Source organism: Musa acuminata, chromosome BXJ3-7 (genome assembly GCF_036884655.1).
Source record: "Musa acuminata AAA Group cultivar baxijiao chromosome BXJ3-7, Cavendish_Baxijiao_AAA, whole genome shotgun sequence".
Lineage (NCBI taxonomy): Eukaryota > Viridiplantae > Streptophyta > Magnoliopsida > Zingiberales > Musaceae > Musa > Musa acuminata.
The window spans coordinates 10,054,148-10,116,103 of record NC_088355.1 but is presented as its reverse complement, the minus strand read 5'-3'; the positions used below and the strand labels follow the sequence as shown (position 1 = coordinate 10,116,103).

The following is a 61,956-nucleotide window of genomic DNA, read 5'->3' as shown; positions in this document are numbered from 1 at the left end:
AAATGATATGGTAGAATGAAAGATTCAATATATCGTGAAAGGTTAGAAGTGTTGGCTTCTTGTAAAGAATTTATTTAAAGTCTTATGGGAATAAAGTGTAGCATCTGTAACTTATGTTATTAATCGAACTTCTCTACTCAATTAATTGAAGTTTACATATAAGCTCATGAGAAATCAAATATTAAATATTTCAGAGTATTTGGTTCTCTATATTATATTTGCATACTAAACTAAAAAATAAGCAAACTAAATTTTAAGGTAAAGAAATATATTTTTATTGGCTATGATGAAAGGAAAAAATATTAGAAATATATGGATCTATAAACATATATATTTATGGCATCTCATGATATTGTACTTAATGAAATTTCTTCTTATTATCCTCCACAAATAGTTTCTTTTGAAAATATCATTTACAATAGTGATATAGGGTCAAAGCTTATTGTTAAGTATTTTTTGTCATCTAGTGCTTCTATTGATTTTGGCTCATCTTATTCCTAATATGTAATTATTTTTATTATTTTTTCATCACTAATGGGGGAGCAAAGTGATAGGAGAATAATGACGTTCATGAAATATCAATTTTAATATCAAAAAAAAATTGTCAAATTAATACGCTATAGAGATAGCGATAATGTAAGTATATATTACTTTTTTTTTCTGAACGAATTAAGAATCTTGAGCTTACTTATTTTGATAAGGTCATAAGTGTTACGAAGTATGAGGATACCATAGATGAAAAACGAAAGCACTTCATAAAAATGAAACTTGAAATTTTATGCCAAAGCTTATAAATATAGATCTAATTAATTGTAAATAGGTCTACAAAATAAAACATAAGCTAGATAATAGAAGTATAGATCATTATAAGATAAGACTTGAAATTAACAAAAGTAAGAAGGTTTTTAAAGTTATAATAATGGCAATGCTCTTTTTCACCCTCATTTTTTTATGCTTTTATTGACAGTCTAATTTTCTTAACAATTACAATATTAGATATTACATTTTGAATTAGTCTTTTAAGTCATTTTATGTAATATTCAAGGGAGCCACATCTTGGTGTAACAACGAGAATCACATATTCATTTATGGCTATGTAATATATACTTACAATCGGAGTATAATGCAAGGATTCTCACTTGTTGCTAAGAATATATATGATTAAGACATTTAATTAAAGAATTTTTTTATCAAATTAATAAATTAATTATTTTATAGCAAGACAATCAAAGTGTCTTAAGATTGGCTACAAATCTAATTTATCATGCAAGAACCCAGCATATTAAAATTAAAAATTATTTTATTCGAAAAAAAATACTTCAATGAGTCATTAAACTAATAAAAATCAAAAGTTAAGATAATATCAGACATATCTTTACCATCCAAAGACCATTTAAAGACCTTTGAAAAAAAGCTAATATTTATTTCTAATATATACTCAGTGAGTGTTAAGATTTAAAATATTTTAGATTTTTTTTTATCTTTTATCTTATAAATAAATTGATTAGATAGAGTTTAGAGATAATAATCTCTTTATCAAATTGTTATTCTATACTTATAAATAAATAATATTTACATATGTAAATCTATGCAAGTGTAACAGTTGAGATATATAAAACTCAAGAAAAATAGTTTAAAATTCTATAAATATTTTTTTTCTTTTGGAGAAATTTAATATAACTTTCTGTTTTTTTTTTCTACTTCAGTCTTGATTTCTTTTTTCTTTCTTCTTCTTTTATTTGATTTAATCTTAGAATAATAATACCTTATTATTATTATTTTAAAAAAATTACACTTACATGCGATCTCCATTCTTCTTTTGAAGTGCCATCAGCCCCGAAAGAATAGTGTACAGATGCAGCCCTAAAAACAGTAGCAATAGAAATATATAGGTCCAGCATCAGATTTCCTCCCCTCATGATAAGACATTATCAAGCGTAAACCTATCGACCTTTTTTCCATCCAAAAGGCACGTAGATTCGTTAACAATAGGCGAGGGACATAAAGAAATCCAGATACTGAGCTTTCTGGATCTAAACTCGAATGTTATATATCCAGTGAAATCATGACTTGGTCCAAAAAAAATATATCATCCCATCTAAAAGAGATCAGATTGCAAGGCAGAAACCTCCAATCTATACTGCATAAAGGGTTATTGGTTGCGACCCACTTGCATGTGACCACACATGCAAAATGAAGACGAGGACTTAATTAGTGTCGGTGATGTTGAGTACTTAAATAGCTGCACCAGAGAACGAGTGTTACAATACTACTAATAGGTGCATAACTATGGGTGGCCACTAAAAACGGTGGGTGGCCAAACTAGCTTCGGGCATATCTTAATCCCAGATTAGAGGCAAGCTCAAAAGGTGGATACCTTGGCAATCACCAATTATATATGCTAAACTGTATTTTAGTGATAGATGCAGCATCACTAGTGTGCACTACCCCACATACTTCGTTTCATCTCTGGAAAGCTGGCCATTGGAGATCTTAAACCCTATCCAACAACGTTTGCCTCTCACCTAATATTCTTACGTAAGTGCTAAACGAACAGAGGGAAAGACTTTAATAGCATCAGTCTGCAACGTTGTACTTATACATGTATTTGGTTTGACTACGAACCAGTAATATACCCCGTATGCTAAGTCGTGTGGATTCAACTCTTGCATGCCCATAGGAACACCAGGATCCCGTCAATGGATCCAATCTCCCCATTGCAAGAGAAAAAGAAGGCGAAAGTGCCTATTTATTGCCTGAAAACGTTGATGAACAACAAAGAAACAGCCTCTCACATGTGATAATGGAAAAGTATTTTAGAAAGAGAGTTGCAATTGTCACGTAATAATCTTCACAAAACCAATATTGACTGTGCGATCAGAGCACGTTCTAATACTTCTTTTCCTTTTATTTTGGCTGCAGCTTCATGCTTTTCAAGATGGTACTAATCTTCCTGATGATCACTATTTCGTCTGCATGCATGATTACCTGATGATCACTATTTCATCAGGTAATCTTCCTGATGGTACTAATCTTCCTCCCTTATCTCGATCGTTCCAAGGATAAATGTCCCCACCTCGTGCAGGACTAATCTTCCTGATGATCACTATTTCGTCTGCATGCATGATTACCGAATAAGAAGTACATCAATATGTAACTTCTATGATGAAAAATAAAGAAACCTGAAGCAATAGTGATTGCGGGAAAAAGAAGAAAGTAATCTGCCTCTAAAGCTTGCTCCCAGCACCAGATTCGATATGAGCATCTAGCATGATCCTTGAATCCAGTAATATTACCGTCATATGATTCCAGAAGCTTTCTTCTACGAAATCACATGAGAGCTTGTCGCCCAAAGTTGCGCTTCAATCTGTGCCATCTATTGTAAATTGCAAGTACCACCGAGAGAGTGCCCACTTCTCTACTGCGGAGTTTCAGGTAGAGCTACTTGCTTTTATGGTAATTCCATAGAGATTTCTGTTCATTGTGGATTGCACATCCTTCCATCAATCGGTGGTGGCGATTGTACTCCTTCACTAGAACGAGATGGGCGGATGAAAAATGAGCATCTAATCTGCTTAGAGTGGAATTGCAGAACCATTAAATGGTGAGATAGGTCAATCTACTTAAAAGGAGGGGTAATAAGTGGATATGACCCAACCTAAAAAGAATACCGTATCTTCACTGTCCATGAGACATCAGAGCATGCAAGATGACTACAACTCTCATGGACCTCAGAGTTATAAGTTTGGGCCATGCTGACCAAGGTCCACCTCAGGCATCTCCTTCCTCAACCTTGGCGATCCAAAAGAACGCCTCGTGACCAAGGTGAATGCCTGGAGAGAGTGTAACTAAAGATGAACTGTTATTATGAACCCACACGTCAAAGTCTCAGTGGATCTTAGATCGCGATGGAAACATCAGAAGGAAATGATATCGGACATAAAATAAGAACAACATATCTTGAAAATTTATGAAACGTTCTACTTTGATATAACGAACGAAGAAATTAAGAAGACAAGCGATAGATGATTTATTTGCTTGGCTTACAAATTTTAGAACAATATAAACTGCCACTTATCGTACGAGATCAAGTTGATTTAATTTGAACTAATTACATATTATTTATATAGTTAGCTAACTTTGGTATCTCAATCCTCATGCTCTAAGAGTTATATTGAGTTTCTATATTTATGAAAACAAAACATTTAATGTTGTTTCTTCTCATGTCATCGATTTGCTGACGAAAATACCGTATGAAAAATAACATTAAAATAAAATTAAAAAAATAATTTTATAGTGTTATTTTCACCAATATTAATTTCTCTTTTTATAACTTTTGTGAAATCAATTTTCTTCTCGTATCCTTCCGAACGATCTCCCGACAGGAGAAAGATTTGATTAAATCTCAAAAATATTATTTTGATTTAAGCTTGAGCTTAGCTATCAACATCCTCCAATAGTCATCCTTCTATTCATCTCCAACGTATCCCTTCTTTTTCTTCTAATTTTTTTTCCTTTGAATGATGATAATAATATTATAGAATTATTTTTTAATTTTGTTTTATATCACTTTTTATACGTGATAATATATTCAGTATTTGTATTAGTAGAGTCGACTATATAATATTTTCATCAACAAAGTCGATTATCCGGAAAGAAGTGAGATTAAATATTTTTCACTTTTATAAGTATAAAAATCCTAATATAATTTTTTTAAAAATATAAGAATCAGTTTTTTTTAATGGTATTTAACTGTCTCGCAATCTTTTGTTAATTAGCCTAAGAAATAAACTGCCACATACCAGGCCTTTGATGTCGTTATAATGAATCCGCTACAACAGTTAAAAATCACCGGCGCGGAGGCGGAAGAGACTGTTCCGTTTCAAAGCGATGGCTCTGACGTGGCCGGTGTAGGATTCATTGGGAGAACCAATGGAGACGTCTCCTCGAAGCCAACAGTCCGGCGATGGAAGCTTTTGCCGTGAGAGGAGTTCCGACCTTCCTGCACTCCTCTTCTTTCTTGTTTCGATCGCCTTCTTCTTCTTCTTCTTCAGCCACACGACGATCTCGGGTTTCGTTCTCGTCTCTCCCCTCCCTCTCGCGCGCGTGCTTGAGGCGCCTCCATCCCTTCCAACAGGGAACCCTACCCTCCCGCTTCATCTCTTACGGCAACCGGAACCTTTGTATGGCCCTGCAATCCGACGCCAGTTCTGTTGTGGAAGCCCCTTTGAAGGTAAACCCCTGCTTTGCCCATCTATGTATTTTCAGCTTAATTCCGGGCTGTGGAGACAAGATCTTGAGGACCAATCTTTGTCGTCTTTGATGATAAGGGTTCTTATGACGGCTCAATCGCACAAGTACTTTTTTTTCCCCTCTTATTTTTCTTCTTGATTTGGGCTTTGCGTTCGTGCCTTGAGACGATGACTCTTCAAGTGTCCCTAATTCAAGAACATATTCTATCGTTTGGTTGGTATCTAGATAGATTTTCCAGTTTGTTAATCGATTCCACATCGTCGAAGCGGAGGAGTTATGGAACGGGACTTCGTTTGTTTCCCCGTGAGGGATTGTGAAATTTTTATACTTCTGCTGGATGTTAATTGAAGGTGACTGCATGTTTTTTTAGTTTTCTGTATCTTCCCGAGACTTGAACTGCAGAAGGGTCTAACTTTCCTGTGGTCACCGATCATAAACCATGTCAAATTTCATGCTTGTCCATCAGCGCTCTTAGCTAATATCTGTTTTTTATGTTTGTCCTGTTTGATATTCATGCATTATTAAGCTGAAATCTTCTTGAGGCTTAGGACACAACTTACAAGGGCTACCAGCTTCATTTTTTAATTAGCTCATTCTAATGATAAATCTGCAAACTTCATCCCTGTTTTTTTTCGTTGAAATTAATAAACTCGAAGAGTTTGATCTTGTCTTTGCTACAGGGTAATGAGTTATTCCTTCGAACAATGATCTCTGGCATGGAGAAGGTCTACTTGAGCAGAAATCCAACTGCTAAGGCCATTCTGGAACTTGTTAGGAAGGATGATGGAGAACATATCTGCTATGATCATTTTGCTTTCCGAACTTTTGGGGTAAATTCATACCTTTGTACTTATTTTCCTGAATTGAACCAATGTATTATTGCCCTTAGGTTAACCTACCATGAACTTTTTCTGTCTTTGAAGGTAGATGGGCATGGCATTGATTCCATGGCCAAAATATTCTTATATTTTGGTTATAAGCCACGTGAAGAATTGAGATTTCCTGCAAAGAAGTTGAGAGCATTGTGGTTTGCCCCTCCCAGTACTGGATACGGTGAAAATGGGACTGGCATTGATGGGGCTTTGCCAAGGATATTTATATCAGAACTTCTTGTGGATCAGCTGAGTTATGAAAGTCAGGTTGAGTCTCTATAATCTCTTTTCGGATGTTTGACAATTTACATTATAATGGGGTGCTGCTTTCATGTACTTATTTCTTTTTGTTGGAAGAATCATAATTATCCTATTCCCAATGATTGTGAAATTCCAATATGTTAAACAATAAAGCAAACCATATAATGATCTTATGTGTGTGAAAGAAATTGAGTATTGCAAGACTTTCCTTTTATGGGCCTCACATTTTTTATGAGGTGCACAGGATGTACACCTTAGGTGCACCTTGTTAAAGCTGATGGAACACAGCACAAGACTAGGACCTCCAAAAGCCTAGTGTGCCTTTGACAACATTGATGACTTTTATGATCTTGGAACTAGTATTTAATATGGTATTGATGAAACTTAGCCCATATTTTCCTGATTTTCTAGGTTACATGTTGATCATTAGTGTTTCCAAATGGTGTGCCAGAAAAATAATGCATGCAGATTTTATGCATTATTGTCTTCCTATGTTATCAGCAATCTGATTTGTTGGTTAACTAATATGTTTTCCTTTTGGTTTGGTTTTTCAATTTTAGTTTAGCTAGCTTTTGTAAATTAAACACTTAGTTAAAATTGATGTTGATCACATAAAGTGTTTCTTATATGCAGGAAGTAATAAGAAAATACATCAAAACATCTGATAGTGGATATGAACATGCTGCTCTTGCAAGTACCATGGGATGTCTGACTTGGGAGAAGCCTTTGTATTCTGATTATCAATTACTATCTAGGTATTTCGACAAGTTGAACTTCCTATTATTTCAGAAGCAGAGTGTTGTTCATTTTTGGTGTGATGAGAGGGTGTATAATATAATTCTTACCATTCATTAGGTGCTGGTGGGAACATGTTCTCTCAAGTTGATTCTATTAATCTTAATTATTAACTGAAACTTGTGGAGCATGTAATGAAAATAAGTTGGTTTTCTTATTTGTTTCATTTGTTGATTCATTTTCAGAGAGAGTGAATACGCTGCATGGACACTTGTTAATGGTTATGCGTTGAACCATGTCACTATTTCTACTCACCGGCTGAAGTCCCATATCAGAAAAATCGACAGCTTTAACCAATTTATTCATGCTAATGGATTTAAGTTGAACACTGAAGGAGGGATCTTGAAAGGTTTGCTACCAGCTTTACGTTCCTTGAATTGAAGATTCAAATAGTACAACTAGACCTTTAGGCAGCTTGACTTGGCCAATGTTTTTAATTGATGAAATATCAAAAATATTTTGTTTTCTTGTGTAACTTTTAAAGAACCAGTCAGCATTGTATAAAAGAAACTAACATGGCATTCAAATAAATATGTGCATTTAAGAATTATTTATCAAGTAATGTATATTATGATTCTGAAGAAGTTCTTTATATATCATGACTGTAATATACATACTGTATAAATAGCCAACATATCCGACAAATACTTCTGGTTGGAAGCTTTAGCTAGATCTCTCATTTGTCAAGTGCATACTGTCAGTCCATGCATTAATCCAAAGAAATATGCTTCTTTTCCACTTGCCAGAAGGAATTGGCTCCATTTGGCCACTCTTTTCTTCGCATGAGCCTTTTTCCACTGACCAACTAGAAATCATTCCACTGGAAAACAAGAGCTGAATTGGTTGTCTTCACTAATAACTTGTTGATAAGAGGTTTCTTTTACTTGGTTAGATTATGTGCATTCTGAAAGAAGTCTTCCATGATTCCATCGATGATTACTCGATGGACTGGTCGACTTATATCTTATAGATCTGTTTCACGCAAAATGAAGATGATCTTCATAATACCTTCTTTTCTAAACTAGAAACAACAAACCTACTATTAGTTAATTACTCATTTGTCAATACTGGTGATATCTTAGTTACGTATATGTTTATATTTATACTATTGGAAAAACCAAGCTCTTCAGCTTTCCTTCTATTTTATCTTTCATGAACAGTGAGCCCCGATGGCCTTCTACTACAAAGTTCAACTGTTGCTGATACAACTTCCTTCAAATTTGCTGATGGTGTAACTGAGTATGTCGCTTGTTCGTACATCGAGTTTGCAGAACGCCTTTTGCTTCCCGAGTACAAAAACATACCTGATGAAGAGGTATGGATTTATTAGTCTTTGTTTTCCCCCATTTAAGTTTAATATTAAAGATACTGATGTCTCAATTCAAAGGAACACTTGCCTTCAAGTAACAAAGATTATGTCATCAATTAGGCAGACAACACATACAGGAGATATTCTATCATTTGAGAGAGCTTACCGATAATGTCATCATTACATCTTATAGACTTTCTAATGATCTTTACTAGTTTGGATCATCCTTTTACTTGAAGTTCCATTACCCTTGTATTGTCACATGTGAAACTGTGGAAGACCTTTATTGACACCCTCGCCAGCACCCTTGGATGTTGTGTGATTTTTTCTCTTCATCTAGCTCAGATATCAGTCAATTCATTATTATCATGCAACATCCTCTAGGTGCACTAACGTTTTGGTCAAAGTCTGCTACATGCTCGTAAATAAGGTTTGGTAATACAAAACTTCCCGAGTAGTCGCAGTTCACCAGAAACCTAGTAACTGTATAGCTTGCCCATCGAAGGTATGCCATTGGTAACCACTGACCTGTGATACATAGAACCTTTGGACCCTCTTGTGTGTTCATGATATTATATTGTTGACATTATTACAGTTCCATATTAAATATATAATCTGTTTATCTGAACATTAAATGGTTCCCTTGCAATACATGTATATATTCTCTTTCACTCATGGTTGTGCCTCTATGTGCCTGTAGGCTCAAGAGTTCCATAGGCGTGATGGTTTTGAAGTAGGCAATGCTGATAAGATCTTTGAAAGCACATCAAGGGATCAAGTAACAAGGAAAGCTGCTTGACAGATGAATCTGGATATCTAATGAAAGCAATGCCATGAGTATGGACTATCCAGTCACCATCCTCTGTATCTATACAGATCCAGTTAATTTACAGATCTGATAAATAAGGATATTGTAATTTGTATATATCTAACATATGTCAGATGCGAACTGTTATTGCTGTTACCATAACACTTATCGTAATGTTCGATGAAATCAATTTATAAACAGAGGGGATGAACTGCCTCTCGCCCAATTAGAAACCATCTTTATCCGAGTTTTGAGTACGGCTGGACTGAATGTGATGCATCAGCCAAGAAAAAAAAATATTTAAAATATTTGACACATCCTAAAGCAAGATGCATTCGTGTCTATTCGACATGCGATCTATTTGTTCAAGATTAAAAAAAAAGTATTTAAAATATCAAACTCATTAAAATATTTTCTATATAAGCGGCATATCTCCCGAAACAAAAGTTTCCGAAATCTCCAATGTAACTAAAGTGTTTGTTTTGTTATGATGGATGTGATGCATCCATCCGAAACACATGAAGCACTTGATAGGATCAAAGAATTCTCTTTACTAACGATTTGTTGTTTGATCAAGACAAAAGATATCTAATGCGGTGATGTGACCAAGGCATCTCATTCTTTTCTATGCATTCATCTATGATAATAAAAGAAAAACAATCTAAACACCATCTAATCATTTTTTAACTTAGATAATAACAAACAAGGTATTATGAGCCCTTAATCAGAATACAAGCCTCGCCGCCTTTGTCACTATTTTTGGCGGGAAAATTTCCTTATAAATCCACCAAATCTTTTCCCGATCATCCCCAATTCATGACAAGTCTCTCAAACTTCACCTCGAAACCCTAGCAATGGAAGATGCGCAAGACGATCGAGAGCAACAACGAGGAGCGGGAGGAGGAGGACAAGAAGCAGAAGTAGAAGAAGAAGAAGAGGAAGAGGAGGAGGCTGGAACGCTAAGCCCGTCTTTCCCGATGGGGAGGGTGAAGAAGATAATGAAGTTAGATCGAGAGATCAACAAGGTGAACTCGGAGGCTCTCCTCCTCATCTCTCTTTCTGCCCAACTCTTCCTCGCATCCCTTTCTGCTGGCGCACGCCACGCGGTCCTACAGAAGAAGCGGCGGATCATCAAGCTCGACCACATCCGCTCCGCCGCCCGCGCCCACCGGCCCACCGCCGCCTTCCTCCTCGATTGCCTTCCCAAGCCTCCTCCGCCCCCGAAAGCAGTGTCGCCTACCTTAAAAGCCAGATCCGCCGATGAGAAGCCCCTCCCTCCCGGCGCCCGCCGCATCGATGATTTCTTCCGGAAGCCGTCGGCGGATACTCAGTGATCTCGATCTGTGGTACGCCTCGCTGCCCCCCTTTGCGTTTTCAGATCACGTGGCCGGTGCCGTTTAGTAATCGTCAGAGGGTAAATGAGTAACCGATCGGTTTGATTGCTATCTATTATTGCATCGAAAGCTTACGATTTAATATCTCAAAACATCAATTTCTTTGACGATTATATAATTGTTGCTGCCATATTTCCTGCTAAATGATATAAAGTTCTTTAGAGATTTTGGCTTTTAAGCTCTTTGAGATTATCTTTTTAACATCTAAGTGACCTTTCGAGGAAATTAGGGTTAGACGCTGTGGTCCTGTTGTACATTATGGTCTAAGATATATACATTAGGGTTATCTAGGGAGGAGAACATGAAGCTCTCGGGGATCAAAACTGACTCATCTGAGGTGGTGAAGCTGCTTCAAGTCCAACAGATCCTCCTTGGAGACTGCTTACCATTGTTAGAAATAAAATAGTCTTGATAGGTTCCTTCGAGGGTGTTAAACTCTGTCATATATTCAGGGAAGGGAACCGTTGTGTAGATTGGTTGGCTGATTTTGCCAACAAAGTTTCTTTTTGTGGAGAGGCCACTGACTGAATCCTTTTGCTTCCTTTTTTAGTGCTTATTCTTCTAGCACTGACTGTATTCGCTGCTTTTAAGTGATACAAAATTTTCTTTTTGCTTTCATTTAAGTGATAAAAAATATATTATACATCAAAAGGTATTACCAGCATCATTCAGTCTTATTTGTTAGTGACCCTAACATGTGAGCAGAGTTCAATTACTGAGATGTTGCCTGAATTTTCAGACAATTGATGGGAATGTCGTTGGAATTGATCTTTAATACCCATTACAATTGATGAAGGTCAAATGATTGGCATGTCTTGGAGTCTGAACTTCCAAATGACAGGGATTTTGTATATTCTCTTGTTTAGGACATTTTTGTATAGATACAATCGTCAGTATCTGCTCCGATTTCTGCTGATCTTGCACTTCCCGATATCATTATTATATTTTGTCTTAATTATTTGAATTAGTTCATCAAACAATAGGTCTTCAAACTCTTTCATCTCACAATGTAGTATCTCAAAGCATCGCCAGTTAATATGATTGTAGGTGTCATATTTCCTAATTTATGATATGAACTCAATAAGGCACTACGTTGTCATCTAGGCTTTTGATTGTTACCATCTTGTAGTGTAAGTGATCATTGAAGAAATTTGAATATCTCTATCATCAGGATTAAATGCTTCTGTTTGAAGAATGCAAACCATCTAGAATTTTCTGTTTTAATGCAATGATGGGCATGAAAGTTAGTTTACTATTGTTATAATGTGATGATTATTTGATTATTATTATGTCCCAGTTTTAGTCACTCTCAATTTAGTATCTTGGAAACCATTGATCAGTTGCAAGCATACACAAGGCACGGATGGTCCACTTGCACTAGTCATTCAACTCATATGAGCTGGCTCATTAGTCCCACACACACATCAAACCTTAGCTTCTCTCAAGAATTGGTTGGGTGCCATAGCAAATAATAGCACAAGATCTATAATATAAATTCCATGGAGCTCATAGAGGAGCCAAAGCCCCACAAGGTTTAGCAAACAAACATTTAGCATGTAAAAGACCTGCATATAAGAGGGAATATTTGTACCTATTAGGGATCAACAACTATCCCTTTATTCATATGAGCATCGTTCTGCTTATTGCCTTTGATGTTGCATATTATAGTAGATATTTCATATTAGCATTTGATATGATACATAACAGATGTATAGGCAAAGCTCTGTTTGTATATGTTTCTAAAATAATTTTGAAATTAAGCCTGTCATGTTGGAATGAGATTTTCCAATTGAAACAGAGTTTGATGAAGTGTTACTAGCTTTAGATTTCGGGAGTAGTGGTCATTGGCATGCCGTTTATATATGTTAGTCACAGCTTCAGGTTCTGTTTTGTTTTGTTTTATTTCATTTATTTGCTTTTCTTCCTAGCTTAACTTTTGGAAAAGAGTAGCTGCTAGCTCGATTGGGGAATGAAGTCTAGACAATTACTATCAAGTGTATGTATTCTAGTATTAACTAGCAAGTAGTCATGAAAGGCAAAAATCAACATCACATAAATATATATAGGAAGAGTCTTAACTATCAAGTGGTCATTTAAGCATTTAATTTGCTTCCATCTTTCTGTCTCTCTTTTGGTTTCCCTTTTTGAACCCTTAACTATCAAGTGGTCTTAATTTTCTGTCTCTCTTTTGGTTTCTGACATAGATAGGACCATATGCATCCCCTGATGCTAGATCATGAACTTCACTCAAGATCCTGATCATATGCATGATTGCTTTGTTACCTGCGCCATTGGCTGAACTTAGCTTTGTAGTTATCACATTGCTTCATAAGAAAATGAGTATGTGTAGTGGCTCTAGTCAGATAAAGGAAAGGGAAGAGAAAAAAGAAAGATTTGGGTGGCAACTGAACTGACTTCTGGTACGAATTGTTCAAGTTGGTATTTAGATTCTGATCAAACCGTCAAAAACATACAGGAATAAGATGTCGGAATTGATTCGATTCTGATGCAATATAAGAATCGATTCTTTATGTTTGAGAGTCACTCTGGGTTCAATTCGAGGCACACCAAACGCTTTGTTAACAATTCGTTGTTTATGCGACTTGTCCATCTAATTGACTAGCACCTCACCCTATGTGGACATTTTATTTGATCTTAGAAAAGGACATGGAGATACATACCTCCATGATTTATTATTCAAGAGTTGCCCATCAGCGAATTTTTGGTATAATTCCTTTTTGTTTTCAGAGTGAAGATTGTCCTGTCCTGTCCTGTCCTGTCCTGTCCTTGTAAAAGATTAACGTATACTACCCACCTCCCATCTGTCGTAATTCACTTGGGCATCCGTCCGGACATTAATTTCTCTGTCGTTTCCTTTATCAAGAGGAAAAACTCATTGCTAGTTTCATGCGCATGGATTGATAATGGAAAAACTCATTTTTTATTTAAAAAATAAAATAAAATATACTTTTATTATATTAAATAATATATATATTACGCGTAGACTTGAACCTTAAAACTATCCCTATGTGTAATAATAAAGTAACAGAAGGTCACACATTATTTCACCGATACTACAAGTGAAATCAGCACGTTGGGGAAAGATCCCAAGCTTAGATAGAGGCTAAGCTAGTCGCTAACTGGTGCCACACTTTTATTCTCATCACATCATTCGTCTCACTTTCTCCTTTGCGAGCCCCCCAGTGCGTTCCAGTGAATCTTGTGTTCCATGTGATTAATAGACTGATGATCAAAATGGACCGCTTTAAAGCAGAGGGGACGGTAGGCAGTGACAAATCCACTCGTTGTATTCCCTCTCATCAGTCGCTTGATTTGATGGCGATCTTTTCTAATCATGCATGATGAATCAGTCCATCCTGGCTTTTACCATCTTTCACTACGCCTCTATTAAGCATATGACCATATTATTTGTCCGTTGGTGTGGAAAATATAGCGATGACTGTCGTGTACGGTTTCATCTGTATGGTTTTAACCTTCACCAGAAATTAATGGAAGCAACGCGGCAATCAACCATCTCATTTTGTTCCCTAGTTTTGACTGTACTAATCAGATTTCGAGAATTTACCATTTTGTAGATTGGAACACTGAACGTCCGGTCGCTGGCGAAGCACTCTTAGTGATGCCGACGAGTTTTAAGTACGTTTGTGTCCGTGGATCTCGTGCTCGTGAACGATGAATAACTGTGCATGTAACATATGCCGCCAATCGTAGTCAAGCGATCACCGTGTAACTTAGCATCTCACATTAATTTCTCTGTCGTTGCCTGTGGGCGAGATGCATTTGTCGCCGCTGCTTCCAACCACATGGCAGGTGGTGAGCGACATGAACTCCTCATAGTATTCTCTACCCGGCCAGAAAAAGGATACGCAATAGATATTTGGCTAATTACATACTATTATTATTCTTATAGTTTAACTTATTTAATATATTAATTTTTAAATTTAAAAAATTTATATTAAGATTGATATAGTTATAAAAGCGAACCAATTAATCTCATTTATCCTAACATCATCGATTTTATTGATAGAAGATACAGGTGCAAGAATAATATGAAAACGATATGAAAAAGATAATTTTAATGTCTTAATTACGTTTTCTTTTATAGTGTTGATGGATGGCGGTGTTACTGAGTCTATGGGTGACTATTGTGATTATGATTGATAAGAACGATGTGGTAGTCAGCGAGAACAATACGTGCAAAGAGATAGAAGGAAGAAAATGATGTAGATATCGATGTTTTGTATATGCGTCAGCGCTGTGTAAATGCCACTATTTTGTATTTGCATTGGCATCGCACAAATGTAAAGTATTGCTCAGCATCTACATCGACATTGACGCGGATGCAAAAGCAGATGCAAAACGCTGCTCGGTATTTGTATCGATGTTGATGTAGATATAGATCAACGAAAGAAGGAAAAATGATGAGAGATCAGGAATGGGCAAGAAGGGGGAGGAGAAGAAAGAGGAAAGAGAGCAATGACAAGAGATGAGGCAAAGAGAGAGATAGAAGAGAAAAACGAAGATGTTATGTTCTGCATTTGCATCGATGCCAATGCAGATGTTGAGCAGTTATTTTGCCATAAATGCTAAGTGATGCCACTCTACATCTGTGTCGGCACTGATCAGATGTGAGCAACGCTTTGTATTTGCACTTGTATCTACGTCGATGCTAATACAGATATTGAACGACCATTTTTTCACTCTTTCTCTTCTTCTTTTTGCCTCACATCTTATAATCACTCTCCTTTTTTTTCTCTCCCCTTCCCTTTCTTCGATCCCTCATCCTTCTTTCCCCTTTCGTCATTCTACATCTGCATAAGCATCGATGCAGATATTGAGCGACTATTTCACCACAGATGCAAAGCGATGCCGATATAGATATCGAGTGACAACGAGGTAGATGCAAAGTGTCGACATATGCGCCGTATCTTCCTTTTTATCTTTTAACTCATTTTTTATCGTTGCTCTTCCTCCTCTTCTCCCGTAAGGAGTTATAAAAATTACTTTTCTATCCAATATTTTCATACCATTTTTGTACATGTTGTCACGCATCTTCTATCAGTAAACCTTAGAGTAAATGTGATTAATTATTTTTCTTTCATAATTATGAAATATTTAATATAAATATTTTAATTCTAAAGATCCGGATGTTAAACGAGGATAATATGTAATAAGCACTGGATTCGAGATACATGCACAACAACGAAATAGAGGTCGCGATCCGGAGGGTCTTCAGGGGTGGATGCGGCCTTCTGATCTCTTTCCAACTTCCTTGCCGCTGCTCTTTAAAGATGGCGATTTTATTACCCTCTCAGCAAGCATCGGTTCATTCATTGCCAAGAAAGGGAGAAGAGAGTGGCGAGCAGCGGAGGAATATTATAGCCTACAGGCTGCTGCTTACTACGCCTAGGAAGATGCAGGCGCCAAAGAAGCCAGGAGAGGTTATGATAGGCTGACTGTTCTTTGATTTGTCATGTTTGTTTTCTTGAATTGTTTCTTGCGTTGCGTTTCAAACCGCTTCCGCTTGCAGGTCTTCTGGCCCAAGACAGTTCTCAAGAAATGGCTAAATCTCAGAACCAATGACTCCGAGTTCAGCGCCGACGAAGGCAGCAACGATAGCGGTCTTGAAGAAGATGATGGAGAGTGCGGTGGTTGTGAGGCGAACGAGGGGAAGAGAGCGAGACGGTTTCAGACTGAGGCAAACGGTACGTTTTGTGGATCTTTTAGCTCCTCTTCCACTTCATGAGCGAAGGGTGCACAGTTTTTGGTCTGGTAAGCAGTGAACAAGATGGCCAGTCTTTGGTAATTTTCTGTCTTTCTTTCTTTCTTATCTTCACCGATAGAGACAGAACAAACAGTGAGTTATTTACACGGTAAAAGTTGGGAACAGTTTCGCCATTATTGAAGCACCACCACTCACCGGCCTACCGACGCCACTGAACAAAAGTCCTTTGCCTCGCTCGTGCCCCTAATGCCTTGGTGGTGCTACAAAAGCTGCCACTTCTTGTTCCTTTTCCTGCCCTCGAAATCTGACTAATCATATATTACCAGCTAGATAGTTATAATTGATGTTTCGATCCTTACTCTTTAAAATTTTAAATTAATATTTTTATAATTATAAAAGTAAAATATTTAAATCTATTTATCCTAACGATATCAGTTTTATCAACGAAAACATAAAAACAAAAGATAAAAAGATAATTTTAATATTTAGTGACAGACGATGTCGATAGTGATGGACGATGACATCACTAGCGTTGACGTTGATGTAGTTGCCCAGCCACCTCCAACAATGATAATGTCCATTCTTATTGTGATGCCGCCCACCTCTACGAGGAGCACGTTACCGACCTCATCGTCACCCGCCTAACATCGCTCTACATCTATATCAACACTAACATAGTTGTTGAGCAAATGGTGGTGACTGTCGCAGCATCTACAACGAAGATGGTGGTCGTCTTGCCACTGACCCATTAGGTGGATCCCAATCTCAGTCCAAAGTTGGGGTTGTTAGAGCTCCTATCACTCCCTCATTATCATGTTAATTCCAATACCATCTCTTATCGAGGGACTCTTTTGTCACTCTGCATTTATATTGACATCGACATAGTTATCAAACAACGAAAGGGTCACTCGACATTTGCGTTAGCGTTGATGCAGATATAGAGTGACGTGAGGCAGGCGATAATGAGGTTAGTGGCATGCTCTTCATGGAAGCAAGTGGCATCATAGTGAGAGCAAACCTTATCATCATCGAAGGTGGCCAGGCTACTACGTCGGTATTGACACCAACGATGATGCCATCTATTACCACTAATGTTATCCATCACTGAATGTTAAAATTATCATTTATCCGTTTTTATGTTTACGTCAATAAAACTAATATCGTTAGGATAAATAAATCGAGATGTTTAATTTTTGTAACTACAACGATGCCAATGTAACTTTTTAAAATATAAGGATGAAGATGTTAAAGATAATTAACAATAAGAGTAATCTATAATTAGCCCCACCAAATCTTCGAGGAGCTCATCAAGCATAGGTGTACTTGAACTTATGTTATCACTCATTCAGTATTACTTTCACGTTATTACTAATAGAAGGAGAAAATAAGTGTTAGTTAAGTGTTCCTTAGCCTGACCTAACCATCCAAGGTTTATCTTAGTGGTTGAGACTCATAAAGAGGCATTCCAATCCAAAACGACCTAATCTAAACTTTGTCTCACGTTTCTCTTTGCAATGAATCGAAAACTATGATGACCTTTCCAAATGAAACTTCCCACTTTGAAGATTGGTGTAGAGTTGATGATTTGTTATATTATTCCATCAATTTTTTCTTAAAGAAAACTTCCAAATAAGCCCTTCAAGCATAATCAATTCAACCCAAAACTCTAATCTTATTAGGTTGTAAGTCAAAACCCGTATATATAACTATATTCTAATTAGTTAATCTTTTTTCATCTCATACACTTGAATATTTTTAATAATATAAATATAAAAAAAAAGATTGATATGAAGAAGAGAAAAAAATGATAAAGAATCTTTCAAAGTTCATGGAGTCATTATTAAGTAACAATGTGACTACGAAAGTAAGTACAAAAAAAGAAGTGGATTGATATGTGAGAATACTTGTTGCCATCACACCTCCGCTCTATCCGCCATGATTGTCGTGTTATCTCCTTATGTTCTCTACCCATCAGCTCCATACTGTTTAACGTGATATCCCTCGCGTACTTCCTCTCTCCCGTGGGTAACTTAATGGCCTCCTGCTGCAGATGACAACCTCGAGAGCATCCCCTACAAGTTGAAGAGGAGGAACACGGAGACCCTTCGCGCACAGTATATTAACACCAAGGAACTCAGGCAAGTGTCTACTTGGTTATGTCATTTTTGGCAAACACTAGATTGGTCCTCGTTCTCGAGCATATTAGAGTTCCGTTCTCCTACGAGAGATTTGAAGCTTTTTGGGTTTTGGCTCGTCAGGGTCTGCATCGGGACATGGAATGTCGGGGGCCAATTTCCACCGGAGAACCTGGACGTATCAGAGTGGGTAGATATGGAGGAGCCTGCTGATATCTACGCACTCGGGTAAACCAGAACTTGTAGCTTAAATCAACCAAGCAGCAATTGATCTTAGTCTGCATATGTTACACTTGCCGGTGCAAGTCTTGACAACGTGATATTTAATGCCATTTTGCTTAGAATTAATTACATCAGCTGCACTAGTGATTATGCTTACGAGTTGTTTGAATCTTGTCGTGTATTATCGACTCCTTTTTTGTTTGTGTGTGTGCCTTTTGATGCTAAATCCCTGATCTCGATTTACATGTGTTTCTTAGACACGAATGTGGTGATCTTGATGTGAGATTTCTGATGCAGTATACAAGAAATTGTCCCCTTAAATGCGGGCAATATCTTTGGCGCCGAGGACAGTCGCCCAGTTACAAAATGGGAAGATCTCATTCGTGACACACTAAATAGGATTCGGCCCATCAAACCGAAGTACAAATGTTACAGCGATCCTCCTTCTCCATCCCGGTTCGAGACATCAGCAGATGCTACCATCACCATGGACGAACTGCTCTCTGAGACTGACAGTGACGACGATGAAGAACAACTTTTCAGTCATACTGGCAGCAACGTCGAGAACCCTACGAGTGCTGATGATTCGAAAAGCTCTCTGGATTCTAATTCTGATCATGCTGAATCAGACCCACCACAGGAACTTGATCCGACTAAGCCACCCACCACGAAGAGATTACAAAGGCTGAATCACTTCACTTTGTTAGATTATGATGTGAACTCAGCAACAACAACAACAACGACCCAGCAAAAGAAGCTGCTGAAGACTCTCAGCACCGCAGAGAGGATTGGGTTGATCTGGCCAGAACAGCCATTAGACTTGTTACCCGAGCATGCTTTAAACAAGGCATGTTCCTTTAGGTCAAATAAGTCTTTCAGAACTCACAATCCATTCAATCCGGTGCGTGGTGAGCTCAAGGAGTCATCAGAGATTGGTTTGGTTCCTGAGCTTGACTTGAACGTTGTCAGGTGTAGAAAGAAAAGACTGGCTTTTGTGAGGATAATAAGCAAACAAATGGTCGGAATCTACCTCTCATTATGGGTCCGCCGCAGCCTGAGGAAGCACATCCGCAACTTGAAGGTGTCTACTGTCGGTGTGGGTGTAATGGGTTACATCGGCAACAAAGTAAGTTTCCTCTCCTATCTTGACTGTGTTGAGATTAGAATAAGTTCCCTCTGTAGAATTTTTGTGTACTTCGATTCAGCATAGACAAATTTTAAATATTATTTTTTTATAAAAGAAAAGTAATTTCATTAGATGTCAAACTGTTCTGGAAACAAAAGTTAGAGGCTGTAATTGTCTAACAAAATCACCTTCCCAGAAGGCTACATGGTTAGTCACCATGCCCCAATTAGCTACCCTATATGTCGAATCATTAAGATTTCAGTGTATAGGTTGAAACTCGATAATATTGACCTCCTTCACCAACTTTACCATGTCACTGAATAGGTTCCAAAGGTAGAAGAAGAAGACACATGTCTCTGATAATAGATAGAATTGTGCTATCACACTATCTGACCCGATCAATTGGGCTTTACTGCATATGAGGTGTAGCCCAATGATGGTCACGCCAATGATAAATTATGTAAGTTCTGATTCCATCCATATGTAGTTTTTTTTTCTTCGCGACCCTTATTATGCTTTATTACTATGTCGATTCTAATATCAAAATATAGGCTAACTAGCTTATCAACTTTATTGAACCTAAATCACTTATCAAAATATTTTGGATGATAGTAATAATAATATATTCATTAGAATCTTACGAGTCAATGTTAGTTTTATCCATTTTCGATGTAGGATTAATCATTATAAGTTACGATAATGATAATCATTTTTGTTAATCCATGTTTAGCATACGATAATAGTTATTATTGTCCTAAACTAAATATTGTTGCTGATGTTTATTACCTGTATGGAGTTATCGTCAATAATCATGCAAGTGAGTTTGAGACATGTACTGTATCCTGAACACAGATCGTCACTATGACATTCATGTAATGAGCTGGATAAATAATTGCGTGCTGCAGCAGCATATATACAATCTGTTGATTACTTCGAATATGATGCAGGGCTCCATATCAGTCAGCATGTCAGTCTATCAAACGCTCTTTTGCTTCATATGTAGCCACCTATCGTCAGGTCAACAAAGTGGGGACGAACTCCGAAGGAATGCAGATGTGCAAGAAATCCATCGCAGAACCCAGTTTAGCAAGGTTGCTCGTATGGGAATGCCCCAAACAATCCATGACCATGAGTGAGTTGAAACTCTCTTATCTTTCTCCGATTTGATCTTTGATCTGATACTGTTTCTCAACTCCGAGATCTTATTTTCACAGAAGAATTTTCTGGCTGGGAGATCTAAACTACCGCATCGACTTGTCATTTGAGAGAACACACGAACTTATTGCCAGCAAAAATTGGAGTATGTTGGAAGGAAGGGACCAGGTAGTGTAACATTGGATAACGGAACCCATTGTTCTTGTCTTTGCTGTCTACTATGATTTCTCTGGTTGGAAAGGGCAATTCCAAACCCCAGATGACGACGCTGTACGTGTTTTGACAATGTGCAGCATGCATTTCTTACATGATAAGTGCAGAACTCTTTGCATAGTACATGAAATGACTTCTGCCGATACCCTATTCCGTGGCAGCTGAAGCGGGAGCTGAAGAAAGGACGCGCTTTTGATGGGTGGTCAGAGGGTGCAATAGACTTTCCACCAACCTACAAGTACGAGTTCAACTCCACAACCTACGTCGGACACGACCACAGGGGAGGAAGGAGAAATCCAGCTTGGTATGTATGAGCTTATAATTCTCATCGGTGACGACATGCCTGTACGCATGAGTCTTTTATTTCAGCTTCTACTTGTTTTCGGTGATGGGTGATATGGATGAGAGTTGTGACTAAGTACCGTTGCCACCTCAGGTGCGACCGCATTCTTTCGTTCGGAAAGGGTGTGAGGCTTCTGAGCTACAGAAGATCCGAACTGAAGCTTTCAGATCACCGTCCTGTCACCGCCATTTTCGTGGCTGAGGTTGAGGTATTCTGTCACAGAAAACTGCAGAAGGCTCTGAGTCTAACAGATGCAGAGGTAGAAGATGGACAAACGTTGCCGGATTTGGATTTCAATCATGAGATGGGCCATCCAGTCCCAGGGGAAGTGAGTTGTGTATTCTACCATAACAAGCATTCTTTCATTTAGTTACTGTCACCCCTTATTTTAGCTAAACCAATAAAACACCACAAAGAACGCATGGTGAAGCATGATCTAGTTAATTTAATGAGCCTGGAATTATAAATGGATAATTTTTTTTAACCGTTTATTCAGGATGTCATATAGAATGTCGATAGAAATATAAAAAAAAAATTAACTAATTCAAATATTTAATTTATCTTGTCGAGTGTGTCGCGTGTGTCCGCGACGTAATCTTACACACGCGAAATAGGACCTCGATTGTCTCCGGATCAATATTCATATCAAACAACTAATATATAAATTAATACTTGATTATCATGTTCAAAAACTTATATTTAATAATAGTCCAAGAAAACTTCAAATATTTCTGGATCAATACTTGGAGAATAAACTTGCTTGAAGGTTAAGGAATTCAAATACGAAAACAAATGAGTAAATATTCACACTTCTCTTTGGTTAACTATAGCTCATTTACAACAATCCTTCTGCAAGGAATGCAACAATCTCTGATGGTCATCGACTCCAGTACTTATGCAAAGAATGCAACAATCCTTTCATACACGAGGCTGCGTTGACACTGCCCTTGAGCGACGATCACAGATCCTGTCTTCCAAGATTACAGTATCATGTTACAACGTTCTTGTCAGAGTCATGCAAATTGAACAAAAGTTAATTTCTCGTCTCTGTTGACATTATAATGCCTCATTCTTATCTATTGGAATCTTCCTTCCTCCACATCAAGATGGGTTAGGACAAACGTTGATCCTTATTACATATTCGGGAAGAATCCATAGCAATATCCTCCCAGTAAAAAGAAATTAATGACAATTCTGTTCTTCCAGTACAAATAATGACAAAAACGATATTAGGAACTCAGGTATCAAACACTGGATTCCTCGGCTCCACCCAGAATCAGCTTTTATCGTGCACAATGTTCTTGGATAAAGCTATATTGCATTGTGCATCACAAAATTGCATGATACAACGGTTTCATATACAGCAAATTTGCTTTACATCAGAAGCAGACCATCAGCAACCCCAATAGTATCTTCTGATTTTAAAATATATATATATATGTTCCACATTGACCACTTACAATGCTCATATATCTTTGCCAAAAGAATACCAATCACTCAATAAGCATTTACATTCGAAAAACAAGGTCAAAAAAATAACCTCTACTTGCTCTTCAGACCACCAGAGTAATGAGCACTCAAATCTAATGCCAGCGCATGTCAACACAACCGTTCGGCCATGATGCCCAATCTCGAGAAGAATATCCACGAAAATCTCATGTGAAAGAATTCTACATAAGGGGTAAGTAAGCCCCGCCATGACCCCTCCTCAAGATAAGGGGCCCAGCATTCTCTGGAACCTTATCCATCACCTTCATGCATGCATTAGTCACATCCAGAAATCCTGTTGCTGTCGTTGCCAACTGCATCCTCAGTCTCAGGTCTCTTGTCCTCTTCAGCAGGGTTCTGAATGACCTGCCTAAATGCTTAATCCACTCAGCAGGCAGCCCTCCTGGAGAGAGCCACACAGAAAAATGAGATTGATCCCCTCTGGCTGCAACCTCACTCCGGTAGTACCTTGCCAGCTCTAGAAGCATCGTTGGCTGTAATGGAAGAACTGCTACAAACTCCGCCACAAACTGTTCAATTAGGTCAGGTTTCAACATCTGGTTCCATAGTACTGGAGCCCACTCACTGGGCTGGTTTAGTTTGTATGCTTCTGCCACAATTAGGGCCTCCTGAAAACGAGACTGCTCTACAAGCACCCTACGAGCCTTGGTTTCTGGGAGTGCAATCCAGTTGATGTCAGGGATCCTGATCTGAAGGGAGAGGAGGGAAGCTTGGGCGCAAGCATTATGAGTTTTCTGCCCTGCATCAATACCGGAAAGGACTTCAGCAGCCTCGATATAATGGCACATGGCATCAAGCAGGTATTCAGTTCGAAGATCCTTGTCACGACAAGAGAGCCACTGCTGCATGTACTGCAAGGATCGAGACTCAAGAAGCGAAGCTGTCTCATGCTTCATGTCAAAATGGTTATAGACCTGTATGAGAAAAGGAGAAAATTACTGGAAACATTCTCTATATTTCCGCTCTGCACACTTCCACAAAACAGTTAAGAAAAGCTTATTTTAAATGGCTAAGATGCAACATGTAGTATTCAGAAGTGTAAAGCCACACCAGTTGAAGGTTGGTGCAAATGGCGACCGACAAACCTAATAAAAAAAAATAATCAGATAATCCTTGTAATTTATAGTTATAATAACCTGAAATGTTTCAACCAAGATTTACAATAACATCCAATTGTTTGGTTCAAGGGATATTTACTGATCCAACTGATTAACACGTGGACTAAGGTAAACTGGATGGTTCCGCTATAAGATTTCGACCATCTGGGACAGGGCTTCTGTCGCCCGATATGGCTTGTACAGGGCAGTAAACTTTTTTTTTATTTTTAGCCCTTCTTCTGGATTCTTTTTTGAAACTCAGTACGTACAGGCAATACCAACATATGCCAGTACGAATCCAGTACCCAAAACGAAAATAGTTGGCTTCAACTTTTTTCAGCCACCTTCAATAGGTGTTTTTATGATCATGGACCATGTGAAAAATCATAATACGAGATCAAAGGCATTAAGAATAACATGCAACTGTATAGCATACCAGTATTGTTTCTATCCATAAAAATATGACAAGCATTATATTGATAAAATTTCTTTTATAATGAAAACACATCAGAAACAAATAATATAAAGTGACAAATTTGTTGTGCCCGGATTTGTTTCATAGAAATAATTACCAGATCCACCAATCCTCGACAAATCATATTATCAAGGATAAATCATAAAAGAGCCATGATTCAATTACTTCTGGAGAAACATCAAATCACTGATAAAGAGGGACTCATACTAACCATGGCAAATGCATCAAGGTCATGCGGATTAAATAGCTTTAGTGATGTAAGAACAGCCATTCTGAATCCTCTGACTGCGGCAGCTGTGCCAGTGGCCATTTCTGCAGTAGAATACTTCTGAAGTAGCAGAACAAGCTGGCCATTCTCTATGAGGATGTTTAAAATGAAATTCAAGGCATGGAAATTGCTGACTCCAGTAACAAGGCGAGCCAAACAAGAAAAATCTCCCTCCAAGACATATGATTCAACTCTATTTGCAGCAAGGGTCACAAGAACATCAACTCCATCTAGGCAGGCAGAAGACTTGTAGAAGTGATGTGAAAGTATAAGGAGTTCAACCTGCAAAACCATTTCAGTTTTCTTTTTGAGAAAAAAGGCTAAAATGTAACGAGTAATTTACCAATGAACATGTTGAACAGTAAAAGAAACAGTTAATTGAAGATATTTGTAAGTAGGTATCATAGAGCATCATACTATCCATCCTAAAATGAGGTGAAACTCGCAAGGGGCCCTTGCTCATCCTGATAAACTTCTGAGAAACAGATTCCTTGCCTCATGAAATGTAATGAGAAACAAACATTACAGGACATCTAAATCAACTTTGTTGGAAAATATCAGTAGGGTTTGGCTGCATATCACCTAGATTTTAAAATATACTCATATGTTTCTAATTGTCAGATATTTTTAAAAAGTCAAAATTTCAGCAATACATAAAATCAATGCTGTGCATAAGGTTTCATTCGGACAAGATATAAATACTCAAAAAATAAAATAAAATAAAATAAAATAAAAATTTCAAATTAGATTTTAAATCTTCAGCTACAAAATATTTATAAAAAATCTATTTATATCAAACACCACCTATGACAATAAGAAAAGGGTGTACCCAATTGACAAGGCTCCTGCCAATGTGAGGTCTGAGGAGAATCAATGTACGCAGCCTTACCTATGACAATATAATTTTATTTTGGCTTGATGATAACAGGTATAATGTATAAGCCATCCCCAGAATTTACCTAGAAAGAGATTTAATACTAATGTGCAGCCTTTGACATAGGTAGTTTCACCATCTAACAGTCTGCAATGTCTTGTATCTTGTCCATCTTTTGCTGTCTTAAATATTTTAACCCTATACGTGCAAGATATCAATATTTTAGAGATATTAGCTTCATTGACATGTATATCCATGCAACAGATATATAACATCTATGTAGACCTATCTCAACTTTTGAAATTCAACATGTCAGGTAGCTCGTTCTGCGTCACTGTGATAACCACATCCCTGTTGACCATATACATACTGATATAATCTATCATTTAGCATCAATATATGTGGTATATGTTATGATCTGCAAGCAATGTATACACTAAATGATACCTGCTTTCTGTGAAAGGCAACTGTCATACAGATCTCTAGTTTGTGTGACTGTTATTTGAAGATATGCATAACTACTTCAGAAACATATAAGAAACTATTTTCCATCAGTGATGAGTAGTAAAGGTCAAATAAGGCCTGTAGCAAGCTTAGCATGCACAAAACTCCACAAAGAATGAACCCAAACATGAGAAGAATGCATAGAAGGTGGTGTATCTGGTTTGTGATCACATTGAATCAAGAATGCAATACCTCACAAGCATGTGGTATTTCTTGTCCTGTCATTACTAGACGCATGAGTGCATGGCCAATTTCTGGTTCTGAAGGACAAAGTTGTGCCCACTTCAAAAAATCAGCAAATCTCCACAAAAGAGGTGCAGGGCCTTCTTCCTTTTGAGAATCCATGTACCCACCACGATGTGCAGCCAATAGCCCCTGTGTCCAAAAATTAATTTTAAGAAAGATGTCACGATAAAAGTAAAGCATCAATGTTCATATCTGTCAAAACAGAAAGCATGCCTTTAGAAAAGATTCAGCAAGAATACGCGCAATACTGGGTGCAGGAATTGTGTGAGTCTGCACCAAGAGTTTGGCTTCCTCAAGAGAATCTTGTGCTTTGAGGGAAAGCAATTGCAGCAAATCGATAGGTTTTTTGTCAAATGCTTCAGAAAAAGGGATGCCTAATACTTTTGCAGATTTGACAACAGCAATTATTCTCCGGCACAACCCACGCCCAGAACCTTCATTGCACTTCATAGCTAAGAACTCCAAAGCCTGTAATTTAATAACAAAAATGATAAGAAATATCTAACACGACAACTGTATATCAAATCTAAGATTGAACCATTCTTGTTCTCTTAAGCCAGTAACAGCTATGCAATTTAAACAAATGACAATCAGATCGGTGCCATTATCAAACCTGTAATGGTTCAATTATGTGATCGCTGATTGACACTCCAGCTGAAACAATAACTGCAAGGATCTCTGGATCAATAATTGTATCACTAAGCTCTCCATTGTTATTGGAAGATGATAAGATAGCAACCTTCAGAGCACAATCAACAAGGGCAAGTTCCACTGGCACATGTGATGGAGACAGTTTCTGTTGAAGCTGTTTAGTAGCTGTTATCTGTCCAAACTCCAATAAAGAAAGAACAGCCTTCTCCACTTCTGCAGGTTGTACTCTTTTTTCCCATGCTGAAATAGATGTTTCTATATTCATGCTTTCTTCTTGTGATAGCATAGATTTAGACAGTTCGCCATTGTTCTTAGGCTGATAAGAAGAGTCAGAGTAATCATCAGAATCATTATTACTTTCCAGATTATCTATCACAGACCGTCTTAATGGAAGGTTAATTTTGGTCCTTCTCTTCATCCTTGCACTGCTCACTGCAGCTGCTATACTGTTAGATTCTGAGGTATGTGAATTTCGGTTATTTAGGAAGGTAATTTCCCTTGTACCATTTCTATCACTAACTTTCGTCAACATTGCATTTATATGATTATCCATTTTCGTAATGATACTTGCAGTCTGTTCTATAATGCTGGTAGAACTTCCACCCACCAGATTCTGAACAGAGCTGAGTGATGTAAAGTCACGTTCAGCCTTAAACTGAGCTTCTGATTCTACAGCTAAGAGCCACACTCTAGTTTCGATCTCTCGTAGAATATGCAAAGGATAAACCCTGTGCAGAAGCACAAAAACTTAACCAAGAAAAAAGCAAATGGACTGCTGTCATATATACTTATAAAAAATAACTTACGGTGGAGAATGTGTAATTGTTCCACTTAGCCACTGCAGTGAAAGTAGAAGCATCTCATGTAGTTCTCTTGCTGGAATTTCTTTCTCAACAGCTTCCGCATGTTTAAGGAAAAACAATCCTGCCTGAAAAGAAACCCCATTAAATATCACCAAGGATGAGCATAAAATGATATCAGTGAGTGCATTTTCAAACATGTCCACTAATTTACAAAAGGCCGACCTGCAAAGGTGGAAACGAAAATCTCAGGAAAAGTGTCTGACAATGGTTCCATAGAGCAGCTCTTTCCTCTGGAACATCCCATAGGAACTCCTTCCACTCTGCCACCATTGCTTCAGCCTGCAAAAGTTGAACTCCAATATGAAAAACATTATATATAGTGCATCAGAGCAAGTTCAATCTCAGTAATCTGGAAAAGAAACTAAAGAATCAAAATGAATTTATATAAACACTTGGTTTGGCCTATAAATAGCCCAAATAAAGCCTATATCAAGTCCAATAGCCATTCGACTAAAATAACAACTACATTAATTAGATTCAAAATATGACAGCATTACTCTTACAATATGAAGATGATACAAATAAATAATTATATAGCAAGGCCATACTATGATGGTTGCTCAATTATGAGGAACTTATTGGAGTGAAGCAAACACTTTAAAATGTCAAAACTAAACAAAGGTTGCAGTGTTTCAGGTGCATCAGAACTGCCCACCTGACAATATAGAGATCTAATGGAAACAGCAATCTGTAGTGACGTACTAAGATTCTAAATCTCGTAAAACATAATAGAGCACAGATGATAAATTCAGTTAGAAAAAGAAGGAAACTGTTAATATATTGAATGATAGTCAGTTAATAGGTGTTAAGAGTAAGAAAGCTTTATATACCAGTCCAACCCATCATCAACTACTTCTGTGGGACTATTCATTGGGCATGACATGACTTTTTTGTCACAATGATAAATGGGATGTGCTGATGGCATTAAGCATATAACTGATGACTGATGTGGGTATCGGTAGTGACAATCCAACAATTGGTTAGCGTAAACGCCTTGATCCCTGGAACTATGGTCAACACTCAAGCAGTACTACTTGATGATAAGGATTTTCACAAAATTTTGGCATGTTATAGATACTGAACAATGTCCGAAAAGGAACTTCACCGATAACTGTAAGTTTCAGGCACATCTCAGATGTCAACACATTTGATTTAACTACAAATCAAATCATTTCCAGAATTATCATGCCCATCGAAATAACTAAATAAGAAGTACCTGTGCTTCAGTAACATGGTGACTGGCAGACTTCCAAGATGCACCACTTGATTCTAGCTGCCTAGCCCAATTTCGTGCTTGTTCCCAACAACCATTATTCTCCAATGCTGTTAAAAGAGATCCATCATCAAGGATCTCATCCCCTAAGTATACATCATCATCCTTGCGAAGAGAGGGTTCAGCTAAATTTATTTTCCAATAGAGTCTACGAAAGTATGCTGAAGCAGAACCTCCATCGGCAAAATCAGCTCCCGCAAGAAGTTTCAATAAACACCTTTTCTCATAAGCAGACGGACATCTTGCCAACACTGCATCTGCAGCTTTTACAGATATGGAACTAATCCATGATGCTTTAACCAGACCATCTCTTGCCATGTTCAGCATATGAAATGGTTCTTCCTTCATTCTAGTGGAAAATGATGCCAGATGCGCTGAAGCTTCAGAAAGTCGCATTTGAGAAAATGCCTGACAATTATCATTACAAAGAACCATGGAAAAAAATAGTTTACTTAAACTGTGCATACAGTTATTGCAATGATTAAAAACACCAAATTGGACTAAAGTTGACTGTAATCTAATGGTAAGAGTTTATGATACCCATATACCTGAAGGGATCGTATGAAGGGAAGAAGAGCACATGAAGGTAGAAATATGTCAAATGCTCTTAGCAAAGGAAGAAATAGATGCTGTTCACAAAGAACAGCTACCATATTTGAAAGAGAAGCAAGCACTTCGTCAGGACCATTGGGAACTTTTGGCTGTTCAAGAGCCATTTTTTTCATTTCTTCCTTGGAAATTTCTTCAGAGACAAAAGCCACAGAAGAGCTTGTTGTAATAGTAATGTCAGATGATGCACCCATCAAGGAGTTCACTGACATGGTTTCCACTCGACATCTTCTTTTTGCATTCCCCCTATTATAATGGAATGCAAAGTTTCTGCTTCCACTTGGTAAGGAATTTGTAGACTTAACAGCAGCTCCAACACCTGCTACGATTTTTGAATAAACATCGTCCATCTTGATGCATGAAGTCTCTCTAAAAAAGAATTAATGGCAGCTAATGAGCATATATTGAAGAAAATTGGAAATTTATTTGATCATGAAAATGGTTGTATCAGTGATGAACCTCTATTATTAAAAAATCATGATAATAAAATAAAGTCATCGCGACCTGCTCGAAGAAACATCATTACCTCACAGCTGTAATCTCAAGCCAAACTGTTAGGCATGAAAGTGGAGACACATCAGAGAAACATGAAGCAATTATTGCCAACAGAGACCAATGTAAGTCTTTTGCTTTTGATAGAAGGGCCTCCCCAGGATTTTTTTGCTTCTCACAGTCGGCAAGAATAACAAAAAGTTCTATAGGAACTGCAGTGTTATTATCAGAAATGAAAGAATTGCCCCTACTACTTCCCGGAGTTGCAGTTGTTGAAGAGTTGGTTTTAGTTCTTGTTGATTGGATGCTTTTTAGAACTGTTAATATGTGAGTCTTCAGTCGCGAATCATTGAAGTCGGCTGCCTGAGAAATATAAAAGTTACAAGATCAGAAGAAAGAAGGATAAATACCCATGGTCACTTTACATGAACATCTTTAATAATTAGCGTAAATTATGTACGAAAATAAATTGAACTTACAGCCTGAATGATCACATCCATAGCAAATCCCCCCAACTGAGCTTCTGTTAGGAAACCAACCTACGAAAAATGCAATGGCATTGGATTTTTATGATTCGAAGATCCACAATTTCATACCAACAGTCCAAAAAGATAAAGAAAAGAAAAATAGAGTACCCAATCATTGTCTTTAGCCAGTAAAGAAATATATCGGGTGCTCAGTGGAAGATGATGCATCTGACAGAACCTTGTAACTAGGCTCCACTGCTGACTGGATTCCTTTTGCCTAGACCGGAACTCAAGCCCATCACCACTGCCACTTAGTAGCCATGAGCCACATGTACTTCCTTCAGTTGATAATGGCAGGCTTGCCTTTTCGAGATGGTGTAACACAGTCATAAGGGCTAGAGATGGTTTATCTTTGAAATCACTAAAAGGAACATCGCTTTTCTTAGTAATATTGAGATGATCATGGTGTATATAATCATCGGCTAATGCTCGAGCTAGAGAAACAGTAAAATGACCTCCATGAGATACTGCATAAAATGCTGAACTCTTTGGCGACACATGATCATAACGTGCATTCTGCTCAACTGAGTTGTTATAATAAGAAGAAATTTGCCTTAATGCAGCAATATCCACACGAAGTATGCTGGCAGATAGGCCACATAACTCTAAGAAGAAACAGCAAGAAGAAACCAAAACATGATCTTCAAAGTTCATTATAGCTAGTGGGGGAACCTGAAAATGATAAACATTGAGATCTTCATGATATTAATATATTAAGCCAGAAAACAATCAGAAATGGAGGATAATTAAATTTTCAATTGCATGTCTAGTAATAATGGTACATCCATGATACTTTTGGAGGATATTTTTCACCCTTCATGAGGCTGAGCTAGATGATAAAACACATTGATAACATTATCAAAAGCTAAATGTATTTTCAACTATAGCTAACTCCTTGTATATGGTAAAATGTCAAATACGCAGAAAATGATCACTCTTAAGGTTAAGTTACAGAGTATTCTAATTAGTTTTCAATAAAGGTAAAGTAGAAAAGCATCCATACAGTTTTGAGGATTGAACTTTCGCCTTCAGTTAGAGGTGAAAGAATTGCTTGCATGTCTGACTGTATATTAGGTTTTCCAGATATTTGTTGGCGTGGATTGGCTGATTTCAAATTTAGAGTTCTTGCTCCAAGAAGATGGTTGAAAGCTGCCAATGCTCGCCCACGATGCAGATGGTGCTCAACTCCAAAGCCCTTCTCCTGAAATACAAAAAAACAAAACAAAATCAAGATATATCTAGCCCTGATAGCTTGGAAAGAACTTTAAAGACCTAAGACAGTATGGCATTCAAATCGAATCTTAAGCATCATTCATAAGCATGGCTGTGTTTCTGTTGCCAAAGGCTGCTTCTGACTATATATGCTAGTTTATCTATGAAAAGACCCATCAGACATGCTATAAAGGCTGGAAAAAGAACATATACAAAGAAAACCACAGTTGTAATGAGAAAACTACAAATATTCTTTTAAGTTTTGGCTAAAAGACTAAAACGATACTTATTCTCATATGAGAGCACAGCACCTCAAATAGGTGCCACTGCATGGACCGAGGTATTTCTCGTCAAAGATCAATACCAATTCTGATGCAGATCAACAAGGTTAGGGTTTTTTCTTAACTTTTCCATTCTTTTTCTTTTGAAGCTGGAGGCATTCTGGCTCCACCAACTGTTCACAGAGGTATACAGCCATGTAACCTTCCAGCCACCAGTCAGCTTGGATGGTGGATCGGACAATAAATGCATTGCATAAAAGAGTTATTTATGGTATATCATTATAAATTACAGAATTGACCTTCATCTGAAACAGGCTCAGACAAACAGAATTCATTGAATGCTATGAGAATAAGCCTGATTTAACGTGCTAATATTTCGGCAGAACCAATTTTCCTGCATAGCATATAGATTACAACTACATCTTAGTAAAAACTGCAAAGCTACTCAGTAATACTAATTTGATATTTTGTTATTTATTTAACATACATTGTGACAGAAAGGTTGTTGCAGTTGCCCCATATTTTTATGGCAGGGTTCATCATTATATCAAAAATGAAGGTACCATCAGGAGTGATACCAGCCATTAGTTTCAAATTTTAATAATAACATTCAGTATGGATGGGTATTTACCAGTCATATAGCTCAATATTGATTCACAACCATTCATCTTTTTTCTTTTTTATTAAATGATACTATGTGGTTGCTAAAAATGGTACCAGACTATAATTTAAATCCTTCATCAACTACCTATTTTTGCCTGCAAGAACACATGAAATAAAGATATTTGATAACTACTACTACTCATCTATCTCTCTCATAAAAGACTAGTTTAACAAACAAATACATAAATTGCCTGTTGTTAACAAGAGACAAGTAAAAACTGCATTTCATTTACACCTACTAATGAGTCAACTGATTTATGAAGAATTAAAGTTCTCTTATCTACAATTAAAATTTTAGTTAGAGTAGACTACCTTATAGGTGTCGGCAAAATGTCCAACACCGATACTCTGATATGACAATTTTCTATAAGACAATATAGAATATGACAAGATATACAGTAAGAAAAAATTTAAATGAAACGTTTCCACTAGATCTTGGCATACACCTAGGCTTCTATGTTAGAATGTTTGCCTCTACCATGCGCTTCTCTAGTCAAAAAGAAGAGAACAAGATTCTGGAAGGTATTAACTAGAAGTCTAAATTATGAAATAAAGCTAGAAGAGTGACATATAAAATAAGCTGACTTTATTGTGATAAAAAATAAAAAGATCAGCCAAGCTCTTGGAGGTTCCCAATTTTGTAATGTCTCATACATATAGAGCTACTACTACTAGTGTCCGAAATTTCAATCTAAGTTAGATTTTTAACTAGTCTAGATATCTAATATCTCTTAAATGAAAGATAATCAAGCAATCTCATGCTACAACATTGTGCCATAGTACCTATCACAACATGGCTCGATGAGACAATTCAGTCATTAACTTGTTAAATCCTGAACCACTAGCCCAAAATTTTAAGCCCAAATTGATGGTAGTAGTTCTATCTATCCCTCGTAAATTCATTCCAGTCTTATCCAACTTCCAACATAGGATTAAATTGGGATATTACAATCTTCCCTACTTAAGGTATGACGTCCTCAAAATACATCCAAATTAATGGTAGTAGTTCTATATATCCCTTGTAAACTCATCAAGTCCTTTCTGACTTCCAATATGGGATTACAATCTCCCTACTTAAGGGTCTGACATCCTTGTGAAGGAATAATATAAACCAGAAATAAATCCAAGATCAATGTGAATGGAAGTATTTCTTGGATGGTAAGTAATGGATTATCACTTGGATGACAAGATTGTTAGAGGGATAAGGAATTCAAATATTAAAAGAATTCTTTTGCGTTTATGTCAATGAAAGTTTATGTATTTTTGGGTTATTAGCTGGAGAATAAAATGTTTTGGAGCACACAGAATTCATATACTGAAACAAATCCTTGTATATCCTCTCTCTATTTAACTCTCAAGATCAGGAAACCTACTTACAAGTTACAACATTCACTTCCTCTTACAATTCACCTCTTTAAATTTCACCGGAGCCATGTCTATTCCATGTCATATATCCACTTACGAATCCTTGTATAGCCACTTTCTTTTACAACATCCACAATCTATTCCATGTCGATTGTGTCTCGATAAAGCTCCACAGTCTATTCCATATTGGCAGTGTCGCAATAACGGAGGGATTACATATATCCCATATCACAATATCGGAAAATATATACTTGAATCCTAACAACCAGCATTTTCATTTCAGACAAATCTCATATGAAGTCAAGTCCTTTCACGCAAGAAATGAAACAATCCTTTCATGCACGAAAGGATGCTGGAGCAGCCTTATAAAAGGATTGGTACAAATCCTGCAGAAGTACTTGAGTTGGATTGTCTGAAATGGATAAGTTATCGCTGGGATGCATATATAATGTTTTCTCATATTATTACATGGAATTCATGCAATATTTCTGATACCAAGATGCGGCCAGTATGGAATAGCCTTTAGCTCCATTGAGTATTAGAGAAGAGAGGAATTATAAGAGAGTGGATGTCGTAAGCAAGGAACATTGTACCGTGCCTCTAGGCTGTTTCGGTCACAGTTGAGAATCTTCAGATGGGTACGTACTGATCAATACATGTCGATACACGGTACATACCAAAGAGGAGGAAGGAGGAAGAGGAGGGAAGAACAGGAACCAGTGGAGGAAGAAGAGGAGTTAGGAAAGGAGAAAAGGAGGGAATGTACCCGAAACGACAGCAAGCAACAATGGCTTAACATTGGGTTCCATCCACTCCATAACACAATAGCTTATTATCCCATAGGGTAATACCAAGTAAGCTAACATTCTTAGCTTGTTCATCTTCAATAAACTTTCACAGAATGTATGATATGAGAATTTATAAACTTCAATAAAATTGTAAGATAAAATAAGGCTAAAGTCATGACTTTAAATCTGTTATTTCTCAGACAAATGATCTAAAAATTAACGAACCTAAAGTCAACTTTCAATTTTGTAACCATTAAAAGGACCTCTAAAAATATCTCCAAGCATCTCTAAAATATCCACAAAGAACCTGCTTATTGAAAAGCTGATAACCAAATGAAGTATATGTCAAGCATATATTGAGTATCACATGAGAATCGATGCCTGAGATGTATCCAGTACTGGTAAAAAACTTAAAGTTCCATTCTTTAAAAAGAGATTCAAGAGAAAGATTTTGGAGGATATTAGGGAAGTACAAGAAGGAAAAATGGAACATGGCTTAGTCTCAATATTCAGTACAATAAAACCTCACATATATATTTACACATACTATATATAAATAAGACCGCTTATATAGTTAGTTATAAACTCTAATACCTTCAAACTTTATATAGAACAATTGTGAGAACAGCATCTGCTTTCCTATCAGGTAGGTCTTAACCATTCATAATGATGAAAATTAATGAACTACTTGTATGGAGCACAAGGTCAATGCTTGAATCCCAGCTGATCCATTCATCACGGCCAATAAAATGGGCATACTATTCAGGTATAAAGATCCAGACTGAAGGCAAAGATTGATGAAAAAGGCCATTTTTACCAGTTAGTTCCATGTCTCATGACCAACAGAATGGCATGGCACTTCATAGCATGACATGGTAGCATCTTGCAACCGAGTTAATTAATACAAGAAACCATTAAAATTTGTCAATGTCAAAAGCCATGTGGGCCCTAGAATTTTAAGAAAAGAAAGTATATTACCAATGATGTAATATAGTTTTCTATCACACTATTTCTATATGATAATTTTTTTATCAGAATTTATATATGTAGTTAAAGGCTGACAACAAAACAAATATACATTATTTTCTTTGTTTCCCTGAATGGTACCAGCTGGTATCACCAGCATATTGGAACTATTGTATTGGTCCAACTGATAGACCGAGATGGGATATGATAACTTGCTTCCTTATTCCTTGTAAACCCATTAATGAATAACTGGTCAGTCAAATAGTGAAAGAAATCAATGTCAAAAGAGATAAAGTGCATATCCTCTTTGTGCTAGAATTTAACAGCATGAAGAATTTAGGTCATGCAATCAAATGATCATATTATCCACAGTATAAACTTTATGATCCTACCCCAGATCTTATGGCCCTTGAATTCAGTCCAAAGACATCCCAGATCACTTAGGTCCTTTTTTTTGTCCAGATCACAGATGCAAGTACTTTACAACAATTGTGTTACTTCAACATTACTCCTACTTTCTCAATATCAGACTACTGGATGACTTTACCAAAGCAAAATATTCTAAACAAAGTAGCACTTGTGGATCTAAGCATGTAGTCATCTCTCATGCATATTAAACACATACATCTATACAACATATGTATCAATTACAACATAAGTTGTCATTTCATAAAATACCTCAACTGAAGAATAAAGTTCCTCTTCAATGCTTTTTTGGATGGACGCTTCCCAAGATACAGCACTAAGCCCACCATTCCAATTTGCATTTACAGCTCGAGTGTCCATGAAGAGAAAGGGTTCTATATCAGTCCCAAAATCTGATAATGACTGCCATCCAATAGGACCCTGATGATGTGAAATTTAATCAGTCTATGTAAGAGGAGAAATGGATGGACAGAAATATGCATATTCTAAGAAGATTGTAAGATGGAAAAAAACTACATGCCATAGCTAAGACCTAATGTTATTAACAGGAAAAAAAATTATACATCCTTTTGTTGGACAACACATGAATATGACTTATACTCAAAATGATACATAGACGGAGAGAAACTACTTGCAACGTAAAAAATGGAGTCAGAAAAAAAAAACAATAATATATTGTCTCTGGAAAAATTACAACTTTGTTACATGGTTCATCAAATAGACGTCTCAACAGTCTAAAGAGCATTATTTAGATACCAGAGCCATGGTGTTTCAGAGTCAACACATGACAAACATGAAAGTTCAAGCAATATTTACATAATAAATAATTAATATCAAAGGGAGAGACAAAAATTTACATAATAAATGTAAAAGCCAATAGCTAAGGATATGAAGGGTTCGAGGTTTCAAAGACCAGTTGGACCAATATGCAAGAATCACCATTTCAGGTACTGGACCCATTTCGGTGATCTATCGAACTGGTACATACCGATCAGTACTAGTATACCAACACATGGTATATTGGTACATTACAGTGCTTCGAAGAGGAAAAAAGAGAGGAAGAAGAGGAAGGGTCAGTGGAGGAACATAGGAGGAAGGAAGAAGGAAGAAGGAAGAAGAGGAAATAGTGGAGGAAGAAAGAAATGGTGGAGGAGAAAGAAAAAGGAAGAAGAGGAGAAAAGATGGGAGCACACCTAGGAAGAAGGAATGCCACAACAAAGCAATACTAGTGGCAACGGCAATGTCAGCAGCATTGAACACGAGAATAGAGCTTGCGTTCATGAGCTCTAATTTCTATTTTAGATTTTTTCCTTTTTTTAATGCCAAGTTGAATGGCTTCATCGCTATTTTTGATTTTTTATTATTTTTATGGAATTGGAACGAGTGGCTATGTACCAACCCATGCTCGGACCAGTATGTACCATCTGTTTCATATCGTTGTGGGCAGTACAACAATCCATGCCAATATGAACTGTCTGATATTTACATATCAATCGTACCAGGCAATATGTTCCGGTATTAGTCCTATGTAACTCTAAAAATTATCAATTTCAGAAGTTTATCAAGTTCCTAACCAAAACAAAGAACTACACATCCTGAATACATTAGGATATTAAATAAGAAATGAAATAAAAAGACAAAATACCTGAACAAATGTTTTAATCAATTTTCTGACAGATTTTGGAAGACAGCATGGCAGCATCTGTTCTAATGAAGTATCACCTCCAGCTGACAAGAAGAGACTGATGCGCCAACTCAAATAGTCTGAGAATGCTGACTTTCCAAGTACTAGAGAAAGGTTTTTTCCCCAATGTTGATCAGAAGAATACTACTTTCCAAAATAATAGAAGAAAAGAGTGGATATAAAACAATTAAAAAGGCAAAGAGCACACAGGAAGAGATGAAAGAACTTACTATTACTAATACTAGCTGCGTAACTGAATGGATAACCATTTGCATCTTGTCCAAAGCAAAAGGCTAAAAGTGTCCGCCAAAGAGTAGGAAACGGCTGCAGACCAGGCCTCAGATTCTCTAATGTACACTGAAAAGAAGAGCTACTATTTCTATTCACGCTACCAGTACAAAGACACTTCTGCATTGGTGCAGCTGCATACATTAGAGTAGCAAGAGCAGCCATCTCTCCTCCCCCTTCAGCCATATCATCAACAGTATGTATTATCTCATCAATCTCTAGTACACTTAGCTTGCTGTCAGAGGCTGCTTGTCGAGATAAATTTGAACGGGCATTGTAAAATGATGCTTCATATTCACAGCCTTTAATTCTAGAAGTCAGCAACCAATCTGCCCAATGGCAGTTTCCCTGAAAGGCATAATATCATTCAGAATTAGCCAAAAAATAGTCATTTATTACCCAAATCTTTTAGTCTGTGAAATGCCTAAAAAACCTAAATTTTCTGCGACCTTCAAAATAAACTAGGAACTATATGACTTGAAACAAAATAGAAATGAGGAATTTTTTTCTTCAAGTGACATTTTGCTTATGACAAATAAGTATAGGATAAAAATATACATTGAATTTATTAATCTGCAGATTTCATAAAAACCAGTTTAATCTTGGTCATAGATGTTTCTTTTTCTTCAGATAACAGTACTGCTCGGGAATAAAAGTTCTAAAGAAAAGAGAAACATGCCCAATGTACATAAGGCCAAATTCAACTAGATTAACATTGTTTTAATTCAATAAATACAAGATCGTTACACAGCTTATATACCACAAGTCAACACTATCTAACGTAGAGTGTGCCACAGGCTTAGCTCCTGTAGTCCTGCTATCATGCAAATATTCTGTAAGCATATTGTTCTGTATCTCAAACAACCACTAGATGGCTCAATAGGCTCCCACCAATGTAGATGCAAGGCGAGTCAATATATGCAGTCTTGCTCTTACAGAAAGAGAGTTTTCAACACCCAAACCCTGATCACCTAGACCACCAAGTAGCAACCTCAACATAACACCAAGGCCCACCCTCTACCTCAAAACAGTAATGAAGAAAATTACATCAAAAATTGACAGTGTGAAATGCCTTATTTTTTCATGAGAAATAAAAATATGAAACTACTTAACAAACAATGTCAGGAAAGATCATAACATGATGACTAATTGCCAACAAAATATTTTCTGACTTACAAGTAAGAAGTTCTAATGGTTGGTTAATAATTAAATTACAAGTAAAATAATCCACACAATTTCCTGAGTTTAACAAACTCACTAGTCAATTATTGATGTTTCTGCTCAAACATCTCATTGTTACCTTTTTTGCCAAGTAGAAACAGGCAATTATAGTAATCACCAATCAGAGGTTAATAATTGTTACTCTCTACTTACTAGGTGACTATAGTTCTAATATCCAATTTTACAAGTTTAATCACAACTAAATAAATTACAGAGAAGATGACTAATAATTATAGTATACATTGGAAAAACAATATATATAACCAATATAACAATTCATAAGAAAATGATAGCAGCCAATCTGACAATCTCTCATATGGAAAACATCAGCCTACACTCTTCTATGGAAAACTTACTGCAGGTTGCTGTAGGGTACACAGAGAATGGTAATCCTGAAGCAGATCATGATGATCAAGATAATAATCCAAAAGGTATGGCAAATTGTATTGCACACAGTGATGTATAACTAGTTTATGAAAGGCTTCTGCAATGTCCTTATGAAACTTTTTACAATTGTTCACTATGTCCAAGTCAAGCGAACTATCAGAAAACTTATCCATCAGATATGTCTTAGATGTACAGATTAACAAGCCTGCACGGGCAAGAAGTGGCACGAGCTCAGCAGTACTTTGCCAGCACTCTTTCAGAAAAATATATTTCTTTGCAAGTTCCTCTTCTACAAACATTCGTAACCATGATGAGCACATATTAACGGCAGAAAACTTGAAGATTTTAACATGTGGAACATCCATAGAAACTGGCTCCAAATCTTCGGCAGAGCAAATATATATGGCACAGTCAGGGATCTTCTCATTGGATGCATCAGTTGCAGCAACATATGAACCTAAATTAATTCTAAGAGACCCTTCTAACAATAAAGATGATGGAAGGCAATTGAAAAGCTGGTAGATCTCCTCCAGGTCACTGTGAGACACATGATATTCAAATTGTGATTCCCATGGTATATCAACTCCCTCTTCTACACATTGATCAAGCACTATCTGCATAAAAAGAGTCTTGTTGCTTCAAGCTTGCAAAAAGTTTCGTTATAGAAGACAAGAATTTTTACATAACACGTTGATATCAGACACTCCATAAATAATGGCAAAGTTTTGACAGAATGAAAAGCATTCAGTGACAGGGGAAAGCTGAACATAAGAAACAGACATTTTACATGAATAATGATCCAAGTAATACAAAAGAATTAAACATTCTAAATTTTGTGTGATAGAAGTGAAGTTAGTAGGAAACATCATAAGAAATTAAATAAGATTGCTCGATTTTTTACATCAGAATACAAACTTAAACTTGGCAGATGTATTACACCAACCATCAAAAACAAGAATATCACAAAAGAAAATTTGAATGTCTTCAAAATGCAACTCGCTTCACTGTGCAATTAAAGTACAATAATGAGAAGAAACCCAAGGTCAAAACAACCCCTCTCTGAGGACTAACATGGTGAGCAAATGGTAGAACATCACAAGCAAAGGATCCTAATGCAAGTTAACAAAGAAAGCCTGAAACAAATTTAACAAGACAACAAAAGACATTAATTCATTTTAAATGTTTTGGATAATTGTATGAACACCAATCAAATTGTTTCCTCACTAAATTGAACTGATTGTCATGCAAAGGTACAAAAGTGCCACCATCTTTCTGGAATGACGCGATATCACGGAGATTGGCAGTTGCACACACCCTATACTGGCCAACACAGACTGGCCACAAGTTAGCACATTTCAACACTGGTCGGCACTTGCTAGCTAGGGTAGTTTTCTTCATTTATACCATATGCTATTATGTCCACACACATAACTAAATGCAAGTAGATGGTAATAAGTGCATTTGATCAATCCATTACACATGTTTCGTTCTACCACTATACCACAACCATCTTGCTTACAGAAACAAAGTTCCGAGCTGTACTCTCAGAAGTATCTAAAATTGCAAGATACCTATATAAAGAACTCTTGAAACTTCCACCATGCACATGTCATCTTAGTAAAAGCAAGAAGACAATGTCCATCCTACCTATAAGACACCATGATCCAATTTTACTGATGAAAAAGACCAATTTACAAGGAGACAGATAGATTGCCTGATATAAATTCAACACAAGACTCCAATAATCAATAACAAATTCAGATCAGTCATCAGACCTCCAAGTTGTAACATTAAAAACATTACAGTTCTCCAAAAGAAAAGCACATGAAAGATCTTATCCTGCTAAACTACTCAATAAAAAGAGCCTGTAACTTACACGATCCACAGTTCTTTGGTCCCATGCATCAGACCAGACAGCTGCACAGGCCCAATACGTAAGAAGTCCTTTATCTTCATCATCAGCAGAAGCGGCAGAACCATTATCAATGTTTACCCAGGAACCAATGACAACTCCATCGATATCACCGCATTGAATTGTAAAACAGTCACTTACACGAAAACCCAATGTCAGGTTATCTGCTTCTGAAGTATCAGCAGGGGTAGTATCATATATGCTTTTCCGCCTCTCATGAAATGTTCTCCAGAAGCTACTGCTCGAATATAGCCTCTTCACCAATTTAGTATAAAAATGATTCATTATGAAATGAAAAGAATGTCAGGAGTTACACAAAGTCTAACACAAGTACAAAAAGAAGAAATTTTGCAGATGAGTTACAAATGCAAACCTCAATAAGGGATATTTTCTCCATTATCTTTAATTCGTTTGTCCTCAAATATCCATATATCTTCATTTCTTCTGCAATTCGTGCCCGAAGTGATCGCCTTACAGTACCAAATAACAATTGTCGAAGAACAGCTTCTACATCCTCCCCGAGTTGTTGGAATGTTGCCACAGCTAGCCCACTTTCCCCCTGTTAATTTTTAGTTATAAACACATGGACTAAGTTGCAAATAACTAGTTCTAAGATGACACGTATCTTACCTTTAAAAACAGATCATATGCAATATTTTTACCAATATCACAAACTTCACTAAAAGTATCATGAGGCTCCTCAGATCCCAACTCCTTCTGATGCTGTAGATGCAGCTGAAGAACCGCCAAAGGGAGACGACCGGCATGTAAAGCATCTTTCACAATAGTTGTTAGATCAAAAGTGTCAGCATACCATCGTGTAATCATATCCTTGGGATTTTCCAGAGGAATCAGGTTTCTTTTTTGCAGGGCACCAGCCTCACGAGCATAAAATTCATCCATTTCAACCATATTTGCAGAAGATTCAACCAGCTGTAAAGTACTAGCATTATCAAATAACAACCCAGGAACATTGGGGGCAGATTCTTCCTTAATCTGCAGTTCCAAAGTTTCCATCTGCTGAGATGACACATTATCCGTAGGAACAATTGAAAGAGGGGACTCATCCTGCATTGCACCATTATCTACCACACCTGTTGTATCTCTACTATCTGCCGGCTGCAAAATAACAACAAAATGATCAAAATCACTACAAAGAAAATCGAAAAGAGCACATCTTACACCCAAATTCACTGGTAAAATTAAGCATCATACCACTTTCCCTGGTCTTCTGATCTTTGGAATCAGTCGACTCTGTAATTCTCTTATAACCTCCAAATAGAATGCCATCTCATAAAGCCTTGTCAAATTGCCAACATCATCTATTTTTTGCATTTTCAATTTCGTCTGCAGCTGAGATATTCCAGATTCTTTTCCAAGATCAAGCATGAAATCCTTCTTTAGAGTCAAAAGACCATATCGTTGAATCACTTTAATTGCAAAGCGAGCAGCAAGAGCCAGCAACCTGTAACAGTGCTAAGTCATTGATGAATTGAAAAGGTAGAAAAAAATTGAGGGAATTGCCAAGCAGATTTAGCAACTGTTCTCACCACCATACACCCTGCAAAAACTAGTGTTTTAAAGACCAGTAAAGAACATAGACTAATAGTATTACAAGAAGCTACCCACAAGGGCTAAAAAAATATTATGATAAGAATTTTTTATGATATTTTTAATCAACATTATGCCAATAAACATTTTTGTATAAGACTTGTCAACCATCTTTAGTCAAACAAAATAAAAGAATTGTACAATCCACCTCAAGCCATCAAGAAAGTAAAATATAAAGAAATCATTGGTGGACGAGTCTTGTAACATTCTTAATTGGAAAAAATGCTAAAGAATCTGGATGAACCAGATTCCAGTGGACAACTCTTCCCTTTTGAGAACAAACTAGCAAACGTTGAATCCATATCCTACAGTAGAATCTAGTTCCATCCTCCTACAGTATAATCTAATTCCATCCAACTGTTTCTGAAGGAACAAATGCAAGATAGACATAGCCAAAAAAATTAAGAACAAATTCACTGACAGAAAGCATAAAATAAACATGACAAACTGATGTATCAATCATAAAACACCAAGCTTTCTGAAAAGAAACAACTGCATTGATATAGAAAAGAAAGCATACCTCGATACTAAAGCTAGATCAGTATCCCTACCAACACTACTACATATCTGGTGAACAGAAACAAACAGCAACTGCAAGATTCCTTCTTCTGCCAGATTAACATCCATGAGCATATCCAAAGATCTGCAAATTAAATATAGACCCAGGTTCAAGAAAGCTGAATAACAATGATACCATCGCAATTTTGTCCATGCTCTAGAATCTGAGACATTCAGGTTCAACTAAGCATAATTTACCACAAACCATCAGCATAAACTATCTAATGCCATGATTGTAAGTGTGACACTGCATGTGGCACCTGAAATTTGGAATGTTCTAATACAACTTACAGGTTCTTTTTTTTTAGCAAAGCATAAAGAAAAAACATAACACTCCAGTTTAGTCACACATTGGAAATAGCAGGGGGTTTAATATGATTTAAAAGGTTAGATGGATCTAATATCATAAACTTGGGCTTAAACATTTTGACACTAGTAGTTCAGGCTTATCAAGGTAATGTGTTGGCTGTTCCATCATGACATATCATGATAAATGATATTAGACCAGACCTTGCATTTGGCATGATGATATTTATAAGTAGGAAAAGACTACCCATGGATGGGTTGTTGGGACATCTAAACATGAAGCCACCACTAAGCTGGGAGTTTGATTTTGGAATTTGGCAAAGACATCAAGCCATAAATGGGACAGATTGTGACACCCATTTTAGTCCGAGAGTGAGATGATTGCCATTATTAGTTTAAGCAGTTCAGGACTACCGGTCTAGGCTCATTAAGTTAGCGGGTAAGTTATTGGACCAGGTTTAGACAAAGATATGTTTGCTAAGAAGTATCAGAACAGAAGTTGATCTTAACAATTTGACATAAAAGGTTATACTCATAAAAAAGATAAGCTAATAAGGAAAAATAGCATCACAAGATATAAAATTCACTGATACATAAATAAATTGAGGAAGTTAATTTCCCTTGAAATATTATAAAAACTCAAGAAGAAACTACAAGGATTACTTCAGCTACTGTATTGCCAAAGAAACAAAGTCATCAACCATTGAATGAGTAGGAGCAATAGCATTAACCATAGCCTACAACAGAAACTCTAAAATGAAGCTATAATCCTAAGGGAAAACATCAATATTATACAATACAATTATAACCATAGTTATAGGTTCAGTGCTTAGGATATGACAACAAATTGAAGTTCACACTTCACACTTTAGAGGGGAGAAGGAAAAAAAAAGAAGATAACATGTGGGAAAGGTTTGGAAAAGCTTACTACTAAAAGCCTACAACAGAAACAATAACAGGAAGCTAAAATCTTAAGGAAAAGCATCTATATAATAGACAATAAAGTTATAAGCATAGTTATAAGTTCAGCATTTAGGATTAGGCAATGAATTTAACTTTGCATTTCACAAATTAGAGGTGGCAAAAATAATAATAAACATGTGGGAAAGATTTTCAGAAGTTTAAAAAACAGTAAGTACCCACAAAATGAATAAAATGTGTGTCAAATTAAAAACACCCTAAACACCCATAGTAAAGATATCAAACGAAGAAAAGCAATGCCTTTAAACTTGAATTATAAAATAAAAGTGACAATATCTTTTTTAGCATTACATAAACTGCACCCAAATAGATGAGTGAATCAAGGAGATATCCCAAACATTAAACAAGCAAGACATGGAAAATGAAGGGAATGAAGGAAAAAAGATGATAAAGTAAAAGCCAAAAGGGAGAATATCACTAACACCAACAGAGGGAAGTAAGTAGAACTGTAAGCAGAATCTACAAATTCTTGGAACAACAATTTAGTCAATATAGTGGCCATATCACTAACACCATCAGACTTAATTGGACCTGAGTCAATCAAGTCAACATCTAGCTGACTTCACAACATAGAATCCAGCATGTAATTTCCAACCTCGAGATGCATGGTCAGGGTTTTATTCCAATAAAAACAATAGATGGACATTTTTGGAAGGATTTGGAGATGGGTTTCAACATAAACAATGACAACTACGGTATGTACCGGTCTGATAGGCTACCGGTACGCGGACCGCCCGCTACCGGGCGGTACGCCCCAAAAACCCCCGTATCAGATGATACGGGGCAATATCGAGCGGTAACGATCGAAATTTCGACCGTTACCTCCCGGCACCACTCGGTACCGCCCGATACCACTCGGTAACGATCGATTTTGACCGTTACCATCCAGTACCACTCGGTAACGGTCGAACCGCACTGTAGCATCAGTGCTACAGTGCTCCAACGGTCAATTCCCTTTTCTCCTCCTATTTAAACCATTCTTCTCTCCCCTATTTCATTATATTCTCTTAAACTCTCTCTCAAACTTTTTTTTTCTCTCCTAAACTCTATAAAACAACGATTTGTGAATTAATCAAGGCTAATTTGGGAAGATTAAGAGGAAGAACTTTCTAATCAAGAGGTATGTATTCGTTTTCTTTAATTAGAGAGTAATTAAGATATTTAAGATTATGATTAGTGTGTTTCATCATGAATAATATTTATGATAGTAAAATAAGTTTAATTAAGTTTTATTAAAGTTATTTAATACTGCGATTAGTTATTTTAATAATGATTTAATCAAAATTTGTTCGATTTTATATCAATTCAATGTCTTTAATACCTATTAGAGTATTTGCCATGTTTATAGTGGTGAAAGAGAAGTAATTAGTAAAAAATTAGCTATATTAATCGTATAATTAGTGTAGATAAATGATGATTTTATCATAATTTGAATCATATTAGATTAAAATTACATATTTAATGTTTCTTTTATGTGTTTAACATATATATGATGGTAAAATAAGTTTAATTATGTTTTATTAAAGTTATTTAATACTGTGATTAGTCATTTTAATGATGATTTAATCGAAATTTATTCGATTTTATGTCAATCCAATATCTTTAATACCTATTAGGGTGTTTGTCATGTTTATAATGTTGAAAGAGAAGTAATTGTTTGATTTTATATAAATTTAATGTCTTTAATACCTATTAAGGTATTTGTCATGTTTATAGTGGTGAAAGAGAAGTAATTAGTGAAAAATAGCTATATTAATCATATAATTAGTATAGATAAATGATGATTTTATTATAATTTGAATCATATTGGATTAAAATTACATATTTAATGTTTCTTTTATGTGTTTAACATATATATGATGGTAAAATAAGTTTAATTATTTTTTATTAAAATTATTTAATACTGTGATTAGTCATTTTAATGATGATTTAATCGAAATTTATTCGATTTTATGTCAATCCAATATCTTTAATACCTATTAGGATGTTTGTCATGTTTATAACGTTGAAAGAGAAGTGATTAGTGAAAAATTAACTATATTAATCACGTAATTAATGTATCTAATGATTTTAATACTTCTTTTATGCATGTAACATATTTATGATGATAAAATATGATTAGTTATGTTTTAATAAAATGACTTAATATTGCGATTAGTAATTTATGATCGATATTTGATCAATTTAATATGTTTATACTTTATAATTTATTTGATTTAAATTTGGTAGGATCATGGCTCCAAAAAAACAGCCACATGATGATTCATGCGTTCATGCCCGAAAGCTAGATGGAAACCGTCATCATTGGCAATGTATTTATTGTGACTACATTGATAAGGGTAGAGGAATAACTCGAGTGAAAATGCATTTGACAGGTGGGTATCTTGATGTTGCAAAATGCAAGAACATTCCAACGGAGATCAGTAAATTATTTCAAAGCAAGCTTAAACAAGCAAAGGAAGATACATTAAAAAAGAAGACAAGAGTTAAGGAAGAATATCATAGGGCTACACAGGAACCAGTTTATGATCAGTATGAGGGTTACAACGATGAAGTCGACCCGGATCTCACAGCTGGGATTCGTGCATCATTGGAGCATAAGTATACGATCGATGAAGCAATGCGACATCGACGACCTGACTCACAATTGGAGCATGGCAGTGGTAGTGGAATCCAGAGGTCAACCAGCATGAGGCAACCAACTACTCCTTCTCAGTTAGGCCGAACTAGTAACATGAGGTATGGTGGACTTCGTGGTTTTATGAGAGGTCTTGGCAGGAGGTCTGCACCAGATATTGTTGATATTGATTCGCAAGCCTATCCCCCACAAACAACGAAACAGACACGGATTGACGATGCATACACAAAAGAAAAAAAAATGGGATATTGGGAAGGCAATCTCAAAATGGTTCAACTTTCATAAGATTCCAGCCAACACAGCCCAAGGTCCATATTATCATAGCATGATCTCTTCTATTCAAAAGTCTGGCACGGGGATCCAACCTCCAACACCGAAAGAGATTTACGGTGTATACTTAGATGAGGAGGTAGCAAAACTAAAGGATTGGATCAAATCCTTCAAGAGGCAATGGGACGAATATGGGGTGACATTGATGTGTGACAATTGGACAGGACCAACAAGAATGAGTATCATCAACTTTCTTGTTTATTGTAATAGAAGAGTGGTGTTTCATAAGTCCGTTAATGCTACTGAAAAGATCCAAGATGCAAACTACATTGAGAGCTTGATGGACACTATGGTAGAGGAGATTGGACCACAGTATGTTGTCCAAATAATAACCGACAATGGAGCGAATTTCAAAAAGGCTAGTTTGCAATTGATGGAAAAAAGAAAAACTTTGTTTTGGACTCTATGTGCAGCTCATTGCATAGATCTAATGCTGAAGGATATTGGTGAGTTGAATTCGGTCAAGAAATGTGTAGCTCGAGCACAATCAATTACAAAGTTTATATATAATCATCATTGGGTCCACGCATTAATGCAAAAGTATGTAAACGGTGAGATACTTCGACCTGAAATTACTCGATTTGCTACCAATTTTATTGCATTAAAGTCATTACAGTAAAAAAGGCATGGCTTGAAGGCAATGGCTAGCTCACAAGAGTGGTCTGAATCAAGATATTCGAAATTGAGCGATGGAAAGAAGATAGAAAAAGCCATTCTTTCCTCTAGATTTTGGGAGACTATAGCAGAAATCATAAAAGATGTAGAACCACTTTATATTGTCCTCCGTAAGGTCGATATGGACAAACGTCCACAGATGCCGTATCTTAAATATATGCTGATTTCAATAAGAGAGGAGGTCAGGAAAGCATTCAAAGATGATTTTAAAGCCGACCAATACGTACAAATCATTGATCGTCGGACCAAAGTTCATATGGATCAAGATATCCATAATGCAGATAAATTCATATTCAGAATAATTTAATTTATTATTATTTAGATAATAAAAAATCATACTAACAAAATTATGTTTTGCAGCGTATTATCTAAACCCGACAATTCAATATCGATATGCTCTCAGAACGCAAAATAATTTCCTAACGACACTACGAGATGTTATATATCGGCTCTTGCCAAACATAACCAAGGCAACCGATGCTCTTATGGAGGGTTGATTATTTCGAGAAACAGTTGGTTCATTCTCCGACGTTGTAGCTGTATCGTGTCGTTACACTATGGATCCTGGTAAGGAAAAGTTATGCATATTGATTATCAATTATATTTAATGTTAATTATTTGTTATGCTAATAAAATCTTATTTATATCTTTTTGCAGTCGAGTGGTGGCTACAATTTAAAGGCGATGCACCACATTTAAGGAAGATTGTCGTTCGTGTACTTTCATAGCCAACATCTAGTGGTTGCAAACGTAATTGGTCAACATTTGCATTGATTCATACGAAGGTCCGCAACAGACTCTCCTACAGACGGTTAGAGAAACTAGTATATGTCCATTATAACATACAGCTAAAATTGCGATGTGCTGAGTTGGATAAGGAGTCAGAGGAATCAGATATTGATCCCATTGACCTCCAATTCTACAACGAAGATTCAGAGCCAATGTTAGATTGGGTTGAAGCAGTAGAGAACCAAGAGGATCCTCTACTTGATGAGGTGGGAGATCCTCAGCATCCTTCACGTTTTATCACCGAGGCAATGGAAGAAGAAGAAGCACAACCCCAACAGGTGAAAAATCTCCCTCGATTACAACATGGTAGGAGTCAAACTGCTCGAGGAACTACCGACACCCAACGGTCACACTCGTCCGCCCAACGTGCAAAGGCAAAGGGGAAGGCAATAGCATCATTTGCATCGTTGGAAAGAATCGAGTCGGACGACGAGACACCTTCACAATCACATTCTCTTTCTCGCTCGGTCCAGAGACATGACAACAACACAGACAGCAGTGCCTCGACAAATGATGGCGGTGATGCCGGGCAGTCGTTGGTCTCGTCTACACAACTTGAGAGTGGTGAATGGACTGAGGAGCAATATTTTACACATGCCACTCAAGATTCAGATCATGGAACTCGACAAGGTACTGGTCAAGTTTATGTGCGGAAGGGGAAGGGGAAGGGGAAGGCAATGGATGAATATGAACAAATGCGACAGATCATACATGATATAGACACAGAAAGAGGCTCATCGTATTATGGATAATTATACGGGCAACAACAGTATGGTGATAGTTGGTCATCCTTCTCTGAGCAACAGCATGATATAGAACAGCACCAATATATGCCTCAAGAGCTACCTCGAACAAATATGATTCATGACGATTAGTCTACGATCAGCACCACATTGATGCATCAATGGCACACGGTGTACCAATACACTATGTCATGGGATCAATTTCATGATTGGGTCCAACAAACATATTATATTGATATGTATCGGATCGAGGACCCCGATGCACCACCCATGGAGGCCCGTCGTTCGTTTTGGTGGTAAAATCAACAATCAGATATATCTAGATATGTTATAATTTAATTCATTTGAATTTTAGAGTTTATATTATAACAAAATAGTCTAACAATTCAACTAATTTTTCTGTAGATATTTCAATCTATAACGGGTTGAAATACGAACCTCGAACAAGACTACCTCAAAGCCCGAAAAAAATATATGATACTATTTTTACCTAATTTACATTGATTTTGCTAAACTTATACTATTACTATATTTATTTATAACTTGAAAACCCTATCCTAACTCTTTTTTTTAATTTTCAGGTATTTTCCGAGGGTTAAATCGGTGAAATCAGGTGTACCGCTCGATACACCGTACCGTACCATACCGAGCCCGGGTCGAAACGCCAGTACGGTACGGTACGACGAATCTTGGATAAGACATTATATTTTTATGTTATTCTTGGGCTGATTTTTGTAGTTAAATTTAGTAGTTAGTAGCTATTGCAGGTAATCTTTGCGATTAGCAGAGGTTGATTTAATAAAAACCTATAAATGAACGGTATAAAAAACCAAGGCAATTGAAAATGATTGCCACTCATAAATCTACACAATATTTTTTTAGTTTGAAAATCCCTCAAATTTTGCATTTCAACTTAAAATCTTAGATCCCAACAGAACCAATTTAACTTTTATTTTATGCCAAAGAAAATAATATGCAAGAAAAGAATCTTACTGTTCTATTACATCAGATCTGAAGTACTGTAGTGCCAACTGCATCTGGCGTAAACGAACGATTCCAAGGTCCCATCCTGTCATAAAATTGTCTATAATTATCAAGATTATCAAGACATTTATAAGCATAGAATAATAACAAAGGCAAGATACATACATACATACATACATACATACATATATATATATATATATATATACATATATATATATATATATATATACATATATATATATATATACATATATATATATATATATGGAGAATATACAGTGAGCAGAAATCATATTTATACCAAAGTTAAAAAGTTAAAACCTAAATGAAACTAAATGGAAGCGAGGTGGGATTATGTTGGCTTATATAGCATGATGAGTCTATGACCATTCGCTTGTGCTTAAGTGATTCAATCAAGCTAAAATGTAACAAAAATGTTATCAAAGTGGTTCTAGTGGCAGGCACTTCGAGGGTCTTGAGTAGAAAAGACTAATGTGGATGGGATTAGAGATGGAGCCACCCATTAGGATGGGCCTCACAAGCCATTTACCAGGGTATGCACTGCCCATGGATCATGACATGGACATCAGGCTTTGATTGGGGAAATTCTAACATCCCAAATAGTCCCACAACCTTGAGTGGGGGAAATTGTGACATCCCAAACAGTCCCACAACAGAAGTGGGGAAATTGTTGGCTTATAAGGTTACATGGATCTATTACTGTTTTCCACGACTTACACATTTTGAGCATGTGGTTCTAAGCTCTTCAAGTTGTTGGGAAATTAATAATATAATACTCTCCAAAAATGACTAAATTGAGTCAATGATAATTAAAGCAAAAAAAGGGAGAAAATATGGAATTTGAGCCTGACTAAAGATTTTTTTCTAAAGCCTGAGTATTATACTGTAGCACTATAGTATTATACTGAGTATTATACTGTAGCACTATAGTATTATACTGAGAAAATATGGAATTTGAGCCTGAGTATTATACTGTAGCACTATAGTAGTGCTACAGTAAATATTGTAGCGGTATGAGGCGATCCGCATACCAGTAACCCGTCGGACAGGTACGTACCGCCCGGTACGGACGGTACGCTTCAGTATGGCAGACCTTGGTTCAAACAAGATTCTTAATTTCGTACTGTAACGATATTTCGAGCTTTGCTTGATACGATACAGTACGGGCATACCGAGTGATACGCCAGGGTGTCCCGCTCGGTACATATACATATATACATATATACATATATATATATATATATATATATATATATATATATATATATATATATATAAGAAAAAGGAGGCGTACGCTGCCTCAGCAACGTCGCCTACTTTTCTTCTCATCTGTGGCGTTCGGCGAAGACGTCAAAGGCCGCAAACGTCTCCAAAGAACGTGGTGAAGAATAAGTCGAGTCACCGCCTCTCCATTACCTCTTGGATCGGGGTCGTTGAGGGAGGGAGGCGTCGGATCGGGAAGCATCGAGGTTCTCCCGATTCTCCCTCTTCTTCAAGTACCTTCTCCCTCAACGCTTCTTCTTCCCTCGCCGCAACCAGGCTGATACCGCCCGATAGCGGATGGCGACGATCGAAATCGATCGTTACCGACCTGTTTCAAGCGATAACAATCGATACGGGGCTAGATCAACGGTACCGCCCGGTAGTGAGCGGTCCATGTATCGGTATGTACCGCCCGCATTCGAAATTAAAATCCTTGGGTTCAAAATCAAAACACTTAAATGTGGCACTTGGGGTGTGGCACTTGGGGTAAATGCAAGTATTATTTTTGTCTCCTCTTCCCTCTCTATTTTATCTTCCATATTATCATATCCTAGAAAAAAAAGCATATTATATTTGCCCTAATAGCCCCTACATTTTCATATCCTAAACCACCAAAGCTTTAGATTTAGTGATAACTTGATATTCACCACCTATCACAATAAGTTTGCTGTACATATAATAATAACCATTCATTTCACTGGTAGTGAAACATGGAAATAGAATCATTATCCCCATATATCAAATGCAAAGTTGCCACAAATACTAAAGACATCCTTTGCCAGGATAATACTTTAGGTAGAAACTAACTTGGCCTTCCTTAGCACCAATGCAGTAAGTTCTTGTAGATTTTTGCATTGCTGCCCTACATGTCTTGTTAACATGGCATTTGGTGCAAAGAGATTTTACATTTCGTATTAAAATCAGTTAATCAATACAGACTGTTAATGAAGACATGCAGACTGTTTACTATCAGACAATCCCAAGATGCTAAACCAAAATGAACCAGTATTTCTCGTTGGAAAAGTGAAGAATAAAGTTTCAAGTTAACGGGCCTATCTCTTATACACTACAGAAACAATCCATTTACAGCAAGAAGAGACTCATAGAAACAAATACGCCATCAAAGAGAATATCAGCTAATGCATTTTGTTTATGCTAGCACCTGATGATGTAAAAGAATAGCACTCATCAGACCAGACCAAATATTTCATATACCTATAACAACTTGCCAAAAAATTTAGGTAGGGTAGGCTTATGAAGTAAAGAAAAGCAATGACAAACTTCCCATAGTAGCTTATAAAGAGATGAATTTTCATTTTATAACTTCAAGCTTGATATAAACAACCTGTAAGAGAGAGTATAACGAATCATCAAATTCGTTTGTAAGTACTTCTTAATAAACATCTGTCTAACTGGCTCCAACATACCATTGTTGATTAAGGTCAGTTATACTATACAGCCTATAACAAGTCCAATGCAATATTTCAGCATGCATAAACTGGATAGAAAGCATCACATTAAGATTCTTGATTTATATAAAACAAAAGAAAGCAAAGTTTGAAGATTAAAAGATTCTATTAGGAAGCAGAACAATAGAGTATGTAGCATGTAAATGTATTTACCATTCTCCAAACAGACATGCTCAGCCTCTTTAGACCCTTCAAATATAAGAATTCTATCTACCACCTCCATTTGCCAAGGCCTCCACTGCTCGTCAGGTTTGTGTATCGTCAACATGTTCTCAATATCAAAGTCACTGCTCACAACAGCATCTGGGTTCCAATATCTAATTGATTTTACTGGGAACACAGCAGATGAAATTGAAATTGATGGGAGAACAACAGAGAGGCCATGCTGGGTAATTAGATACAAAAATCCTTGAAAAAAGCAGCCAAGAGATTCTCCAATAAAAAAGGAATCTCTCGTAGCAGAAGAGTGTGTTTTCAACCGCCCACATGTATACAAATCTCCTTCATCAAGAGCTTTCCGTTTCACATGTAAGTCGGTATGAACAATTTTGTAGCCTTGCCGTTCCTTCAAATTGCAACATTTGACAAGCCTTGTGATTCCAAAGGGTGAAAAGCAAATACAATCATCATTATTGAATCTGTCTAAAGGCATAAATATTCTTCGCATGGGAGCAGATTTTCTGGATTCACAGTCGGAAATTCTCTGACAATTTATCTGTGAAGCAGTATTGAAACCACTTGCTGTTTGGTCTTCTATACGCCAAAAATGATTTTTCAATCTTTTCATTTGTTTAGTACCATTCATGTGCTTTGAAATTGGAAAATCTTGACCGGACATATCTAAATCAACTAACTCTTGGCCACTAGATAGACCACCAAATGACTGTTGACTACCTATACAACTACCAGCAACCTTCCAACCCGCCAGGATACCAAGATCAAAATGCTCAAAATGGGGCATGAATTTGTTGGCTTCATGATGCTTTTCTGAGATATAGTCACCAGCATAAAGTAAATAGACTACCCCATGTTCATTGATTATAGCTAGGTGCAAAGAATGTGAAGCCACCACCAACTTTTTGAAAATACAGTGATTTTTAGCATCCCCAGCACCTTGATCAACATCATCGAAATCAGACTCTTCATTAGATGCATATCTGCTCAAAGGCATTCCGGAGTCCACTTCACAGCTCCGCAAGGTGTCAAACTGTGCAACAAGCATACCAGTATTTGCAACCCAAATATTGACCAACCCAGAGGTGTTAAGGCAAACAAGAAAGTTGGCTGAAAACTGAATGTCAGCCCATGGTGGACTTGGACCTGAACCAGGATACGAGTCCTCAAGGTCCACTGAACAAACCCACTGTATACCCCAGTGGTGTAGCTTAATAACCACCACTATTGTGTTCATTGAATCTTTAAGGCAATTTTCCTGACTGATAATAGAAGTGTCAGCAGAAAAAGTCAATGCCAAACCAATGAAATGATGTGAGGTGCTGAAGAACACTCTTGAGGATTTGTATGAGAGACCTCTAAGTTCACTTTTGGACTGGAAGCTACTTGAAACCTTGGATATGGATTCATTAGTCACAAGCCCGTCTGCAGTTCCAACACTATGGGTCTCCTCTTGGGTAAGAGGACTGGCATAAGAAAGAAATGCTAAAGTGCTATCGTATATACTGAAAGATACAACATTTGCTGAATGAGGGAATGAAGCTTGTGCAGGGAACAATCCCAAGTACTTGCCATCAGAAACACTTGTCTCCAGTTCAGTAAGAAAAGTCCGAAACCAATTCTTGTTTGTGTCATAAGATGAGTTAGCATTCCCTGTTTGATTATGAACGTTTAACCTTTCCGAAGTTCTAGTGTTCTCATCTTTCTCATGCAAATTTCCAAAGCCATGAGAATGCAAGAACTGCTCCTTTGACTGTGAACAATGCGCTGAACCCCACTCCACCCACGTGCCATGAACATCTCCGTCTTCAGGAGATGATTCAATAATATTTGTGTTTTCACTGTGATAACGAAAAGCATGAATAATAATATCATTGTTACCTGAGACTATAAGAAATTCTCTAAAACTAGAATTTCCAAAGCGACTGTATGCATCACCGCAGTGTCCCCAAGCCAATGACTTCACATCAGAAATCACAGGATAATAATCAAACACTGAAGAATTCCCTTTTTGTGCAAAAGTAGAAAACGGAACTACTTCTGTCGGTTCAGTAGTGCATGTGGCATCACAAGATGAGTTTGATGCAACAACCGTTCTTGGTTCTGGAGAACAGAAAGGTAATAAACCGGGTTGTTGAAGAGTTGCAAAAGAAGACTGGCATGAACCATCGCTGCTTATCAACTTGCCTGACTCATTTCCTGAAAATATACAAAAGCATACTTGCTAAGGAGCAAGTACAAGTATGGAGAATGGATGAAGAAAGGTTTGATATGATTTGAGACAATACCAGCAACTAGAGGAAGTAACAAAGCTTCAAGCTTATTAGAAAGCAGCAGCAACAACTCCCTAGATGGTGAAATAAAAGCTTCAGAAAAGTCCGATAACTGAAATTGAAACTTTAAATGACCCCAATTTTGCAACCGTAGTACAGCAGGACCATCTCCAGCTTCATCACAGTAAGACATATTTCTTGCTTGGTCCAAATGTTATAATTATCAATTCAATCAGCAGAGACCCATCTGAAGGCAGACTACGCACTGCAGAAACAAAATGAAAGAGATGAGGACAACCACATGATAGAAATGTAATAACTTGACAAATGTAATGAAAATTCATAATTGTATTTGAATATTAATCACATGGCATCAAGTTATTAAGGCTTCAAGTCGCATAAACCACCAGATAAAAACCAAAAAGAAAATATTACAAATCTCAGCCTTAAGGTATTAAAGTTTGTGCTCCTATCAGTCTCCCTCAAGAACAATAATCAACAACTAATTGTCTCAAATTGTGTCATGTAATCACAGGCTAAATCAAAGTCTATGTCCAGCAACAAACTTATAACAAGAACAAGGAACCTCCCGAAGAGAAGTTCAAAGCCAGTTCCTGGTGGCTCAAAGTTCTACTTATTTTGAAAAAATTTAAATATGAAAAGATATAGTTAGCTTGATAAAATTACTCTAGTCCATGGAAATGAATGTCACTTCATGCAATGCCACTCTCCTAATGAACTAATATTCTCCTTTAAACCAAAAGCAGATTAAAGAAAATCAATGGGAATTGACATTATGGATACCAGTCTATTCACAATACACAGTGTTGCATGTACCCAATTCGTATTTCTGTTCTGTATCTTTAGTTTCCATTTTTTTCCCTTGTTCTACAGAGTAACTTGACAAATGCAACCAAAGATGGCCACGTCAATCCTGAAAAAAAAGTCTCAGTCTGCTAACTCAGTCTGTTAATTCAAGGAACACATGCCAGACCAAATTGCCCATCCTAGGCCATGAATAGGGGTAAAGGAAAGGTCTCCCACAATTTTGGATCAAAATGATTTTATTCTCCATCTACATCACCTCAAGATCAACATGCTGTTCAAACCAATCAAAGAAACCAAAAACGTTCTGCTAGTTCCTGGAAATCAGATGAAATTAAGCCCAATATAAAGAAATAAATGACCACAAAAAGATAATGTCAACCTAAAGATGACAAGAAAAGCCCATAAAATAGTCATAATTTTAAGACTATATTGCAATATTAGGTTCTACACAATCTTTTAGGTTTTCTACGAAGGCAAGCAAGCCCGTGAATACCATAAGTTCGTACAACCTACATAAGTGACAACAAAGATATTGAACAAAGGGACCAAATAAACCTTAAATTGTCTTGACACAACTCCGTAGCTCCTATCACTTCACAAATGAAGCGTCCTACCCACGACCCTTCGCGTCAACAGTGATATGACAAAATACAGCATGCATGGCCAAAAACCAGTTCAATCATATGAAACAGGTAGATAAATCCATATCCAATGGGCTCGCACAAAGTGAGAGCCTATTCGAACATCAATCAACTAATGAAGATAGAATCCTGAGGCGAGAAACCCACTTCCGAATATCAAAATGCATCCAGAATCAATCCCTACCACGATTATTGCCTCCACGTTCTATCTCGGGACGGCTCCGATGAGAATGATAGCGTTAAACCTGGAATCTAAAGAAGATGGGTTGGATCGCGGAGGAAGAACCCTCGAATATGGGAAAGCGTCCAATCCACGACGGCTCGAACGGTCTTTGCAGATAGCGAACCACCCAGTGTCACCGTCGCCACCGTCGAAGGTGGCGGTAATGATCGAGGAGAGACCGTAACGGGCGGTCGAAGTAGAGCGGAGAAGGGGGGTAAGAGGCGTAAGGATCTGTTTAGGAAACCCCCAACGAGGTCTTCGTTATTATTATTGCGTGGGGAAACTACGGGGAGTTCCACCGCAGATAAGCTCTCTGCGGTACAACTTAACCACCGTGCGATGTGAGATATACGGACATAAAAACAAACGATCTTCAGCTTTATGATTCGTGAATTCCTGAAATCCACCGGTCAAGGTAAAACAGCATAACTGCGAGTCTGCCATGCGGGTCTTTTATTGTTCTTCGACTGCGACATTAGAGATGACGATCTTTCGCTTTACGATTCGTGAAGTTCCTGAAATCGACAGATTCCCCCATAACTGCGATGCAGGTCTTTTCTTTTTGCCCTCCGATTGCGATTTATCGCTCGGAGGGCCCCTAATACGCTAAAATCAAATTAATGTTTTAAGCATCAAAAAAAATAATTCGAGATATAGAGTTTTTTTTCCCTTTTCAGATTATTAATCTTGATTGAATCATATTTTTATTTTTTTTAATTAGGATTTGAGATAGATTGGAAAAGAGAAAACTAAGTTTATATCCAAATTGATTTCAAATTCCTATTCATGTTATCTTGGCTATTTGTTAGTCGATCTAAATTCGAATAAAATGATATACGTGTATTTCATCAGTGATAACAATAAATAACTGGTTTTCTTTTAATACTCACATCTACCTCTAATCGGGTTCGGATATCCTTTCGTATTTGAAGAAAATAAATATTTATGATAAATTTGGATGATTATTAGTCTTTTCGTATTTTTCATCCCAAAAAGAAATTAGGAAAATGAAACCTACACTCCTCCTTGCAACTTGAGGACTGCTGTCAACGATATTCTATGCTTGCTAGATTATTTGATGGATTACATGATATCATATATCAATAGAGAGAAGTCATCCTGCTAGCGAACTTTCATAGAATTAACAAGGAAAACAAAAAATTTTGTAATTCATTTCAATGGTAGAAGCGATGATCGTATTAGACTTATAACTTAATAGTGTTAGGAAAAAATATTTAAAGCATAATATTTTTTTCCTTCTTTATGTATCAAAATGGGTTTATCATCAAAATACAAACTTGATATTCAAATATAAATATCAATCAGCATAATATAAACAATAGAGCAAAAAATCAATCACACAATAAGACCAAACTTTTTAGAAAAAATCATGGGATCGTAGTCCACCTCAAACTTTCACTGTCAATAGTAAATAAAGATAATAAATGTATGTCTCACGTGTGTATAGCAAAACATATATTAGAGAGGATAAACTATAGATCGACACCGTTAGGATTGTAGAGTTTGCTGCGAGGATTCTCTACATAAAATTTGAGCCAAAACTGATGACATTTGACCACCGATCGTCAAATAAAAAACTCAAAAACCTTACTTTCTTTCTCTATTTCTCTCTTTGCACCGTCGCTCGATGCACGCGCATATGCACACACGCACGCTGCACTCGTTCACAGCGCGCACACACGCTGCACCTTACCTTATCTCTTTTTTTTTTTTAAATTTCTGCTTTCAATTAGTGATTTGAGCTCAATAGGCCAATTATCTAAGCTCATATATGGACTGGACCAACAAATAGAAGAGCTGAAAGAATAAAGAGAAAAATGAACAGTCCGAGGAGATCCAAGCACCACACTATAAAGTGGGCTAGCCCAGGTTCATCTGCTCTAATTTCTACCCTGTTATTCTGACTTCTGCAAGTTGGACAAGGTTTATTTGCTGGATTAATTTTTCCACTGAACTGGAGTCAGAGTTATCACCAAAGAGTTACAGATCCGAATGGATCCAGCTGAAGTGGCTCATGAATTAACAGAGAGTTACTGAGGGGGCAGCAAATTTGACATCTAGCTTCAGGTCTGCTCTGTGTGTCCAACTTCGAATATACTGGTCCTCGCTGTCCGGTAACAGGTCACAGGTGGATGTCTACTTTCGCTGGGACAAGTATGGTCCCTGGCTCGCAGTGGAATGATCATGAGCAAGTATAGTTGATAGCATTTCCGTCAAATGGATGCTCATGAACTCCGTCTGCTGCGGATGTGGGCGCATCCTCGGACTCGATGGACCACAGCTGTGTATCTAGTCAACTCCACACACACACATGTACACCAAACTCTATCTGGACTGCACCAACACAACACAGGCTGGATGGATGGTGAGCTCTCTGTGTCAGCCACCATGGCGAGCCATCTTCTGAAACGTAACAGGTTAACGAGAGGTTGGCCAATTCAGGATTTCCTTGCTTTGACAAACTTGGGTCTTTCCGATAGCTTCAGAGGGTGCAGAATTTAATTATCAGTTTGCTGTACTTTATCTGGTCTGTGCACTGTTTCCATCCCCCCTAATAGTTTTAAAGAAGATCAAATTCCGTATGGTGGGATCAAAAGTGAGAGCCTGGAGACACTGAAAAGGAGGAGGAGGGAGAGTTACTGGGAAGGAGAGATGGTGGGATGTAATCATGGCAAGGGATAGAAATGATGGAGGCTATAAAGCCTCTCATGTTCTTGTCATATTCCTTTTGCTATTTGACTTCTCTTCGTATCCCATAGCTTGCGCCGGGATGAATACATAACCTGTAATTACCTAGCAGGAAACATTATCGATCCCTACGAGCATATGGATAATGAAGCTAATTAAGGGTCGCCAAAGCTGCCGAAGAACAACATCCTTCACCACCGAAGAACTTCCGTGAAAGTTATATACAACGCAGACAAAGTCTCCACACGCGTGCATGGGCAGTGCGAGCGTCCTTTACTCAATCCTACCAGATAGGCATGCCTTAATTAATCGGGATGAAGGCTTTGTACAGCTGCGCAGTTCTCCTCCATAATGATCTCGCATGCAGGCATGCATGCATGCACGTGAAAAAGATGATAACCCACGTACTGTTGCTGGAAAAAGATACTAATTGTTTGTACGTGTGTGCATAACCAAGATTGATTACTCCCTGGATGATTGCGTAGTTTATGTAGCATTAAGTCTCAGATGATTGCTTAGTTTCG

At 37.0% G+C, this 61,956-nt stretch overlaps 4 protein-coding genes across 6 annotated transcripts; 3 read left to right on the top strand and 1 right to left on the bottom strand.

Annotated features, from left to right (window-relative positions):
* Nucleotides 1–4,861: 4,861 nt before the first annotated feature.
* Nucleotides 4,862–9,534, top strand: LOC103991575 (2-oxoadipate dioxygenase/decarboxylase, chloroplastic/amyloplastic). Its single transcript, XM_009411071.3, has 7 exons — nt 4,862–5,233; nt 5,934–6,083; nt 6,177–6,392; nt 7,020–7,141; nt 7,367–7,530; nt 8,342–8,496; nt 9,191–9,534. Exons 1-7 carry the CDS (start codon nt 4,967–4,969, stop codon nt 9,287–9,289), a joined length of 1,173 nt encoding a protein of 390 aa, XP_009409346.2. The 5' UTR covers nt 4,862–4,966; the 3' UTR covers nt 9,290–9,534.
* A 618-nt stretch (nt 9,535–10,152) lies between these two features.
* Nucleotides 10,153–10,632, top strand: LOC135643790 (uncharacterized). The gene has a single exon (XM_065161146.1). The coding sequence runs from the start codon at nt 10,153–10,155 to the stop codon at nt 10,630–10,632; it is 480 nt and encodes a 159-aa protein (XP_065017218.1).
* Nucleotides 10,633–15,922: 5,290 nt separating this feature from the next.
* Nucleotides 15,923–22,090, top strand: LOC103991572 (type I inositol polyphosphate 5-phosphatase 1-like). Its single transcript, XM_018828657.2, has 9 exons — nt 15,923–16,154; nt 16,244–16,418; nt 18,489–18,576; nt 18,697–18,801; nt 19,093–19,921; nt 20,869–21,053; nt 21,136–21,244; nt 21,451–21,593; nt 21,726–22,090. Exons 1-9 carry the CDS (start codon nt 16,005–16,007, stop codon nt 22,000–22,002), a joined length of 2,061 nt encoding a protein of 686 aa, XP_018684202.2. The 5' UTR covers nt 15,923–16,004; the 3' UTR covers nt 22,003–22,090.
* A 935-nt stretch (nt 22,091–23,025) lies between these two features.
* Nucleotides 23,026–58,973, bottom strand: LOC103991571 (uncharacterized). Of its 3 annotated transcripts, none has more exons than XM_009411066.3 (26): nt 58,685–58,973; nt 57,047–57,296; nt 54,738–56,957; nt 51,838–51,913; nt 44,345–44,467; nt 43,429–43,678; nt 42,844–43,332; nt 42,587–42,772; nt 42,178–42,468; nt 40,271–40,915; nt 38,636–39,041; nt 38,367–38,509; nt 36,974–37,141; nt 32,024–32,221; nt 31,129–31,692; nt 30,973–31,032; nt 30,528–30,856; nt 29,941–30,370; nt 29,336–29,800; nt 28,282–28,398; nt 28,063–28,184; nt 27,219–27,984; nt 26,819–27,073; nt 26,552–26,734; nt 24,925–25,263; nt 23,026–24,055 (listed from the first exon to the last, which is right to left on the bottom strand). In XM_009411066.3, exons 2-26 carry the CDS (start codon nt 57,222–57,224, stop codon nt 23,303–23,305), a joined length of 9,756 nt encoding a protein of 3,251 aa, XP_009409341.2. In that variant the 5' UTR covers nt 57,225–57,296; nt 58,685–58,973; the 3' UTR covers nt 23,026–23,302. The 3 variants fall into 3 exon arrangements, with proteins under 3 accessions (XP_009409341.2, XP_065014305.1, XP_065014306.1); XM_065158233.1 differs by having other exon boundaries at nt 58,688–58,973; XM_065158234.1 differs by having other exon boundaries at nt 58,746–58,973.
* Nucleotides 58,974–61,956: the final 2,983 nt, after the last annotated feature.

Coding starts and splice junctions, on each gene's coding strand:
- LOC103991571 (XM_009411066.3), bottom strand. CDS start 57,224: ATGTCTTACTGTGATGAAGCTGGAGATGGTCCTGCTGTACTACGGTTG. Junction 44,468..51,837: donor AGATCTGATGTAATAGAACA/GTAAGATTCTTT, acceptor TTTAATTTGCAG/ATCTTTGGATATGCTCATGG. Junction 30,857..30,972: donor TGGATGTGATCATTCAGGCT/GTAAGTTCAATT, acceptor TATATTTCTCAG/GCAGCCGACTTCAATGATTC.
- LOC103991575 (XM_009411071.3), top strand. CDS start 4,967: ATGGAAGCTTTTGCCGTGAGAGGAGTTCCGACCTTCCTGCACTCCTCT. Junction 7,142..7,366: donor GATTATCAATTACTATCTAG/GTATTTCGACAA, acceptor ATTCATTTTCAG/AGAGAGTGAATACGCTGCAT. Junction 7,531..8,341: donor TGAAGGAGGGATCTTGAAAG/GTTTGCTACCAG, acceptor TTTCATGAACAG/TGAGCCCCGATGGCCTTCTA.
- LOC135643790 (XM_065161146.1), top strand. CDS start 10,153: ATGGAAGATGCGCAAGACGATCGAGAGCAACAACGAGGAGCGGGAGGA.
- LOC103991572 (XM_018828657.2), top strand. CDS start 16,005: ATGGCGATTTTATTACCCTCTCAGCAAGCATCGGTTCATTCATTGCCA. Junction 21,054..21,135: donor CAAACAATCCATGACCATGA/GTGAGTTGAAAC, acceptor TTATTTTCACAG/AAGAATTTTCTGGCTGGGAG. Junction 21,594..21,725: donor GGAAGGAGAAATCCAGCTTG/GTATGTATGAGC, acceptor TTGCCACCTCAG/GTGCGACCGCATTCTTTCGT.